The following is a 72089-nucleotide window of genomic DNA, read 5'->3' as shown; positions in this document are numbered from 1 at the left end:
CGCTCCTTATGGTGGACATGCAAGTACATCCAAGACCTGCTCTAAAATCCTACAAGCCGGTTTCTATTGGCCAAATATATAGAAGGATGTACATGCAGCTATTAAGAAATGTGACAGATGTCAACGCACAGGAAACATATCTAGACGTGACGAGATGCCACAAAAGGGCGTTTTGGAAGTAGAGATTTTCGACGTGTGGGGAATAGACTTCATGGGACCTTTTCCATCCTCTTTCGGTAACAAATACATACTCGTGGCAGTTGACTACGTATCAAAATGGATTGAAGCTATAGCTTCTCCAACAAACGACACACGAGTAGTAACTAGACTCTTTAAGAATATAATATTTCCAAGGTTTGGTGTCCCAAGAATAGTAGTCAGTGATGGTGGATCGCAGTTCATATCCAAGGTACTCGAAAAACTACTGCTTAAGTATGGCGTAAGACATAGAGTAGCGACACCTTACCACCCTCAAATCAGTGGGCAAGTGGAAGTGTCTAACAGAGAAATCAAACAGATATTAGAGAAAACAGTCGCCACTTCAAGGAAAGACTGGTCATTGAAATTACCAGAAGCTTTATGGGCTTACCGAACTGCTTACAAAACTCCCATAGGGACAACCCCATTTAAGCTCATTTATGGAAAATCCTGTCACCTCCCGGTAGAATTAGAACATAAAGCCTATTGGGCTATTAAAAATCTAATTTAAACTATAAAGCCGCCGGTGAAAAGAGAATCCTTGATATAAGCGAATTAGAGGAACTCAGAAGAGACGCTTACGAAAATTCCAGAATCTACAAAGAAAGAACAAAACAATGGCATGACAAGCGCATATCAAGGAAAATCTTCAAACAAGGCGATACAGTCCTTTTATTTAACTCTAGGCTAAAGTTATTCCCGGGAAAACTACGATCTAGATGGTCAGGTCCTTTTCAAATCACCAATGTTTTTCCCAGTGGAGCAGTAGAAATTAAAGGCAAATCTATGGAACCATTTACCGTAAACGGGCAACGTCTAAAACATTATCACTATGCAGAAAACAATGAAGATTCACAAGTCTTGCACTTAGACGAAATGCCTCCAGAACTTATAGATTATAATTGATAGTTTTTATGTCGAGCTTGCGACATTAAACAAAGCGCTTAGTGGGAGACAACCCACAAATATTTTATTTTTTCTATTATTAATTTTTTATTTTTTTCTTCCTTAATTATTCTTTTAATTTTTGTTTAGTATTCATTCTTAATTTATTTTTATTTATTAAAAACTTTTCTCTTCTTCTTTCGGCATTTGGCCAAATCCTGACTAAAACTCTTGTTTTTCTTTTCTCTAGCTAACACTAACCTGATGGGACAAATTGATCGTATGGGTATCAAATTCAGAGGAACAGCTCAGAAACAAAAGTTTGAGGAACTAGCCACGAGAGAGATGCTACCTAGTCTGTATGCTGATGACTGGGCAATGACTGCCCTTGGACTAAGACAAAGTGTCCTGTATTTGCTGAGTCAGATAGGGTGGGAAACCGCTCCTATCCGTAGACAATTTGTCACTTACCGGAGACTGACTCTAGAATTCCTTAGTTCTCTGATCTATCTACCCAGCCATGGGAAAGGAATAAGCAGAGGTTTCATCCAGTTCAGAATGTTTAACATGGAGTACCAATTTAATATTCAAGACTTTACCAACCTTTTAGGCTTCCCTACATCCTTTGACACATTCACAGTGGGCCAAGAAGAACTTTTCGAATATAGAGAACTTGAACACTTTTGGGGAAACTTGACTAGAAATGACGATCCCGAGGAACATGAGTTTCTCTCTGGAAACATACATAATCCGGCTTTTCGTTATTTCCATAAGATCCTGACCCACACCTTATTTGGGAAGAAGCCAAACAGTACCACAGTTTCACGTGATGAACTCTTCATCATACTTTGTGCTTCCCAGAACCGTCCAGTAAACGGTGCCACTTTTATGTTGGCAAATTTAGACCACCTTATCCAAGATGAACGAGCACCAATTCGAATAGGCGGCTTGATAACCATGATTGGTAATGCTATCGGATTACGTCAGCCTATGCTTGACTTAAGCCCTTTTTGTGGCATTACTACTATGAGTATACCCTTCCTCTTCAACACTATGTTTATAGCAAACCTAGGATCTGACGAGTTTGAGCTTATAATTAATAACCAAGTTCTTTGCCTATTCACCATGCCCGACCCTAGGACTAGTGTTCATAACCGCAATAACTGGCTCTACAATCTGAACGAAACCCCCTCTCCTGCTAGATCCACTGAATCCATCCAGGACTATGAGATTTGTGATGACCTGATTCCTTATGCTGAATCAGACCCTCATACACCATCTGGTTATTATGATATTGATCCTCCTCCTCAACCTGTTCAGACCGAAGAATCGGCAATACCCGACCTTAGACATCATATGCCCGGAACTAATTATAACACCGCCATTGAAGCTTTGATGTCAGAATAAGACGCCCTCAGAGAAGAGTTCGCTAACATGAGACACGAATTTCTGGGTTACATGAACAGTATGACAAATCAGTTTCACGAGTTGCTATACCGTGTTAACTCCTTTGCTCCACCGGCCAGAGATCGTGCAGATGGATAGAAGTTGTTTTTCTTAGTTATCTAGTTTTAGTTAGTTTTATTATTTAATGTTATTTCAAATTATGTTCGTATTTGTTTCTCTTCCGCATTTTTGTTTTTTCTCCATTGTTACATTATGATTATTTTATGAAGCTATTGAATTATCCTATTTTATTATGAATTATGCAATATCTATCAAAAAAATGCTCTCTACTGTTGCTGCCTACATAAATTATTAACAATATAATATATTTATGCACTATTATACAAAGTAGAATAGCATGCAGGGAAATTAAATAGCAGAATAAAATAATCTGAAGCAAAACAAAATAAATAATAAAAATAAATTATCAAAATCATTATGAAGAACGCAAGCAAAAACCATGCCAAAAAGACTGTGTGACGAGCGTCATACAACCTATCACGGACGTCACGCCAAGTGCTTGTGACGCTCGTCATGCCCCTGTAACGACCGTAACACCTTGCTGGCCAGGTGAACGTTACAAAGCCGTTGGAGACGACCGTTACACCTCTTCAACTTTTTACCTTCCCCATTTATTCACATTTACCCACATTTATTTACTTTTCAACCACTCCCTTTCCAACTTCAAATTTTTTCCTATAAATACCCACCATACCTTTCTTCCTACATCACAACTATTCTATACAATCAAATATATTTTCTTTTCTTTCCTAATTACTTCTTCCAACTCATTCATCAGTATGGCGGGAAATCAAAATTTTGGAAACATCATCTTCCGATCTGAAGATGATAACTATCAAAGAGAGCAATTCGAGCGTTTCCAACAACGAGGTGTCACCTCTACCAGGTATCCTGATTCAACTTGTTTACAACAATTAGGATTACTTCAAGGTATCGAGTGGATGCTCCGCCTTGCCGATCTAACCTTTCTATGCACGCATAATCAACCCACCTACCCCTCCTTAACCTTAGAATTCTTAAGTTCATATGCGTACAACACTCCCACCGGTGAGGACGAATTCTTAACCGGTACCGCAACCTTCCGTATGTTCAACACCGAGTACTCCCTATCCCAAAACCAATTGAGTACCATGCTACAATTCCCCATAGAAGGTCAAGTCTACCCCAGAATCCCTCCAAACCTAAACTGGAACACAGTTGCCGCTTTCGACCTCTTTAGGAAAATATCCGGTGTAGATGCCAACAACTGGGAAGAGCTCCTTGTTTCCCATATACATAACCCAACTATCCGGTACTTTATCCGCATCCTACAAAACACAGTTTTTGGAAGACCGAACAACAGCAAGGTCAACACAAAGGAACTATTCTTCCTCGAATGCGTCTTCGAACCGAATGCTAAGGTAAACGCCGCCTCCTTCCTATTTCATCATATTCACACCTTATGTGCTAGAGGCCGTCAACCTTTTGTAATTGGTGGATTAATCACCACCATAGCACTTGGCTTAAACCTAGGGGACCGACTCCAAACTTTAGAATCCTTACCTCCCATCTTTATGGATATAAGCTACTGTCGGTCTAGCCGCCTAATAAAGAACAGAGTAGGCGGTAAATATTACCTTATGGTGAATAACCAGGCAGTCCCAAGCGTTTTTCTACCCAACATCGCCTTAGCCGATGTCACCAATCCCAACCGCCACCTCTATGATCTGAATGCTCCCGAAGCTACCGAGCCTTCACATACAAACCCGTCTACCGACGAGTTCGAAGAAATGGAGCAAGGTGATAACGCTTCTGCACAACAATCAGTCCCGCTCAACCCTTCCGATACTGCAGCTGGCCCATCCTCCCGACGTCGTCGACGAAGAAGGCCCGCAACCAACGACGACATCATGGATGCTATTGATGGTATGCAAGCACAGAATCTCGAAATGATGCAAATGATGCGCCAAATGCAACAACAACAGGAAGAGAGGAATGCCATAACCGACCAGCGGTTCACTGATTTGCTTAGCAGGTTTGACAACTTAGAAGTACGTCAACGATCATCAGGTCCAAGAACAAGAGGCGGCAGGCAACCTTAACTTTAGTTTTTTTTCCTTTCTTTTTGTATTTCATTTCTTTTCCTTAAAACATTGGGGACAATGTTTCATTCAAGTATGGGGGGAAAACCGTATTCTTTCTATCCTCCTTTTTCTTTTTCAAGTATGTATCTTTCTTTTCATTGTTATTTCCCTTATTATATATATATATATATATATATATATATATATATATATATATATATATATATATATATATATATATATATATATATATATATATATATATATATATATATATATATATATAAAATAAAATAATATTTCTTATAATATAGATTTATTTTATGTTAAGTCCCAAATGTGAAAACTTTCTATTATTTATTCCCCTCAATTTTCATGAGCCATAACAAAAATTCAACACACTCAATAAGTATAAAAGTCGCTTATTTTATAAAACTTGAGTGAAATCAAGACAAAAATTATTACCATAACAACGCTCTAAGAACCTCAACATGTTAGATCAGGATAAGTACCTATTATACCAATCCCTTGAACTTTTAGTTTTATAGTAACCCCGAGTAGTTTATATGAGAAGTCAGCACCATCTTAATAGCGAACTACGTGGAGAGCCGATGAATATAAGTGAATGATTCCCAAAGTAACATAAAAAAAAAATATATATATATATATATATATCAGGAAATGCACTAATTAAGTTAGGTGATCTTTACCAGATCATTTAATCTAAAGGTTGCAGATCATACAAAAGCATAATATGAAAGATCCATTATGAGTTGGTTCAGCAGGTATCTGGTACTGAACTTGGTAGGGCGGACTACGGTCCGATCCCCCGCAATTTGCAATGGACTGAATAACGAAGTTATCCGACTTATGTACCAGAACTTCTAGCTAAAAGGGGATCAGAATCACTAACCGGTTACTCCACTATGTGCGCGAAAAGATAAAGGGCTTAATGTGATTTCGCTAGAATGAAAACAGGTGAAATAAGAGTAAAGGAACTAGGATAGCTATAATGGCATTACTCGAACTGGTTTGCATAAGGTGGGGTTGTCTGAGATTGTGACGGTGGTTGTTGATGTCAAGATTAAACTCAAGTTACTTCTAAACAAGGTTTACATGCAACCTAGTATGAATTGATGTGTGTTTTGAAATTTCATCTGGCTAAAATTTTTAAAACAAGTTCTATACTGTATTTTGCTTGAGGACAAGCAAAGATCTAAGTATGGGGGAGTTTGATAACATGAAATAGTATCACATACTAGGACTCAATTTAATTAAATTATATTATTATTTACTTCAATTTATTTCATTTTATTAGATATTACGCGGTATTTTCTTTCTATTTATCTTAGGTGGTTTATTTGAAGCACAAGTAAAAAAGGAAGAAAAGGAGGTGCAAAAAGGAATGAAAATAAGCAAATATCAAAAGCCAAAGCCCAACCCAAAAAGCACAGGCGTTGTGCCTGTGACGAGCGTCACAAAGGTTGTGACGAGCGTCACGCTTTACACACTTGTGTGACGAGCGTCACACATGGTGTGACGGACGTCACACCATTCCCCTATATTTTTGGCACCAGGAACGTAACAGACCACGTTGAAGCTACTTCCACGCTTGACCCTTGGAACGTGAAGACCATGTACACGGAAAACCCTTGGAGGCAGTTACAAAAAGTAGCAGTATAAATAGTAGCTTTTTGGAAAGCTCTAGGTTCCACGCTTCTTCGCCGCTTTCCCTTTTTCGCAATTTTTTCTCTTCCAGCAGTACAAGCACGTTTTTACAGCATTACTTTTACGTTTTTTATATTGTTTCCTTTGCAATTTCTATTTTCTTTTCCAGCAATTAATTAATTTTTCGCACAATAGTTTCTACACCAGAAACTATTGTGTACCTTTCACCGGATCTGACCTTACATTAGAATCTAGTTTTTTTTATTCCTTCGCTTTTATTTTTCTGTTTGATTGAAGAATTCAAGAACAAATCCAACCGGCCTGTGGTGGAGTGTTCAAGACTGCTATTTAATTTCTCAGGTTCTTTAATTATTGTTTGAATTTATATATGCCCTGCTTTACTGTTTATTTATATTATTTGCCTGAGATGAATCTGTTTATGCATGATAATTATTTAAGTCTGTTTAGCATGTCTGGCTGATTTATTTAGGTATCGGTATGTAGAGTAAGCGGAATGAAGGAATCAAAACCAAATTGGTTTAATTAAGTTTAAAATTAAAATCACTCTTTTTACGGTCCCAATTTACAGGTTTAATAATAAGGTTTTTGTACGAAAGTAAAAGACATAAAGAAGTTAAAAGCAATAGAACGAGAGTTTGAGTTTTTGACTGGACAGTGTTAATTGGACATTAATTCTAGATCAGGGCGAGAGCAATTTTTAGAGTTAATTAAATTCTAATCTTTTTCAAAAAGTATTTTTAAAGGTTGAATGTGAGGACGAGAGTTAAGCATTTGAATTTAATTATATAACCTAAGTCAACAGAGCGAGAGTTTGAGATAAGGGTGTTTAAACGATTAGTGTTTTCTTAAAAAGAGTTTCTACGGATTCTATTGTTTTCAAAAAGTGGTTTTTGACTTAACTATAAGTGACAGCTACGTTAATATAAAATCATAGTTTATTCAACAGAGCGAGAGTTTGAGATAAGACTTTTAATCAATAATGTCAACTGAAAAGATTTATTTTAAAACCAAGAAACCAACGAAGAATTGATTCCCTAATTACGACGAACTACATACCGATATCCGCTTATTAGATATTTATTTTAGATCTTATTTTAGTTTTAGCTTTTCCCCCAAACAATCAAAGTATTATCTGCCTTAGCTTTACGAAGTAACCTTAGATAACGGTATATCGATTCATAAGTCCCTGTGGGATCGATATCTTTTAAAACTACGCGATAGAACTGTGCACTTGCAGTTTGTACCCCAAATTCGACTCATAAAGTCGCGATCAGGTAGTAAATGTCATACTCTTTCTTTCCAAATTCATTTTGCTGACCAAGAACACAACCCATACTCTCATCAAGCACGGTTAAATACATGATCAAGGGTCTTCCTTTGACGGGCAGAGACAGAATCGAATGCTCAAGCAGATACTCTTTGATACTATCAAAAGCTTTCTGGCAATCTTCAGTCCAATCACAAGGTTGATCTTTCCAAAGAAGCTTGAAAATAGGTGCACATGTGGCCTTCATATGTAATATGAATCTTGAGATATAGTTTAAGCGGCCAAGAAAACCTCTGACTTGCTTCTCAGTTTTGGGGGCAGGTATCTCTTGTATTGCTTTGACCTTGGTAGGATCAACTTCAATACCCTTCTCGCTGACAATAATGCCCAATAACTTACCAGAACGAACACCAAAAGTACACTTATTGGGATTCAAGCAGAGTTTATACTTCCTCAAACGCTGGAATAGCTTTAACAAATGCTTAACATGTTCCTCTTCATCACTTGATTTGGCAATCATATCATCAACATAAACTTCAATCTCTTTATGCATCATATCATGAAAAAGAGTAGTCATAGCTCTCTGGTATGTTGCACCAGCATTCTTTAAACTGAAAGGCATCAGTCTATACCAGAATGTTCTCCATGGTGTAATGAATATGATTTTCTCCATATCTTCAGGTGCCATCTTGATTTGATTATAACCGGAAAATCTGTCCATAATGAAAAGACTTTGAATTTAGTTGTATTGTCTACCAACATATCAATGTGTGGCAGAGGAAAATCATATTTCAGACTAGATTTATTCAAATCTCTATAGTCAACATACATGTGGACTTTTCCATCCTTCTTAGGAACAGGCACAATATTGGCCACCCATTGCGGATACTCGGAGGTTACAAGAAAACCAACATCAATCTGCTTCTGCACTTCCTCTTTGATCTTTACTGCCATATCAGGATAAGTTCTTCTCGACTTCTGCTTGACTGGAGGGCATTCTGGCTTCAACGATAATCTATGCTCCACAATCTTAGAATCAAAACCAGGCATGTCTTGATAGTGAAGGAGAAGAGCGATCCAAAACGTAGCGGAATTTAAAATTTCTCCTTTAGTGATCCTTACGAATGGGCATGATCAGTGATAGAATTGTTACCTCTTGCGGCGATTATAACCTTTGATGCAGATCTACGGAGCGATCGCAAATGTTGAACGATGACAACACCTCTACTCAGTCCACACGAACGGATTCCTTCAATCTCAGTGCTAGCTACTACGAATGAAGGCTTTGAGTGAGAGAGAGAGAGAGAGAGAGAGAGAGAGAGAGAGAGAGAGAGAGAGAGAAATGAAATTGCAACTGCACAAATGCTTCTACACAAGGGTTCTATTTATAGAACCACTTGTGTGGGCTGCAAACTAAAAAGGCCACTCAAGTGTATGTGGCCCATATCTTATAATATGCCAAAATCACTTAAGCGCGTGGTACCTTACCATATTTCGTATTCTACTTAAGTACACCGTACCTTACGATGTTCTACAATTCACTTAAGTGCACCGTACATTACGGTATTCCTTAGTTACTCTATCTCTCATCAATTCGTCCTTTTGTGTGTGACCCTGTAGGTTTTCGCGGTATTGGCAATTATATTAAATCACATATTTAACATAATAAATAGTGAGCGGTATCTAGCAACACATCACTGCTATCCAAGACACGAAAATGTCATGTGATCTGACAAATCCTTTTGTGATAATACTTATGTGTACAATTACCCTTTTGCCCTTATGTCTATATTGAACACAAGGCATAGACCGTGTCATCCTTGTCCAGTTCAATATTGAGCCCATAAACATTTATCCTGTTACGCAAGATGGGCAAATTCCATCTAGGTCACTCATGTCCCTTAGCATGCTTTGTGGAGTACCCATCAATTGTCTTTATGGTCATCCAGTTACGAACAATGTTTGATCAACAATAAGGCACTCGACTTTACATCTAGGGTCCATAGTGGTTTCAGGTCGAAGGGTGGTATACACCATTATCACCATGAGAATAACTTATGACACTTTGCATAACATTCTATATAGTATTCTTATAGCGGGTCAATCCAGTATAAATATTACTCTTAATATTCATACCTATGTTTAAGACTTGATAACACCTTATCCATGATCCATGAGATGTGGTCATCAGTCTATATACATAATAGTCTTAATGCTTTAATGTTATCCCACTACACAATAAAGCTCGATTATGGATACTTTAAGAATAGTGTCCTTATGTTTAATGTGATCTCATGATTAAGTCACACTTGATACATTAAACGGATTATCTATTCTAGGGACTTTATTAGACAAACATAATAAAGAAAAAGCCTTTTATTATTAATAAATAATTCGATACAAGTACCAAAAGTATTGGCCTCTAGGGCTTACACCAACAGATAGGACCAAGCAAACACATTAGAATAATCTCAAAGAAGATCAATCAACCCCTTCTTAGCTTTTGGACATAGTTGAGACTCAATCTTGACTTCCTTCACATCATCCTCGGAACCCAAGTTGACCAGTTCAATATGCTCTTCAAACGACTGAATGAATTTTTCCTCGTGCTCAAGCAACGAGATAATTCATCAAATATTTCTTCATCATCAATCTCTTCCTCAGCTTCAAACACAGGGAAATCAAAGTTTGGAGAGGGAGTAGGATCATTGTATTCAATGGGTTTGGGAACCAACTTGCATAATGATTTGATATTTTGTTTTTAGAGGAGTGGGGTGCGAACAAATATTATGCATCTGGAAGATTATTATTTATTTATGTTTTTTGTGATTACCATTTTCAGAAAAAGAAAAAAGTAAAAATAAAACATCATAGATGTGGATGAATACAATTATATTTTATTGATGATAATAATAAAAAAGCAATCACAAATTCCATCATAGACGTTAATATGGAGATCTCATCCTTCAACTCTCGATTCTCTTGCTCTATATGCTTCATGGTCTTCGGTTGATTAGCGCGAGTATTGTAATGATGAGTCAGTTTGGCTGATGCGCAGAAGAAGAATTGATAAGACATCTGGCGAAAGAAAACCTGTTATGCAAATGATGCATGAAATGCAATGTTTTTTGATTGTTTTTAATTTCAAGGAACATATGAAGTCTTATTTGCAAATATACATGAATAATAATAACAATAATTTGATTGACCATAAAATCTCTTTTTATTCGTAAAATTTGGAAAGATTACACCGAGTACAATTTCAGAAACCAAAATACGAATACAAGAGAAAAAGAAACTATCATCCTAAGGATCCCTAGCAACTGCATCATATGGTCTGGCTATGGGCGCATACTTCCTTCGGATGCGTCGAATCTCAGACTCAAAGGATGCCTTCATCTGAGCCTTCTCAAGAACTAGTTAATCAACAATATTCTTCCAAGCACCGAAAGGTTGAGGCGTACTAGAGGAAGATAGACCCCCTGGCTCTCTCTGTCTCTTCACTACTCAGTCTTCAAGAATCTCAATAATCGCATCCTTGTATTTTGACTCAAGCTGCAACTCTTCATGCTTTCGGATCAAAGCATGGAACCGCTCTTCCCACATGTCTTTCTCTTATTTCATCTTGGTGAGTGCATCTTCTAACTCCTCTATATCTTGGTTAGGGAGAGTTGATGGCTCAGCCACGACCACAGACATAGGTCTTTCACAAGCGTACGACATCTTGAGCTCCAAAGCTCTCTTCTTCACCCAAATAGTGTAAGCTTCCACAGCTACACAGTTGCATGGACCAAGCTTAGCTCTTCCTTTCCTATTCACATTATGCCACACATGTATCATCCTCTATTTCAAATGCTGGGTATCTTTACCCTCTTGATAGAATAGACCTTCTAACTTAGTGTTATTAGGTTTATCTCACAAGGGGAACCCAAGTTGACGATGAGCCAAAGTAAGGTTGTAGTTAATTCCTCCTTGTGTACCAATGAGAGGCACGTTAGAGAACTCACAATAATTATCAATAGTATCCACACTACCTAATGAAAAATCATACCAAACAATATCATCATTATTGAGAGACATAAGTCTTTGAGACCACCATAGACATTGCTTGTTCTCCAAGAAAGCATGCGTCTGAGGCAAGTGCTAAATAAACCACTTGTACATGAGAGGAACACATCACACAATAGTCCCACCACCTTTAGAATTCCTCAAATGCAAAGAGAAATACATGTCACCCAGCAGAGTAGGAACATGATTTCCAATCAAGAAGATTCTAATGACGTTAACATCAACAAAACTCTCAATGTTAGGGAACAAAGCTAGACCATAGATGAACAATACAAATATGGCTTCAAAATGATCTATACTATCGGCTTGAGCAAAGACAATAGCTCTACCAATGAGGAACTCAGAAGTCAACCCAAGAATACCTCATTTCTTCACCAAATGAGCATTAAGTTCATATTTCTTTAGATGAAGAGCTTCGGCTATAACATAAGATCTGAGAATCTCCTTCAATCCACTAAGCGGTACTTTGTCAGATACGGGTATTACCAGGAGATGGGCATACTCCTCTAATAGAGGCGCAAGCTGATAATCAGGAAAAGTGAAGCACCAGTAGAGAGAATCATAGAACTGAACGAAAACACTTAGAAGTCCTTCAACCACATCAGCAGATAACACAGATTAAAGCTTTCCATGACAGTAGCGGGAAATTCATGATCATCAAGATATTGACAAGCTAGATATCAAATAACAAGATTCGCCACCCCGCTTTTATTGTTTCCAAGGGAAAGGGAAAAAGTACAAACAAAACCCAAAAGTAAGAAGTTTTCAAATCAAAACTAATAAAAAGCCAGATATCACAGGTAAGGGGGTTGGTTACACAGAGGGAAGGTGTTAGCACCCAAAGTGTCTTAGGTACTCATAGGGAGCCCTTTTTGTATGCATATGTACTCGGTATAAAGTGATGTTTACAAACAAATAGAGTGGGGGGATGAGAAAATAATTCATTAATTATATTTTTGTGTTTGACAAGACCTTCAGTCTTGGGCCTACATACGTACCAACATAAAAATGAGGGATCAAAACCTCGTAGTTTGTGATACAAATTTCAAAGTGGATGCATTACTTTTAACAAAAATTAAATTTGAAAGGCACAAAGGCCTAAAAATGGTTTGAATGTGTTAGTTCTTTTTGGCTTTTTGAAAGTTTAAGTCAAGTATAGTTAAGTCTATTTACAAGTTTGATTTAAGAAAAGAAGTTTGAAAATGCAATGGCATAAGGCCAAAGTTTCTATCTTTTTTGCAAAAGTGGTTAAAGTTTAGAACAAAAGTAGTTCACACAAAGAAGCTTTTGAAAAAATGGAGGGAGAGATTTTGAAATTAAAGAAATGGGGAGAAGATGAAGAGATTATCCTATGCACAAAATTAAAAGTTTAGAGTTGAAAAGATCTGACCAAATGGGTAGCAATCCAATAGACAAGAATGTCAATAGAAACCCAGAATTCCCTTGGACTTTTAGAATCAAGCAACACACAAATGCACAATTATATTATCTTGAAGAGCAAGGCATCAAATAAAGATGGCCACATCCAAGCTTATCCTTTCCATGATCTTCTCCAAAATAGCCCATGTAACAGATGAATTCCACAAGTCACAGGTTCAAAATAATAGCTTCACAATGATCATGTTGCAGATGAACTTAGAGAGGTCTTCAAAGATGTATCAGATGAAGTTCAAATTGCAAGCACTTGATTTTTCAGCAAGTTGGCATTGGCCAAGTCCTTTAGCTTAGGAAGGTTGCCTAGATTCTAAGTCCGTTTTTCCAAGATAAAGCCAACAGTCCACTCAAAAGTTTTTTAGGGTTTTTGTTATTATTATGTACATTAATGGTCAAAGACCACACAAACAAGCAAAGTATACACAAACAAAATATATCACACAATATGGTCCAAATGGACAAAATGAAAATTGCATTAAGATAAACAATTAGAACGATATGAACAATAGAAAATGAAATAGAGTGCTAAAAAGTAAATTGCATTAAAGTAAAAGCTTGAAATTAAAAGTTAGTAGTTAATTGGTTAGAAGTTAGTATTGTTTTGTTTTTGCTTTTTCATTTCAAGACATTCTTTGGAGAACACTCAACCCACTTATCACAAGCATGAATCCTTGAGCCAAAACATCTTCCAATGGAAGGAAAGAAGGCCAAGTTTCCACACAATACCATGAAAGAGGGGAGACTTACAATCTCACTAACTAGAATGCTTAAGCCTTTTATGTCATAAATTTAGCGCTGTGTTAAGCAATCGTAATTGGACTTATGTAGAAGTCACAACTATTTGAGGTCGGGCAATAGAACTTTGGTGTTAATGCGTGTTAGAGACATAGTATAATGGACTATGCTCATGAAACATACCACACACAAAAAGAATATGCAAAAGGTGTGGCCTAATCTCATCCATACTCATGTTAATTTTCAATCAACTAGCATTAGGACTTTGAGATGTCATAGGCCAAATGGAATGAATGAATAAAGAAAGGGAATAATATGAAGTGGGAGGGGAATGGATCAAAACACAAATTGGTCAAAAGAGGACTTTTACCAAATTAATATCATCCATTCATTTTGGGAGATGAAATGTATATTCCATCAATCCCCTAAATCCAATGATATTAATTTGACAAAGTCAAATCAACCTTGACCAAGGCCCAACAACAAGAGTCAAACATAAACAAGTCATCATAATTGGTCAACAAATTTATTTGGTATTTATTCAAATTAAAAATACTAAAATAGTGCATTTAAATTAAATATGGTTTGTCCAATTCCTAAAATCTTATCAAAACACCAAAGAAATGGCCATGAGATTTATCATAGTTCAAACAAGGTCAAAAGACCTTGGAGAAAAAATTTCATAATTTTTGGACATTTAAAAAAAAATTAAAAATTAAAAACAAATGAAAAATAAATTAATTCATGAAAAGTATTAATAATGATCCAAAAAATAATTTTAATTCAGAATATGAAAGAGAAAAATATTTGATTTTTTTTTGGTGAAAGTCCCATATTTTTTGGATCGATATTGAATTTAATATGAATTATTGAAAATAATGCAATTAAAATGAAAATTAAAATATCAGAAAAAACGTGGACCACTTGATATCCCTCATTAATTGAGGTGGCAGATCAAGTGGCTAGAAACGCGCTATCCACGATGGACATGAGTCAGCGCGCCATAAAATTGGTATTTAAAAGGGACGATCATGATTAAAACAAAGAAGATGGATCCTATGGCTGTGAGAGATGCCAACACATCGCCGGAGCTGTAGCTCCGATCTTCTTCTCCGGTGGACCTCACCGGACTAGTCTACCATCAACTATCACCAAAATTAAAAACAAGGACATGATTTCAAAGTAAAAATGGCAATGAGTTCGAATCTGGCCTCAATTCACTCTAACTCCAAGTATATTAAGAGATACATGGAGTTGAAATTTGAGGTACATGAACTGAGTTGCTTCAATTTGGCCTCAAAGCAACTCAATCTTCTTGCCTACATAGGTAGGACTTCAGACAACCAAAGAATCAATAGAATTGAGTAAGAATTTGAGAGAATCGAAGAGATCAAAATTTCTGGAAAATACCTTCAATAGAGGTCTGGATTCAACTGATCTTGATCTTGCTTGTGCTTGATCACAATCCACTTGCTTGCAGAAGAAGGATTAGATGCTTACAAGGCTGTGGATTCCGGAGATTTAAATTTCAAAACAGTGGAAATTCAACCTCAAATTCAAATGAATTTCTCAGGTTTATCCTTTGCAAAGTGAGGGTTAGAGATGGGGGATCAAAGCTGGCGCGAATGTGTGTTAATTGCTGAGCATATGAGGCTCTATTTATAGCTGAAACCATTGATATTTGCACACTTGAAATCACTTTCCAAATTTGGTCGTTGATGATGCATGGGTGCATGGGCGCGCATAGGCCCATAAAATCATTGCCATAAGTCCATCAATGAATGTTGGATAGTTCCTCCACTTGTTGAGATGAAAATTTGTTTTGTGCCAAGATTGCATCATTTGTTCCCAATTCCATGATTCCACCTTTCTTTTGTAAAGGCCCTATATTATGTTAAACTTGGTGGTCATTGAGTGTCATTTAATCAATAATAACTACTACATCTTCTGCATTCTTTGATACAAAAGAACCACCTGCAATTGCATCCAAAAGAAGTTTTGGTTGCGATTGAAGTCCATTGTGGAAAATATGAATTAAAGTTAGATCATTAAAGCCATGGTTATGACATCTTCTCAACACTGACTTATATCGCTCCCATGCTTCATAGACTAATTAACTTGAACCTTGAGAAAATACATAAATGATGGGTTTGGCCTCCATAAATTTGTTGTGTGGAAAGAACCAATCAATAAATTTTTCCTAAAGTACATTCTAATTTGTCATAGCCTGAATTGGTTGATCAAGATACCACTCTTTTGCTTTCCCAATCAATGAATGAGGAAACAATCTCATGAACAATTGTTTTTCTTCTGCTTCTAGAGCTCCAAGTGTACCAACAATCTCAAAAAACTTGGTAAGGTGAGTATATGTATCGCGGCTTGAAAATTACAGAGTTACCATCATCCTTTATTTATTCCTAATGAACAGGTAAATAATGATAAAACCTAATGTTAATGGAAGTGACTAAGGTTCAAGAGTCAGTTAAGCAAGGGGAAGGTGTTAGACACCCCTCACCTCCATTGTACTCAATGAATCCTCCTATAATTCTAGGGCTAGTGTGTGTTTCTAAGGGAATGGTTTCTCATATTATTTATTATTTGCTTAAGGTATTTATTTATAAATAAAATTCTATGGTTTAAAGAAAATGATTGATTAATGAAGTTAGACACATAAAAGGTTTTTTGGTTATTGTACTTGCTAGAGTGCTACGACTCTATGCCTACGTACCTTCATGTCAGATGAAGGGTCAGAGCACTGTAGTTCTTCTGAAAAATGTTTGGTTGGTTGGTTGTTTTCAGATTATTGAAAGTTCTTAATGTATCGGGGATGGAGAAATGTCTGATTTTGAGAATGCCTCAATGCACCAGGGTAGAGGACTTAAAATTTGAATGTGTGGCATTGGTTTTGATTAATTCATTAATTTATAAAAATATTATAATTAACTTAATTATAAATTAAATTAAATGATGTCTACATACATAATTAATTTTATTTAAGAATACTAATCATGATTAATTGATGAAGAAAAAATTAATATGATCTTGCTTAAACCTTAATTAATCCTAATAATGTCTAAATACTAACCCTAAAATTAATCGCGGAATTATTCTAATAAACCCTAATCGTAAAGCATATATTTGTATTTTTTATTTTAATTATTAAATAGAAATAAAATAAAAACCCTTGATTATATAAAATTAATTATTAACTAATTTAATTAATTATTATATTTAATGCTAATTATAAAAATTAATTAATAAAACTAATTATTAAGAAAATAAGTTAAATTAATTAAATTAAATAAATAGGGCAGGAAGTGCATTTTATGTTCAGATAGTAATGGGCTTGTGCAAGGAGGGTGTGAAAAGCAATGGGGAAGTGCCCATTTGCTTCTGGAGGCCCACTCACTGAGGGGCGGTCCACTAAGAGAATCAACGGTTGACTCTCTCTGAGCTGTCTAATGATGATCAGAAGAGATCGAGGTAATTCAGATCATAGCCATTAGTTTGGTATACTGGTTAAAGTAAACGCAATGGAAGGATGAGATGTAAAATCAATGTGAGGGTTGTAGCGGTAAATTCATGACCATCAAGCTATGGATAAGCTTAACATCAATAAAACCAGAGTCGCCATCGCGCTTCTATTGTTTCTAAAGGAAAAGGGAAAAGTATGAATAAAACTCAAAGATAAGAAGTTTTCAAATCAAAACTAATAAAATGCCAGAGATTACAGGTAAGGGGGTTGGTTACATAGAGGGAATGTGTTAGCACCCAAAGTATCCTAGGTACTCCTAGGGAGCCCTTTTTTATGTGTGTATGTGTGTTTTGGTATAAAATATGTTGAGAAGAAATAAAGTGTGAGGGTGAGAAAAGAATTTATTGATTATATTTTTCTGTTTGACAAAAACCTTTGATCTTGTGCCTACGTGCCAACATAAAAATGAGGGATCAAAACCTCGTAGTTCGTGGTAAAAATTTCAAAGTGGGTGAATTGCTTTTAACAAAAGTTTAAATGAAAAGGCATAAAAGGCCAAGAATTTGAACGAAGTTGTTAGTTCTTTTTGTCTTTTTGAAATTTTAAGTCAATATGATTAAGTTTATTTACAAATTTGATTTAAGAAAGAGTTTGAAAATTCAATGGCATAAGGCCAAAGTTTCTAATCATTAAAATAAAGTCTAAGTCTAAAAGCACAAGCAAATAAAGTTTTTGAAAAAGGGGGAGAGATTTCAAAATTTAAGAAGTGGAAGGAGATGAAGAGGCTATCCTAAGCACAAATTTAAACGTTAAAGGTTGAAAAGAATTGACCAATGGGATGCAATCCAAGAGACAAGAATGTCATATAGAAACCCATTTTCCTTTAGACTTTAATCAAGCAATAATCAATAAGCAATGAGCAATATCCAGACATCATGAAGATCAAGGCATCAAATAAATATAGCCACATCCAAGCAAGCAATTCCAAAAGCTAGCAGTCTTCATTGTCTTCCCATGTATCAGATGAAATGTTCCTTGATCAACTCAGAGCAAAGCATCAGACACAAGATCAAAATAATTATTAAGCACAAAGACAAAGTAGCATATGAACCCAAGAAATCCCCAAGTCTTGCATCAGATGAAGGCTCGGTTCACAATATTTTAGTCTTAGAATGTTATCGTTGGCCAAGTCCTTTTTGCACAGGGAATGTTGCCTAATTCTAAGTCCAAAAGCTCGGATCAAGTCCAACAGTCCACCAAATGTTTTTTAGGATTTTTCTTGTTATTAAGTATTTTAAGGTTCTAAGAGCACAAACAAAACCAAAACACACAAACAATATATTTAAACACAAGATATGGCTCAAACGAGCAAAGTGGAAATGACATAAACATAAACAAGTTAAATGAAATGTAAATGACAATGAATGATAAATGACTGAAATTTAAATTGCATAAAGTAAATGACTCGAAAATAAAGAAACATTAATAAAAGTTAATCAAATTTTAGTCAAAAGTTAGTCAATTGTTAGTGGTGATTTTTAATTGATTAAGTCATTCTTTGGAAAACACTCAACCATTCATTCACAAGTATGAATCCTTAAACTAAGACATCTTCCATGAGAAGGGCTCCAACTTGGATAATTCAACAAGTATGCCACTAGCTCCCATGAAAGGAAAAAAGGTCAAGTCTCCACACAATACCATGAAGAATGAGAGACTTACAATCTCACTTACTAGAATAATATGTCTTGAGGGTCAAGTTTAGCTCTATGTTAAGCAATCGTAATTAGACTTATATAGAAGTCACAACTATTTGAGGTCGGGCAATAAAAAATTAGGTGTTAATGCATGTTAGAGATTTGGTATGAAGAACCAAACTCCTAAAACATACCACACACTAAAAGAAAAGATCAAGAGGGAGAGACCTATCTCAATCATACTTGTATTGATTCATCTGACACAAGGTCATTGGTGAATCAATTAGCCTTTAGATATTAGAGATTTCATTGGTCAAATGAGGGAATTGGGAAGAATAGGGATGAAGATGAAGAGGGAGGGGAAGATAGAAACACAAATTGATCATGGGAGGACTTTCATCAAATCAAAACCATCCATTAATTTTGGGAGATGAAATGTACATTTCATAAATCCCCTAAATCCAATGGTTTTGATTCAACAAAAGTCAAATCAACCTTGACCAAGACCTAAACATAAAGCCAAACATCATAAGACCATTGAAATTCTGGTATCAGATATGAGATGTAAAGGTAATGTCACGACACTAATATCTGAGTTATGAAAATAAGATAAAGATAAAGAGTAGTAATGCAAGAGACACAAGCAATTGTTAACCCAGTTCGGTCCAACTCACCTACATCTGGGGGCTACCAAGTCAGGAAGGAAATTCACTAAAATAGAATCAGTTCAAAGACTCTCCGTACACTTCAACAAGTTACAGTCTTTCTCACCTAATCTCTACCCGTGCAATTTCTACCTAAGCACTCTTAGATATGAGAACCCACTCACTTCCCTACAATCACACCTGTGATTTTAAACAACAATTCCTTGAGAAAAGAAAACACTTTTCAATAACACACACTTGATTTTACTTCACAATTTCAATCAAGTAGACACACACTTGATCTTGCTTAACAACTTTGATCAAGTAGACACACACCCTTGCTTACAAGCTTTGAGTGACAGATTACAACCACAAATCAGACCAATTTAATCATCTAAGGATGACTTGAATGGCTTACAAGTCTCACGACTAAACAAGACACAAACTTTAGCTCTCTCTCTCTCTCTCAGTATTTCGCTCAGTATTGGTTGTGTATCAAATCAGGTTTTCCATGTCCTATTTATAGAAGCATTCAGCTGGGCTTGGACATCTTGAAAACCCTAAACTATTTTCCAATTAAATCTTCTCATGACAGCTGGTTAGATCTCCTTGGAAAATAAAAAAATCAGGTTGTAATCAATGATTGAATGCGCCTGCAAATCAGATCTTCAATCATACACAGATTTCCATTAAATGCGCAATCACAAAACACCAGACATTCATACTGAATGTTCTGTGTACAGGATGTCATGACATCGGGTTTGACATCCTGGAACAATCCTGCATAACTCCATAATTCTTTTTATAATTTCCAGCAGCTACATAATATCAAATGTCATGACATCTTGTATGACATTTTGAAACAATCCTGCATAATTATGTTTTCCATTTAAACTCCAGCAGGTACATAGGATATCTTATGTTAAGACATCACACATAACATCTTGTGAACACTCTTTGTTTTACCAAAATTGCTGCCAACACTTAGAACCAACAAACTCCCCCTTTGGCAAATTTTGGCTAAAACATATATCTGTCCAATTTGTTCACAAGAGAAAAACTATCAGCAGTTAAACAACAGTTTAAACAGCAGCAGAAGCAAACACAATTACTAGTTATAGCTACTAGTAATACACACATGCACAAGGGTACTTCTTCTCCCCCTAAATCTGTGTAACATAAACAAAATTTCTAGTTATAGATGCAACTAGTAAGACACGCAAATGCACAAGGGTACTTCTTCTCCCCTTAAATTTGTGCACCACATACATCTCCTTTGATAATAACAACACCTGTAACCACAACACCTATGCACCATATAAAACATCCCCTTTGACATCTATAAACAGAACAACATTCTATCTTACAACAAACACATCTCCTCCAATAATAGTTGTTCATCAGTTCAACTACACTCGCACATACATCTCCACACAGCTCCACATCTTTAACTACTCCCATATAAACACGTCTCCCCCTTTTTAGTCAAAATTGACCAAAGGTGACTAATTAGACAAAATAAATGTCAATTAGCCTAGTAGAGAATGTCACAGCAGATGTTATAACATTAAAAATGTTAAAACATAATTGTTAGGAGATACAAACCATCATCATACACAACTGTGATAGCTGAGATAATGAAAAATCCATGGAACTCATTAAGAGCCCAAAATATTACATAAAGGCATCAATAAGGACTGCCACAAATTACACATATTTCAAAAAATAAAAATAAACACTTCAGCATCCAAACAACAGGGGGACCAACTTCCATAACAGCACACACAACAGCCACACCAGAACAGTCTTCAGAAACATGGAAAACCATTACCACTTACTCTGAGGAAGAAGTATCATCTTCACCTTCAGAATCAGAGTTGCCACTAGATTGAGCATTAGACCTCTCACTTGAGGTATTGGCATCTGAATCTTTGGTCTCATCAGCCTTCTCCATATTTTCCTTCTCTAGGCTACTAATAAGAACCTCCAAAGCCTCTTTTCTTGCCTTGGCAACCCTTATACCATTATCCAGTTCCTTGCAGGTTTCCTTTAATTTGATCAATCAAGCTACCTTGAGATACAGGCTCCTTTCTGGCAGATGTCATGACAACATCATTGACATGACTTCCCTCAAACAGCTTGTAGTGAATGGATAGTGTGAGCTTTCTTCTGCTTGGAATGTCACTTGTATTAAGAATGCCTAGTTGCTGGCTCAAGATAATACCACAAATGATGGATAAGAAGGCAATGGGCATCTTCACTGCATTTGTGGAGGCATGTCTGACAATTTGATCAAACATAAACCTTCCAAAGTTAAAGTTTATCCTGGTTCCAATATCATGAATGATTCTTCCAAGACCAATGGAGATGGTTGAGATATGATTAGTAGGAACCCAGTTGGTTGAACCAATCTTGTGCAAGATGACATATTTGACAGTTAGCTTGCCAGTTGATAGGTGATTCCTACTAGGCCATTCCTTAACTTGGCCAACTGTAATAGTCCTACAGACCTCATTGTCTGTAGTCTCTAAATCCACTCATCCATCAGTTCCTTTCCCTAGGAACTTGTTAATTATGGTTGGGGAGAATCTCACGCATTTACCTCTTATAAACACCTTGCAGAATTCCCTGCTGCTCTTTTCAGAAATATCCTCAGGGATATTCACAACAAATTCTTTTACTAACCCCTCATAACATTGGGGTAAACCAACAACTGTCTTCATCAGTCCAGCAGCCTTAATCAATTCCATGACTTCCTTCACCTCAACAACCTCTTTTCCCAGCTCTCTTTCAACAGCTACCCTCCTTTGAATGACAAACTTCCATTTGGAAGCACCATATTCTAAATGAAAAAATATGTTATCTAAGTGCACAGCTGCAACTTTTCCTAGGGACTTTTTAACAGTCTGCCTTTTAGCAAGGGAGATGTCTGGGACATCGTCTTCGACATCCTCTTCAGAGTCATAACTCTCTCTAACTTTCCTCTTCCTAACCTCCACTTTGCTCCATGATTTGGAGGGTCCTACACCAGCAGTCTTCTTACTAGTCCTGGCTGTCATCATTTTAGCCACAATCTTCCCTTTTCTGGTCTTCAATTTCCTAGCAGCACTTGGTTTTACATGATGAAGCAAGGTGTCATCCTCTTCCTCTGAACTCTCTTCCTCCAGATTAATAACATTCTCAGCAGGCTCATGAGAACCATCTACTGGTTTCTTACTAGGCAGGGTTTTACCTAGAGAGCATAATCCTTCAGCAGCCCCTTCTTTCTCTGATCTAGATGAGTCATCATCTTTCTCAGCTTGGGGTTCCACCTCAGGTGAGGGGTCCCTTCTAGACAGAGGGGTAGAAACACCCTTGAATGCATGCCCTTCTTTTAGAATCCTAGTTACTAGGTTCTTAATGGCACGATCAGCATATTACATGTCATCTTGATGAGGAGATTTATCAGGAATGTTACCTTGCTTACTTCCAGCCATGGAAGAAGGACCTGGGGCGTCACCTGGTATCACACAGAGAGGAGTAACATCCAGCACGTCTTCATCTAGAAACTCCATGAAGGGAGTCCTTGCATGATGGGTGGGTTTTAATCCTGAAGATGAGGGATGTTGAGACATGTTGTTGAACTTTTGAAAGAAATTTCTTTGCCCTAGCAGAGGTTCTCTTCACTTGGTTTATGTGACTGACTTTTGGTTCAGCTTGATATCTAGCACAAACACCAACAGCAAATGCAATGTTAGGTCTGCTTGCTGTGAGATATAGTAGACTACCTGTCATACTTCTGTATAGACTTTGATCTACACTGACACCATTTTCATCTTTGGAGATTTTCACATGTGTAGGAGCAGGAGTCCTTTTATGGCTTGCATTCTCCATGCCAAACTTCTTAACAATGTTCTTGGCATACTTGCTTTAGGATAGAAAGATAAAGTCTTCCATCTGCTTGACTTGTAGCCCAAGAAAGTATGTCAGTTCTCCAACAAGGCTCATCTCAAACTCAGACTGCATTTGTCTAACAAAATGTTCAACCATCTGATCCGACATCCCACCAAATACAATGTCATCTACATATATTTGTGCCACCATGAGCTTCCCTCCTTCATTCTTCATAAATAGAGTTTTGTCAATACCTCTTTTCCTGTAACCATTGTCAGTGAGGAATACTGTGAGTCTCTCATACCAAGCCCTGAGAGCTTGCTTCAGCCCATATATGGCTTTCTTCAATCTGTACACATGTTGGGGAAGATTTGGATCTGTGAATCCTTTAGGCTGTTCAACATATACTTCTTCATTTAAGTAGCCATTCAAGAAGGCACTTTTTACATCCACTTGGAACAGTTTGAATTTCAGAATACACGCCACTCCAAGCAATAATCTAATGGACTCAAGGCGAGCTACAGGAGCAAATGTTTCATCAAAGTCCACCCCTTTAACTTGAGTATATCCTTGAGCTACTAATCTTGCTTTGTTTTTAGTAACAACCCCTTGTTCATCAGATTTATTCTTATATACCCACTTTGTACCTATGACATTTACTCCTTCAGGTCTAGGAACCAGTTCCTATACTTCATTCCTCTTGAATTGACCTAACTCCTCCTGCATGGCATTGATCCAGAACTCATCAGTCAAGGCTTCTTTGACATTCCTAGGTTCAATCTTTGACACAAAGCAACCATGTGAGATCACTTCCCTTGATCTAGTAATAACCCCTTTATTTGGATCTCCTATAATAAGATCTTTGGGACGATCCTTCTGAATTCTGATAGAGGGTCCCTTGTTGAATTTGTCATCTTCAGGTTCAGCTTGAGGAGGTTCATTTTCCTTATTTTTGTCTGAGAAGTCAGCTGGGGAATCATTCAGAGATGTCTCGACATCGTCTGTGACATCAGTCTGTTGGTCATCTACCATAACATTAATGGATTCCATCAATAAATTAGTTCTGGAATTAAAGACCCTGTAAGCTCTGCTGTTTGTAGAATAGCCCAGAAATATTCCCTCATCACTTTTGGGATCCATCTTCCTTCTTTGCTTACGATCAGCCAAGATATAACATTTACTACCAAATACATGGAAGTATTTGACTGTAGGTCTTCTTCCTTTCCAGACTTCATATATGGTTGTGGGAGTCCCTTTCTTCAATGTCACTCTGTTGTGAACATAGCAGGTTGTGTTCATGGCTTCAGCCCAAAAATGGTAGGGCAATTCTTATCATGAATCATATCTATGGCTGATTCTTGAAGAGTTCTATTTTTTCTTTCCACCACACCATTTTGCTGGGGAGTAATGGGAGATAAGAACTCATGATGAATTCCTTCTGAAGAGCAGAATTCAGCAAATTTGCTGTTCTCAAATTCCTTCCCATGATCACTTCTAATTTTGATGACAGGGCTTTCCTTTTCTCTTTGTAGTTTTAGACAAAGCTCCTTGAAGACTTTAAACACGTCAGATTTTTCTCTTATGAAATTGATCCAGGTGTATCTGGAGAAATCATCCACCACCACATATGCATACTTCTTCCCACCAAGGATTTCTACTTGCATGGGTCCCATCAAGTCCATATGAAGGAGTTCCAAAACTTTGGTAGTGGTGTCATGTCTGAGCTTCTGGTGTGACATCCTTGTCTGTTTTCCAATCTGACATTCTCCACAGATTTTTCCTTCATCAATCTTTAAGTTGGGAATTCCTCTAACAGCTTCAACGGATATGATCCTCTTCATACCTTTCAAATGCAGGTGGCCCAATCTTTGATGCCATATCTTCACTTCTTCCTCTTTGGCTAAGGTACACATTGAAGAGTAACCAGTTTCTTGAGAACTCCACATGTAGCAGTTGTCTTTGGACCTAACTCCTTTCATGATCACTTCATTTTCCTTGTTAGTAATCAGACATTCAGTCTTTGTGAAGTTTACATTCAGACCTTGATCACACAGTTGACTGATGCTTATTAGATTATCAGTTAATCCCTTAACAAGTAGGACATTGTCAAGGTCAGGAACTCCAAGGCAATCCAGCTTACCCATTCCCTTGATTTCACCCTTTGCTCCATCACCAAAGGTAGCATAACTCATGGCATGAGGATGAAGGTCAGTTAGCAGGTTTTTATTTCCAGTCATGTGTCTAGAACAACCACTGTCAAAATACCAATCTTCTTTGGCTGAAACTCTGAAGGATGTGTGAGTTATTAGACTTGTAACATTTGTCTTATGAACCCATTGCTTTTTGTTGACAGGCCTGTGAGGTTTGGGTCTTGATTGACATTGAGTCTTATCATGGCTAGGATAACCATATAGCTTATAGCAGAAGGGCTTCAGGTGGCCAAATTTTCCATAGTAATGGCATCTCCATCTTTGATGCTTCCCTTTCTGCTGTATTCCCTTCTGATGTTGTGACATATGATGTGACATCTCAGGTTTGTTTTTAACATGGCTACACTTAGGTTTGGATTTTGGTTTGCAACCAGTGTAACTGCACTCAGCCTTAGATTCATTGAATCCAATGCCAGATTTGTCCCCTGTTATTTGACAAGTCTGGAGAATCTTGTCTAAAATGTCAGATCCGTTGTTAAGCATTCTTTCATACTTGGTCATCTCATCTAGTTTGGAATTTAAGAGTACTGCTTCAGTCTTCAACTTGGAGATGGTTTCCACATATTCTTCCTTTTCATTTTCTAACTGAGCTATCACTTTCTTCTGGCTTTCAACTTGTCTGCACACTCCTGCACTTTTGTGGCACAACTCTTTATAGGTAGAGGCCAACTCTTCAAAGGTTACTTCATCATCACTTGACTCTTCATCAGAACCCCACCTTCCTGTCAATGCAGTCACATGATTTGCACCTTCTTCTGTTTCACTTCCATCAGACCAAGAGGCAGCAAGACTCCTCTTTTGTTTCTTGAGGTAGGTCCCACATTCCGTTTTAATATGACCATACCCATTACACTCATAACACTGAACTTCTTTGGGCTTTTCTTCAGACCTTGTTCTTCTACCAAAACTGTTGGATTTACTGATGTCAGATGCGACGTTCTTGACATTAGATCTCACATCAATCTTTTTCATAAGTCTGTTGAACTGTCTTCCCAGCATTGTTACCTCTTTTGCCAGATCTTCATCAATATCTTGACCACCTTCATCATCTTCCTCTTTAGTGTTTGACATGAAGGCTATGCTCTTGGCTTTCTTTTCCGATCCATCACATATTCCCATCTCAAATGTTTGGAGGGATCCAATTAGCTCATCAACTCTCATATTTGAAATGTCTTGAGATTCTTCTATGGCTGTTACTTTCATAGCAAATCTCTTAGGGAGTGATCTAAGTATTTTCCTTACTAACTTTTCATCTGACATCTTCTCTCCCAAAGCTCCAGAGGCATTGGCAATTTCAAGGATACTCATGTGAAATTCATGAATATTTTCATCTTCTTTCATCCTTAAGTTTTCAAACTTGGTGGTGAGCAGCTGTAGTCTAGACATTTTCACTCTAGAGGTGCCTTCATGAGTGGTTTTGAGAATGTCCCAAGCATCTTTAGCCACTTCATAGTTGTTTACTAATCTGAAGATGTTCTTGTCTACTCCATTGAAGATGGCATTCAATGCTTTAGAATTTCCAAGGGCTAGGTCATCCTCCTCCTTGGACCATTGTTCTTCAGGCTTCTTATCAGCAGTGGCTTCTCCTTCCTTAGTAATTACTGGATATTCCCAGTCTGTTAACACAGTCTTCCAAGCCTTATTATCAAGAGTTTTTAGGAAAGCTACCATTCTAGGTTTCCAGTAGTCATAGTTAAATCCATCCAAAATTGGTGGCCTATGAATAGATCCTTCATCTCTCTCCATTGTACCAGAAAGTGTTGTCCCTATATCTCACCCAGAACCAGAGCAGGATGCCTGCTGCGATACCGATTGAAATTCTGGTATTAGATATGAGATGTCGAAGGTAATGTCATAACACTAATATCTGAGTTATGCAAACAGGATAAAGATAAAGAATAGTAATGCAAGAGACACAAGCAATTGTTAACCCAGTTCGGTCCAACTCACCTACATCTGGGGGCTACCAAGCCAGGAAGGAAATTCACTAAAATAGAATCAGTTCAAAGACTCTCCGTACACTTCAACAAGTTACAGTCTTTCTCACCTAATCTCTACCCGTGCAATTTCTACCTAAGCACTCTTAGATATGAGAACCCACTCACTTCCCTACAATCACACCTGTGATTTTAAACAACAATTCCTTGAGAAAAGAAAACACTTTTCAATAACACACACTTGATTTTACTTCACAGTTTCAATCAAGTAGGCACACACTTGATCTTTCTTAACAACTTTGATCAAGTAGACACACACTCTTGCTTACAAGCTTTGAGTGACAGATTACAACCACAAATCAGACCAATTCAATCATCTAAAGATGACTTGAATGGCTTACAAGTCTCACGACTAAACAAGACACAAACCCTAGCTCTCTCTCAGTATTTCGCTCAGTATTGGTTGTGTATCAAATCAGGTTTTCCATGTCCTATTCATAGAAGCATTCAGCTGGGCTTGGACATCTTGAAAACCCTAAACTATTTTCCAATTAAATCTTCTCATGACAGCTGGTTAGATCTCCTTGGAAAATAAGTAAATCGGGTTGTAATCAATGATTGAATGGGTCTTCAAATCAGATCTTCAATCATACACAGATTGCCATTAAATGCGCAATCACAAAACACCAGACATTCATACTGAATGTTCTGTGTATAGGATGTCATGACATCGGGTCTGACATCCTGAAACAATCCTGCATAATTCCATAATTCTTTTTATAATTTCCAGCAAGTACATAATATCAGATGTCATGACATCGTGTATGACATTCTGAAACAATCCTGCATAATTATGTTTTCCATTTAAACTCCAGCAGGTACATAGAATATCTTATGTTAAGACATCACACACAACATCTTGTGAACACTCTTTGTTTTACCAAAATTGCTGCCAACACTTAGAACCAACAACCATAAAAATGGCTCAACAATATTTTTAAACATTTAATCAATTAAAAATCAACTTAAAAATGAATTAAAATACATTTTAATTTGGTCAAAACCTAAAATCCCTTCAAAACACCAAATAAACGGCTAAGGGATTTATCCTAGATAAAACAAGGTCAAAGGACCTTATACAAAATATTTCACTATTTTTGAAAAGTCTGAAGTATTTTTAAACAATTAAAAGTATGCACAAAAACATTTAATTCATGAAAAATATTAAAATTAATCCAAAAAATAATTTTAATTCAGAATATGGAAGAGAAAAATATTTAAAGATTTTTGGTGAAAGTCTCATATTTTTTGGATTAAAAATGAAATTTTTATAAAGTAAACAAAATAAAGCAATTAAATGAAAAATCAGAAAATACAAAAAAAAAACAAGGGACATCTGATCTCCCTCATTAATTGAGGTGGCAAATCTGATGGCCAAACGCGCACGTTCCACAAACACCTTAGTCAACTGCGCCACACACTTGGTAATTAAAAGGAAAGGCTGAGATAAAAATATGAGATGATGATTAAATGGTTCTGGACACGCCAACACACCATCAGAGCTAGGGCCCTAGTCATCTTCTCCGGTGGCCTCACCGGACTGGTCCACCTTACTCAATGAAAAATGAAAAACAAGGACACTTTTTCAAAGGAAAAATTCTTAGGAGCTCGAATCTGGTCTCAATTTTCTCCAATTCCAAGTATATTGAAAGATACAGGGATTTGAATTTCGAGGATCATGAACTGAGTTGCTTCGATTTGACCTCAAAGCAACTCAATCTTGTTGCCTACATTGGTAGGACTTCAGCCAAACAAAAATCAAAGAGAATGGTGAAGAATTGAGAGAGAATAGAAGAGAGAAAGTTTCTGAAAAATCACCTTCGAGGGAGCTTGAATCTTGCTTCCAATTGGCCTTGGCTTCACTTCAGAAGCTTGCAGGAAGTGAATTGGATCAAAGAATGGCTTGGATTCCTGGAGTTTCAACTTCAAAATAGAAGTGAAATTGAAACTCGATTTTCAATTGAAAACCTTCAAGTTTATCCTCTAATGGTTAAGGGGTGTGGTTGCAGAATCAAAGCTTGGGAAAGGTGTCCCCAATTCTGAGTAGAAGGGGTTGTATTTATGGGCTATGCAATTGATTTCCACACACTTCAATCAAAATGCCAAAAATATCAATTCTCACTTGCATGGATGCATGAGTGTCTGATATGCCCATTAAATGATGTCAAAAGTTCCAAAGCTGATCATGAGTGATACTGAAAGTGTGTCATGAAGCCATGCATTTGGAATTGGGAAATGGTAATGAGATTCATCCAAATGGAACCTTGAAGAAAAGCCATGCATAAGTAATTCAATCCTTGGCCAAATAAGGTGATTCTAGACTTTTTGGAAAGGTGAGATCAAGGGGAACAACTTACATGTTGAACACTTTTCCATTTGAAGCTTGGATCATGATGAATTTTAAGGTGGAGGTTTAGAAAATCAAACATAATTGAAATTTTTCTAAGTACCAAGTCAAATGTTCACTTCTTCCATCTTGAATAACTTTTGATATGGGCTTCAAATGGAAAAAGTTCCTTCATCAAAGTTATATCTCTTTCAAACCTATTCAATTTGGCAACCAACTAGTCCTCATTTGGATTTGGCATGAAGGAGTTATGCATTTTAGAAGTTGAGGAAAATTGCTTGTTTAATGGTAATGGCCCAAAATGACCTATAATGTTTCCTCTTGGCATATGCCCTTGCAAGTTGAATCTGAATTTTCTCAAAGAATAAAAGTCGGAGGGTACATATTTAGTTTGATCATGAAACTTATATGGCCTTCATATCATAAAAATTGAGTAAGTTATGGTCTTTGGAAGTTGACCTCTTAACTAGGGCACAAACAAAATGACCTATAATCTTTCACCATAAAAATGACTTTCCAAGCAAAACTAGATCTTGACTTCAATATTAAAGTTATTTGGAATGTCATAAGGAGTAACCTTTATCTTGGAATCATTTTCATATGACAAAAGTTGTAGGAGATAGGGTCTAGGGAACCCCAGTTTTGACCAATTGACTTTCTCTGATCAACCACCTTGAACCATCTTGCAAACTTGAAGTTTTATTGATCTCTTGGACTTATGGAGGATCATATAGGCATAAGATGATGTATAATGAAGTATACCTTGATATATTTGATCAAATGTTGAAGAAACTTACTGAGGAAGTCACACAAGATACCTAGATGAATTAGGGCTTCCAAGGCAAACACGCTTTAAACTCTTGATGAATTCTTGATCAAAGTGATAAATGAAGATCATGGGGATACATATATGATGTCTAGAGACAATATGAACCATATCTTGATTGATCTCCTTGTATTGAGGGTCTCAAACCCTATATATGAGATTGATGAGGCATTGGTGGATGCACACACTACCTACAAAAGAAGTACAACTATACATATACATATTTTTGGTATTTTGGTTAGTAAATAATGAAAAAAAGTATAATACAATCAAACGTGCTTGGTGATATCTCCCAATGCAAACCCAATGAATGAGGGGTAAGGAGGATGCTAAGGTGTGATCCCAAAGACAATGCAAATAATGAGATAACATGAGGGATCGTAGGGTCAAAATTGGGGTCTTACAGGGGTGTATGTTACACGTGAGCCATGGGATAATCAATTGATTGGGATAATTAGCTGATCAGGGGCATCATTGAGTGCCACTTGGCACACATCAAATGGGCTGCAGATGTGCTATATAAAGAAATCTCCTTTAGAAGGTTTCATTTCTTCTATTTCTTTTTCTATCTTCTCTCTCTCTCACTCTCTCTCATATCTTATCTATGAGCCCCGCTTTCGACCACCCTCAAACCCAACAACCACCATCCCCACCACCCTATTCCCTAGGTTTCCAGTTGATATTCAACTGGAAACTTTAAACCTTTATCAATCATCCCTAGAAACCCTCGATATCCAAGAACCCTAACTTAAACCTACAGACCATAAGCATACCAAGATGAACCCTAACTCTAACCCAACAAACCCTAACCTAAACCCGAAGAACCTTAACCTGAAGAAGATGAATCTTTATCTTCTTCCTCCAACCTAACCTAACCCTAACCCTAACCCACACTAATCCTAAAACTATCCAAAATCACCTCAAACAACCTCCAGACCATAGATCGTGACCCTCTTATCCTTAATCAATCATCAAAATAATAAACCAGACAACAAATTTTAAAACCCAAAATCTTCCGCCCTTATTATGTAAACCCTAAATCCCTTATAGATTATCGAAACACCAACATATTCAAACAAACATAGCGCTCAAGCAAACATTCAAAATAGGTCGCACATCAAGAACAAATAAAGGGGATGACCAACCTTTGGAAGGGAGGTCTTCTCCAGTAAAAGGTAAAAGTTTCGTTACTTTTCTAAATCCTTCTCTTCGATCCTCATCTCCCTCTCCTTCTAACCTTTTATGTCTCTTTTCTGTTTGTGCGAGATATGATGGATGCGGAGGCTAAGCTCAGATGCTTAGGGTTTCAACATAAAACCCTAAGTATCAGAATTCAAGAGCTTTGGCGGACTTCGTTCGGTTTACAACAATAATCACCTAGGTTTTTTTGATTTCTTCCTCTCCTTCTCTGAATCATGCTTAGGCCTTTTATAGATTAACAATTAGGTTTAGAATTCAACTAGATAGTTTATTTTAGGAAATTTGTAATTTTATTGTTGTTCTGATTGATTTGTATTTTAGGGTTTCCAATTGTAATCGATTATTGCAATGTATTGGGTCTGATTTTAGGTGTAATTCTATTCTATTGGTGTATCTGTAAAATGAATTTGGAAATATTTGATTGTAATTTGAAATTGAAGTTTTTAATTCCTTTGCTTCCAATCATGCGCGCCATTTAGGGTTTATGAGTTTAAAAGGGGGGTTTGGGGGATGAACCTGGGTCATGGGCATGGTCCGGTGGAGTGGTGGATTCGGGTATGCTTGACCCAACTGATTTGGACGTGGGTGTATCGGTAAATTCATGACCATCAAGCTATGAATAAGCTAGACGTCAATAAAACCAGAGTCACCACCGCGCTTTTATTGTTTCCAAGGGAAAAGGGAAAACTACGAACAAAACCCAAAGATAAGAAGTTTTCAAATCAAAACTAATAAAATGCCAGAGATTACAGGTAAGGGGGTTGGTTACACAGAGGGAAGGTGTTAGCACCCAAAGCGTCCTATGTACTCCTAAAGAGCCTTTTTTTGTGTGCATATGTGTTTTTTGTACAAAATGATGTTTGCAATAAATAGAGTGGAGGGATGAGGAAATAATTCATTAATTATATTTTTGTGTTTGACAAGACCTTCAGACTTGTGCCTACATACTAACATAAAAGGAGGGATTAAAACCTCGTAGTTCGTGGTAACAATTTCAAAGTGAATGCATTGCTTTTAATAAAAAATTTAAGTTTAACAAAGGCACAAAAGGCCTAAAAGGTTTGAATGAGTGTTAGTTCTTTTTGTCTTTTGAAATTTTAAGTCAAGTATAGTTAAGTTCATTTACAAGTTTGATTAAGAAAAGAGTTTTTAAAATGCAATGGCATAAGGCCAAAGTTTTTAATTTGCAATATGGTTTAAGTTTAGAAAACATAAGCAAAAAAGATTTTTAAAAGGAGGGAGAGATTTGAAATTAAAGAAGTGGGGAGGAGATGAAAAGACTAATCCTAAGCAAAAATTTAAAAGTTAAGAGTTGAAAAGATCTGACCAATGGGATGCAATCCAATAGACAAGAATGTCATATAGAAACCCAAATTTTCCTTGGACTTTAGAATCAAGCAATATCAATACATAAATAGCAAGATGAAGAGCAAATCATCAAATAAAGATAGCCACATCCAAGCTTAGCAACTTCATGATCTTCTTCATAATCTCCCATGTATCAGATGAAATTAGAGATAGGCTTTAGACATAGGTTCAAAGTAACAACTTCAATAGGACCATGTAGCAGATGAACTCAAATGGGATCACAATACTTACATAAAATGAAGTTCACTTCACAAGCACTTGGTTTCATGAAAGTTGGCATTGGCCAAGTCTTTTTTGCATAGGGAGTGTTTCCTAATTCTAAGTCCAATGTCTCAGATCTAATCCAACAATCCACACAAATGTCTTTTAGGGTTTTTGTTGTTATTATGTACATTAAGGTCAAAAGACCACAAACACAAGCAAGTATATACAATCACAATATAATCACAAGATAAGGCTCGAATGAGCAAAGTCAAAATGGCACTAAGGTAAACAAGCTAAATGGTATGAATAATGGCAAATGAATAAAGACTTAAAAATTAAAGTGCATAAAAGTAAATGACTTGAAATTAAATGTTAGTTATTAGTTGATTAGAAGTTAGTATTGCTTTTGCTTTTGTTTTGTTTAAGTCATTCTTTAGAGAACACTCAACCCACTATTCACAAGCATGGATTCTTGAACCAAGACATCTTCCAAAGGAAGGAAAAAAGGTCAAGTTTCCACACAATACCATGAAAGAGGGGAGACTTACAATCTCACTTACTAGAATGCTATGCCTTTTGTGTCACAAATTTAGCGCTATGTTAAGTAATCGTAATTGGACTTATGTAAAAGTCACAACTATTTGAGGTCGGGCAATAGAAATTTTAGTGTTAATGCATGTTAAAGATATGATATTATGAACCATACTCCCAAAACATACCACACTTAAAAAAATGCAAAAGGGGTGGACCTAATCTCATCCATACTTATGTTGATTTTACAATCAACTAGCCTTATGATATAGAGATATCATAGGTCCATAAAATGAATGAGAAGATAATGAGATTGAGATGAAGAGGGAGGGGAAATGGAATCAACACAAATTGGTCAAAGGAGGACTTTTATCAAATTAAAATCATTCATTCATTTTGGGAGATAAAATGTATATTTCATCAATCCCCTAAATCCAATGATTTTAACTCAACAAAGTCAAATCAACCTTGACCAGAACCCAACAACACAAGTCAAACTCAAATAAGTCAATATCAAAATCTCAACACAATATATTTTGCAATTAAACAATTAAAATCAATTAAAAAATGCATTAAATTAAATTATGGTTGGTCAAAACCCTAAAACTTCATCAAAACACCAAATAAATGGCCATGAGATTTATCATAGGTCAAACAAGGTCAAAGGACCTTGGAGAAAGAATTTCATTATTTTTGGAAACTTAGAACTATTTTTAAACAATTAAAAATATTCACAAAAAACAATTAAATCATGAAAAATATTAATAATGATCCAAAAAATAATTTTTATTTAGAAAATGAAAGAGGAATTTATTTAATTTTTTTTGGTGAAACGCTCATATTTTTTGGATTAATATTAAAATTAATATGAATTAATGAAAATAAACCAAATAAAATGAAAATCAGAAAATAACAAAAAACGTGGACCACTTGATCTCCCTCATTAATTGAGGTGGCAGATCAAGTGGCTCCAAGTTCGCGTTCCACAATAAACTTTAGTCAATGCGCAGTAGGAAAGGTAATCAGAACCAACGTGTGAGATTAGAACATTTAAAAAGGATCCTATGGCTCAGATGAACGCCAGCACACCACCGGAGCCAAAGCTCCGGTCTCCTTCTTCGGTGATCCTCATCGGACTGGTTCACTCTCAACCATCACCAAAATAAAAAAGGGGGACATGAATTTAAAGAGAAAATGCTCAGGAGCTCGAATCTGGCCTCATATTCTCCTAACTCCAAGTATATTGAAAGATACAGGGAGTTGAAATTTGAGGATCATGACCTGAGTTGCTTCGATTTGACCTCAAAGCAACTCAATCTTGTTGCCTACATTGGTAGGACTCCAGACAACCAAAGATCAAGAAGAATTATGGAGAATTGAGTGAGAATCAAAGAGATGAAAAATTCTGAAAATTACCTTCAATGCAGATCTGTATGAACATGATCTTGCTTCCAATTGCTCTTGATCTTGCTCTGGACACTTAATGGAATGGAATTGAATCAACAAAAGGCACATGACTCTTCGAGATTTGAATCTCAAAATAGTGGAGATTCAAACTCAATTTCCAATGGAAACTCTCAAGGTTATCCTTTGAATGAGAGGGTTTGAAGCTAGGGATTCAAAGCTGATGCGTAGGGTCCTCAATTATGAGCATGAATGGCTCTATTTATAGGCCAAATGATTGTTATTTGCACACTTGAAATTAAGTTCCAAAAATAGCAATGTACATTGCATGAATGCATGGGCGTGTGATAGGCCCATGTAATCATCTCTTCAGGTCCAAAAATGAGTACAAACATTGTTGAAGTCACATTGGTAAGCCATGCAATTTTGTATGAGGAATGCAAGTTCAATTATGCCAAATGGTGATCCAAGTTCAAGCCATGCGCAAGTCACTCATACTTTGTCCAAATGGGATGAAATTGTACTTTTTGGAAAGGCTATATTAAGAGGAACAACTTTCATGTTGAAAACTTTTTCATTTGAAGCTTGGATCATGATGAATTTTGAGGTGGAAGTTGGGAAAATCAAATATATCAAAAGTTTTTCTAAGTGTCAAGCCATATGTTCACTTATTCCACCTTGGCTAACTTTTTATATGAGCTTCAAATGAGAAACGTTCTTTCATAAAAGTTATAACTCTCTCAAAGTAATTAAAAATGGTCATAAATTTAACCTCATTTGGATTTAGTATGAAAGAGTTATGCATTTTTGGAGTTGAGGAAAATCACTTGTTCAATGGCATTGGTCCAAAATGACCTATAATGTCTCCTCATATCACATGCATATAAAAGTTGAATTTGCTCTTCCTCCAAACATCAAAGTTGAAGTATACATCTTAAATTTGATTGTCCAACTTGAATATCTTTCATATCATAAAAATTGATCAAGTTATGGTCTTGGGAAGTTGACCTCCAAATTAGGGTTTAAACAAAATAACCTATAATTTTTCACCATAAAAAATGATTTTCCAAGAAAAACTAGATTTTGACCTCAACATGAAAGTTGTTTAGAATGTCATTTAGAGTAACTTTATCTTTTAATAATTTTCATATGACAACAATTGTAGGAGATGGGGTCTAGGGAACCCCAGTTTTGACTAGTTGACTTCCTCTGGTCAACCACCATGAACCAACTTGCTAGCTTGATATTCTCTTGACTTTTGGGACTCATGGAGGATCATATATGTATAATATGATGAAATTTGAAGTATCACTTGAAATATTTGATCAATTATTGAAGAAACTTGTTGAAGAAGTTACATAAGATACATATGAATTAGGGCTTCCCAGGCAAACCAACTCCAAACTCTTGATGCTTTCTTAATCAAAACATAATGTGAAGATATTGGGGATTCATATATGATACTTAGAGCCATATTAAATCAATTCTTGATTGAACTTCTTGCACTGAGGGTCTTAAACCCTATATATGAGCTTGATAGATCAAAGGTGAACATGTGCCCTACCTACAAAAGAGTTAGATTATACAAAGACATATTTTTGGTATTTTGGTTAGTAAATAATAAAATACAAAGTATGATACAATCAAATGGTGCTTGGTGATCTCTCCCAATGCAAACCTAATGAATGAAGGATAAGGATGATGCCAAGATATGATCCCAATGCCAATGCATATGATGAGATAGCATGAGGGATCTTAGGGTCAAAATTTGGGGTCTTATAGTGGGTCATCCTTTGGACCCACTGAACTTGGGCTTTGGTTAGCCCTTTGGCCAACCCATTAGACAAAACATCAATAATAATCCTATTAAATAATAAAGACCATCCTAATTATTCCATTAAAAACTAATTAATTAATTTAGTTATAATATATTAATAATATAAATCAATATTCTAATAAACACTAATTAGTTTAATTAATAATAGAATTAATAAATATTAACCTAATTGATAAGATCATTCTAAATTCCTAATCTAAATAAATTAATCTTGTTTATTGACTTAATTGCAAACTTCAGTTGATTTATTAGTAATGATCTATATCTAATTAAAATTACCCTAGTTAACAAAAGTTATCAATTAGTCTAGACAGGAAAAAGTCAAAATGGTCAACCTTTGAATTTTTAGGTCATTGGGACTGACCAGATGACTTATACCAGTTCTGGACGTGTTAGTGATCTAAACCTTAAGTTATGAGAAAGATGATCAAAATTTGTAGTACGACAACTGCCCATATTTAATCAACTTTAAACTAAGATGATGATGATAGTGAGTATTCATCCTCTTGGGAAGAGGTGACTAAATATATAGATGCTCCCTAATTTTGATCACATGGTTAGTAGACCTTGGGGATTAGCAAGGATTGAATAATCCTGGATGCTCTGTTGGTATCCAAACCAACCCGTGATGGAACCCCAGTTAGATCTTGTTAATTAATTTCAGCCCATCCGGGTGAAACTAGCATACAAATTCCATGATCATCCAATCGTTTTACCGAGACTGGACAAGACTATGATGATCCTCCGATCTTTGCTTGATATAACCCATTATGGTTAGTTTCATCCCATCCGGGTGAAACTTGCATACGATTCTTATGATCGTCCGATCATGTTACAAAAATTGAATAGGACTTTGACGATCCTCCGGTTGTTGTTTGATAAAACCCCAGTAGAACCCTTGATTAGTTTCAGCCCATCTAGATGAAACTCGCCTACGATTACTTTGATTATCCGATCATGCTACGTGAGTCAGGCAAGACTCTAACGATCCTTCATTCATTGCAATTCCTATGATCAATCAATCATTTGGAATATTGGTAGGACTCTGATGATCCTTCAGTTGTTGTAATTCCTATGATCAACTGATCATTTGGAATCTTGGTAGGACTCTGACAATCCTTCGATCATTGTAATTCCTATGATAAACCAATCATTTGGAATCTTGGTAGGACTCTGACGATCCTCTGGTTGTTGGAATTCCTATGATCAACCGATTATTTGGAATCTTGGTAGGACTCTGATGATCATCCGATTGTTATATGTTGGAACTTTGTGTATTTGACGAAACATATCCCATGTGTGAGATAAGTTGCTAAGCCGGAGATGTGAGAGATGAACACCTGCTCACTGGTTGATAACAATCATTCATGATGGCCACTTTACTAAATACGTTCTTGTGAAGACTCACAATGAGTAAGATTACTGGGGATATCCTTTGCTTAAAAGACTCCGTTTAGAGGGTCACTTGCCGGGGAATGCCAATAAGTATTCTTATCTTGAGGAATTGTACTAATATTGCTAGGGATTGGACTTCTAAGAGCGGTCCCAAATCCTATGTTATGTTATTCATGTTCATACAAATGCATGTTTCAAATTGATATACGTGCTTATGCATGATGCAGTTTGGACTATCGCCTCTTTTATGATGTGTATGATGAACATGTGAAATTGTGGAAATCGAGGTTTCCATACAATTCCGACTCTCCAACCCCTTGAGATTTTGATATATCCGCGGCCCGGACCATGATGCTCTTGTTGTCTGAGAATGTGTTAAAAAAGGAAGAAACTTTCGTGTTGATTAGATCGTGACTGTTGATTTAGGGATCCCGTGTTTGAGTTGTAATGTTAGAAAGCTTACGATCTTTTTGACGTTTCGAAATCGAAGTAAAATATTTTAAAAAAGCTTTTTATTATGGTCCTATATTTTAATGTATTATTCACAAATTATTGATATTTTGTAATCAAGCGGAAAAATTGAAAAACAAAGGAATAAAGCTCGAAAAACACAATGTTGTTTATTGAGAATTTTGACCTGTAAAGGGGAGATAATACATGAAGAAGTAATTCCCATAAGGGGAGATTATCGAAAAGCTAGAAGATGTAAAAATGACAATGAAAACATATTACTTTATGTTCTTATTGAATTCAACACACACTGTTATCCCTATGTCTTAAAGGTCATAATACTTTGCTTCTGAAGACGATGATTGAATTACTTGTTCCTATCGCGGCTGGAAAAATCAAAGAGTCTCCATTATCCTTTATTTGTTCCAAATGAACATGAAAATGATGATAAAACCTAAGGAAAGGATAAGACGATCATCGCAACCGAAAATGGGTTAAGGAGTCAGTTAAGCAAGGGGAATGTGTTAGACATCCCTCACCTTCATTGTACTCAATGAGATCCTCATCTAATTCTAAGGTTAGTGTGTTTTTCTAAGGGAATGTTTGTTTATGTCATTTATTACTTGCTTGAGGTATTTATTTACAAAGAAAATGCTATTATTTAAAGAAAATGATTGATCAATGAAGTTAGACACATAAAAGGTTTCTGATTATTATACTCGTTAGAGTGTTATGATTTTATGCCTACATACACTCATGATAGATGAATGATCAGAGCATTGTAGTTCTTCTATAAAATATTTGTTTGTTTTGATTGTTTTTAGATTATTGAAAGTTCCCAACATATTTGGGGAGTAGAAAATTTTGATTTTGAAAATGCCTTAATGCACAAGGGCATATGACTTAAGATTTGACTGTATGGCCTTGATTTTGGTTAGTTGATTATTTTGCAAAAATATACTATTATTAATTTAATTAAAAGTTAAATTAGATGATATAATTATATACATAATTAATTTTATTTAAAATATTAAACATAATTAGATAATGAAGGAAAAATTAGTACAATCTCTATTAAACCCTTATTATCATTAATAATGTCCCAAAAATTATCTCTAAAATTAATCGTAAAATTGTATTAATAAACCCTAATTCTTAAAGCATATTTTTGTATTTTTATAATTTAAAATAAAATAAAAATTAAACTAAGTCCTAATTATAGATTATTAATTTATAAAATTATTTAATAAAAAAATGAGTTAAATTAATTAAATTAAATAAATTAGACAGGAGGTGAATAGTAATGGACCGGTGAAAGGAGGGTGTGAAAAGCAAAGCAGATCAATTTTTTGTAACTACATTCTTGAGGAAGTGGGTCAAATTGTGCATGCCGTTTTCATTAATGCAACTCTAAGTTTACTTTTCCAATAAAACCGAAAAGACAAAATTACCCTTAATATTATCCACTATATCAAAATTTTACTTTCCAAATAAAAATGCAAAGACAAAACCACCCTCAAAATTCTCTACTATATTTCTATTTTGAAAAAATCTTTTCGTCTTCAATTTTTCCCGGGTAAATGGCAAGAAAACGAAAACAACAAGTTCCCGGCGTACTATGGCGTCTCTTCCGAAACCGAGCACGAACCCTCTCACAAACCATCCTTTCACTCCTTCCTCCTCCGCCTCCGTCCCCCGATCTCTGTCACTGCAAAGGCCACCGTTGTCTCGGCTGTTGCTCCGACGCTAGGTCGTTTCTTCTAAGACCGAACGATCCTCCTGATTACCGCAAACTTCTTGCCAACTGTTACGTCGTCGTTTCGGAAAACGCTCCTCTTATTCGCTTTTTCATTCCGCATTCTCATTGCTCACAGATTCAGGTTTTCTTAAAAATGGAGTACTTTTTTCCTTCTTCTTCTGTTTCGTTTTTCCATCATGCTTAGAATCAGCTTTTACATTGATTTGCGTTTAGTGTTTTAGATTAGTTAGGTTTGTTTAAGAAATTAGAACGCGTTTGCGTAGTTTATTTATAAGTTATTATTATTATTATTTATATAGCTTACATTCAGATTTATCATAATGCTATTTTGTTAAATCTTTGCTGAAAGGCTTTCATGATTTCTATAGCTACAGATGTTACGATACTGATACTGAATGCGGTAGTTGCGGTATAAATTAATCATAATTTATTCTTTATCATAAAAACCGTGAATAATATCGTATCCTAATACCATTTTATCACATCAGTTTTTGCATCAACGGAAGTTTTTTAAAACCTTAGTAATCATTAAACTCATGTTTGAAAGAGTTAACATAATAGTATTTCTAGAAGTTATTTTAAACATATATTTTGATGAAGTAGTCAATAGAAACGATTTACAAAGAATTTGCATCAAGTTTATTTTCGTTCTATTTTTAGTTCTAAAACATTTTTTTTTTTGTAAATCTTTAATTAAAGTTATTAACCCAAATGATCATTAAATAGTGCTTTTAGAAAACCTTTGATGTAATAATCTTTTTTATGGAGGGGAATGTGATGGAATGGAGTGATATTCCATTGTTTGGATTCCATTCTATCATTTACCACCATATCCCTTCCCCTTTGATTCAGGTGGAATTAACAATTTGCTTTATTCCATCCTAAATTTTTCAAACAATGGAATGTAACCTTTGTTCCACTCCGCTCCATTCCATTCTGCTCGGCTCTGCTCCATTATGCTCCGTTCATTTTATGATACCCAAACATAACCAGTATTGTGGAAGATAAAAGGCTTTTATTACCTATGAAGCACCGACTCCAACACGGACAGAAGGATATGATACGACAGAGACACTTCGACACCGATAATGTCAAAATATAGGACACCAACACCGTTATGTATAAGAGAGTATTTCAACTTTATTTATCCATTTATGATAAAAAAAGTTAAAAATATTAAAATAAAAAAAAATATCTTTAATTCTTTATTAATAACGTTGCTTAAAAACACGTTTAACAATTTTAAATTTGTGTGAGATTTGTCCAAAATATGTATAAAAGTGTGTTGAAGCAAAGAAAATAAAATAAAATATTGTTTGAAACACTTGTCTGAATTTTCTGACGTATGTGTTATGAGTGTCATTTGGGTGTCAACCATTGAATCGAAGAGTGTTGAAACAAAGAAAAAAAATCATTTTTTAGCGGACACTTGTCTGACTTTTCCGACACTTCTTTGACTTTTCCGACACATGTCGTACGGGTGTCATAGAAGTGTCAGACACCTACGCGTGTCGGACACTGCGACACGCCTATTCCTAGAGGCGTCCGTGCTTCATAGTTTCTTACCTTTAAGCAGCAATTGGATGATATGCATTTTTCACTTCTATTTTTGCTTGTGTTTTTGTTTTAGTTTATTTGAAAGCTGGAAATGTTTATTTTCTAAGGCATTAGGTGCTTTATTTCCTTACTTATTTGTTTTAAGCTTTTGATTGCTTTTGACTTAAGTTCCTTTTAACTTAAGAAGTGTTTTTTTAATAAGCAAATGTTAGTTGATACTGTTATGTTAATAGCTAAAATTTGAGCCCTGGAATTCATTCTAGATTAAGAAATGTTTTAAGTTCATTGATTGTGAAAATATATTTGTTTTCCTCCCATTCTATTATGGATTAATTTTTAAAGTTGAAGTCTCGAGACTGGAGTGGTTGCTTTAGGAATTTCAGTTTTTTGCTTTCAGATTGTGAGGAGCATTATTGAACTGATAATGCATCCAGAGGACCCAGCCTCTGCCAATGTGTTATGCTCTGGTTATAATAGGGTAAGCAGTCTCTTCTCTCTTTTTTACTGGTCTATGATTTTGTTGCTTATCCATGCCGCTTTTTAATTTAAGGCCTTTATTTGGTTTTGTTGTTTCAGTTGCTGTTTATATATTGAAATCTTTTGATTATTTGTTCCTATATAAATGATCCATTTTTGCCATTATTAGTGTATTCTTAAAGTTGGATTAGCTATTTCTAGAGATTGTAATGCAATGCCTTTCATTTGGTTATACCGAGATTGATTTGTTTTATTAGTTGCCCAGTTATTAGTCCTGAAATTGTCAACTTTGGTTCTGGTTATTAACCGTGAGACGAGTGGCTCTATGCATGCCATAAGCCTGCATACTTTTTGATGTTCTTTGTTAAGCTGTCTTTTAACAACTGATGTGCAAGCATGTAACAGTGTATGTAATCTCAAGCTTCTCCTTAATTTATGATATAATCAGCAGGTATTCCAGAGTTCATTATCATCCCATTATAAGGGGAAGCTCTAAGATACTGTAATATGTTCTCAAGATATTAGATGTTTTTTGTAACCCTGAAAATGGAAGGTTACTTGAAGTGCATTGGTGAATTATAATGTGAAATATCGTTAGAGTTATAATGAAGATAATGTGATATATTCTTTTGGTTAATGGTTTTACATTCATTTATTCTCAAATAACAATTTTTGTATCTGTGATAGAGTTGGTTCACCAGACTGAAGGAGGAATATCTATAAAGAAGAATAGAGGAAAACTCTGTTGTCAATCATGAAAAACAGCAATTTGCCCAAGTTCTGCCTCGCTGTAATCCTATAGAGTCAACATCGCCGCTATTTGACAACACTTCTTTTACTAAATAATGTATCATGGAATAATTGCAATTTGTTCAAATTTGGCTATGCTATAGTACTGCAACACTACTATAGCAGCTATTTGACAACACTTAGTAAAATGATTGTTCCATGCTACAAATTCCTTGGTGATGATTTTTTTTTCAGTGGCTTTTGAGGAATTCAATAGTCCTGGTCCTGGCCTCTCCTCACCACACTTTCTGATTTCAAAAATCTTTCTTTCTGTCAATTAACCTGTCCTTATATGGCTGCAGCCTAACTAACTATTAATAGCTACTCAGTATCTCATTCAATTGCATTGAGTTAGATGCTCCCCCTTTCCTTCCGAACAGAGCAGAGTCTATCTTAACTACTGGTTTGCTATCAATATGCAGAGCACATGTTCAAGCCCTAATGTGGACCTGCTATCCTGTGCATCTTGGTGTCTTCTGTTGAGTAGGGTATGCAATTATACCGAGATTTTCTTAAAAAAAATATCTATTTGTATAATATTATTTTTTTCATTCGCTTATTAAACTTAGGTAAATTTTTTTTCCATGCAGGTTGGGGATGATTTTATGGTTTACCTACTAAAGAATACATCAATATTCTTGCCAGCTTCCCATGGAAAACACTACCAGGTGGGAGGTCCTCCAATCAGCCGTCTATGCTTTGATATGTTGAACAAGTGTTCATCAAAATTTGACAATCAGCATTCTTCACTTCATAAATGCGGTAATAAGAACCCTTCATCTATGATATTCTGTGATCTCAGTAAACATTATGCACTTTCTCTCAGAAAAGATATGCATCCAGTATATTTAATTTCCTCTGGTTTCTTTAAGCTATAATGTTTTTGTTTTTAATCTCATGCACTTCTATTCCTGTATTCATTTTGCCATATTGCCAAACTATCAATTACTATACTATAATGACCAATTAAAATTACATGTTGATGCATTAACTTTTGCAATATCTAAAATATATCAGTAACTTGATAAATTCACGAATTGGTGACACTTCCATTCATTAGTTATTCTGATAAATGTTATGTGTGTTTTAGCAACATAACATTAAAATTCTTTTGCCTCTTGGTTATTGGTATGAATAATGTTGCAATAATAATGAGATGGTTTGAAACAGAAGCACAAAAGAGAAAAAGATCTGCTGATGTTGATGACACAACAGTACGAAATCAAAAGCGCCGTATTTCTTGCAATGCCAATGGCCCTGTTGGCTTTGCAAGTAATCTAGGTTTGACGGATGAGTCTTCAATGCAATTGAGTATGTATCATGGGAGCCGGAGTTATGATGTCAGTGCCTCTGAAGCTCCTAAGACTACTAGAGCTGCTAATGTTGTAAAGAAGTCAGAGTCAGAAGGGAAATCAGACTTGAATTGTGTTACAACTAGGACTGGGAAGCGATCTAGGCCATGCAGTTGGAAGAGGCGTAAATGCAAAAGGCAGAAGCAATCAACCTCCGAAGAAGATAATCTAAATATTCAATGCAATTTGACTCCTACTAATACAGATGGCATGCTTGCTAATCTACAGCATGACAACACCAGGCTAAGCTGCCATGAAAAGGTTACAAATTGTTCCTGTGAAATATTGTGAAAGCCACTTACCAACTTTGTTTTGAAATTTGGGTAGGAATTAGATATTTTATGCTACATTTTCATTTATTTTTATAGAAAGAAAATTATGGCTCTGTAGAAAAGGAAATAAACCTAGTGTATGATCTTCATAAAGTTACAAACATCAGAAACGGGAAAAAGGAAAATGTTTGTCCCCAAAAGATCTACTCAACCCTTATGCAAGCTTTTCCTTTTAATATCCCATGAACAAAGCTCACAAAGAAGCAAGGAAAACTAACCTGTCTGGATAAAGCCACTGATAGATGTTATTATCATCATATGGTTTCTTATTACTTAGCAATAGTAAAAAAAGATTTTTTAATATATATATTTTATTTATGGAACGTTTTTATGATAAAGGAGGCGGAAATAGTGAGATCTTGATGATTGATTGATATCACATTAGCCCAAGTTATTAGTAGTGAAATATAAGATAACGATGTGGTGGGGTTCTTTTTCAATCTTTGTCAATTGTAATTTTCATTTTGATTCAATAGTATACACTCTCTTGCAGATATAATTTTATGCCGTGTTATCACATCATATTTATATGCTGTGTAGCTGCAGATGTTGCAGAAATGTTCTTGCTGTGTAATCTTACATTCTCTTCCAACTGTTCCCAAGTGTACTGATATCAATAGGAAGTACATCTTTTATAATCTGGAGTCTTCACTCTCAGTTCTTCCGAAGAAACGTATCCACCAATGAGTTTTGAATCTAACATGGTGTACATACCCACCCTGAAATGATATTTTATTTATTATTCCCATTTCAATTAGTTTTACAAGCACAAGTGTAAATTGTTTTCAGAGTTCTTTTAGAACCACTTTCCCTTGTTCATGTTCCAAAGGACAATATTTTGTAAGATTTATAATTTCATAAAGCTATATTGCTCTTTCTTCTAAGTATTTCCTTCACAAATTATCTTCAGATATTTTACATTCCTTAAAGCCAAATTTGGCTTCTTCCAAATATCTCATTGGCAATATTTTTGGCTTCTCAGATGTAAATGATGGTGCTCAGCCAATGCCATGTTCCCACAGCAGTGGTTCATGTCTCATTGACTCTGCATGCCTGTAAGTTCAGGCTGGTCCTTTTGATTAAATAGTATTAGAGTATGTAATTAGAGTAGGCTCAAGACTGACACATGTCAGCTTGAGCACTGTTCAAACCTGTTATTGCAGGTCAACTAATCTGCAGTATAAAAGTAGATAGTTGTAGTGCATTGTAACTAATCAAAACAGAAATCAAAAGTTAGTTAGATTTGCAATGAAAACTTTCTTTCCCTCTATCCTTTTCTAATAAATAGCATTCGACAAAATGTTATGATGCTTTTAAGTTCACTATGTACAGGATCCCTAGTTCATTACCATGCATTTTATACTCATAATGAATGTGAAGTAAATTTTGCTCTGCATTCCAATCTCTACCTTCTTTGGAGCTTTTACTTCATGAAGCTGCTAGATGATTTATAATCTTTCTATGATTGATAGAAGATGCCTTGATCTTACTGCTTTTGCTTTGTTGTGTTAAAGGGGTCTTAGAATGAATTCACGGATAAGAAGTTCTTAGACCTGAAAGTTGAATGTTCTTTGGTACACATGTTGCTATGAAATGGGGTTTAAAGTGGTTTTTGATTGATGATTACTGTTATTTCTGAATGGCACACTATTTCTTTGAACACATAAGTTTCTATGAATGATTTCTAGATATGCTTCCTTGTGCATCAAATGAAATGTATGTTGACGCTCTTGTTTCCTTGAATGATTTCTAGATATGCTTCCTTGTACATAAGTTTCTATGAATTTATGTTGATTTCTAGATAACCTTACATTCTCTTCCAACTCTTTGAATTCAATGATTAGGCTCTTATTCCTCCAAAATTGTAATAATTGCAATGCTTTTGTAGGTATCACTCTCTTGTGAAATGGTTTAAGAATGTCATCCGTAGGGCACGGTGTTGCCAGCCTGCCAAGTTCTTGGATAAGCATTGTGTTGTTCAATCATTGGATCAACATACAGATGAAATATCTTCCTCCAGACTTGAGGTATTATATTTTTCCTAAATTTTATTATTTTGGTTGGGTCTAGAAGTTTTACAATGTCATCAAGGTTACAAGAAACTTTTTTACCTTTCTTTATATTGCAATTATTATTTCATCTTAATGAATGTGGTACTTATCGGATTATCATTTACTACAGGGCTATGTATCTGAGATAAATGCAAATAAGAAATCTCAGGAGTTTGGTACTCAACATTGCGCAGATAATGTGGAAGTAATAGATTCGCAGCGAGAGGCAGTTAAGTCAAGCTGCTCAAAAAGTCAAGTAGTATCTTTCATATGGGCTGTTTCTCGGAGTTTACTTCCTTCTGAATTACTAGGTACTCCTTCCAATTGGAGAATAATGAGAAGAAACATATCGAAGTTCATACAGTTACGGAAATTTGAAAAATTCCCTTTAAAGCTATGTTTGCATGAACTAAAAATATCAAGGTTTCCGTTCCTGTCAAATAAGTATTTCTTGAGTAGTCAAAATGCCGGGATTTTTAAATATTTAGAAGAACATGATAAAGTTCTGCATAAAGAATTCAGAAAATTGAACAGTGATGTGCAAGGTGTCAAACGTAAGCTTCTGGAGAAATGGATCTTCTGGTATTATTCTTTTCTGGTTGTGCCTTTGGTGCAAGCAAACTTCTATGTTACTGAAAGTGAGCATAGGAAACAAGACATTTACTATTATAAAAAACCAATTTGGGAGAAGTTGATTAAAACCACTATTGCTTATCTCAAAGACTCTAGCTATAGTCACTTGGATGATGTGGCCTTGCATAATATTCTTAGGAGGAGACCTTTTGGATTTTCAAAGCTCAGACTTCAACCTAAAGAAAATGGAGTAAGGATGGTGGCAAATCTTAAAGGTTCTTCAAGATTTCCATTGGTTGAGTCCACTATGGGAGTTCCATATTGCAAAACTGAAAGGAAAGAAAAACATCAGAAGATTAAGTTTGAATATTACCGATCTGTGAATTATGTTCTTCGTGATGCCCATACTATTCTTAAAGGAATTCAGTTCAAGGAGCCTCAGAGGCTAGGTTCTTCAGTATTTGATTACAATGATGTTTATAGAAGACTTTGCCCATTTTTGGTTAGCCAGAAGAAGGGATTGACACCTATGTCTTCTTTATTCATTGTTACCTCTGATGTTTTGAAAGCATTTGATTCTGTTGATCAGGAGAAGCTGCTTGACATAATGAAAGATGTTCTTTGGAAAAATAAATATTTTCTCAAACAGTATGATCAAGTTATTTGCACAAAGAAATCTTTGTGGGTTCAAAAGCAATTTACTATGCTAGACGAAACAAGCAACTCTGGCCATACACAGTTCAGATCGTTTACTTCATCCCGGCATGGTGTTTTTGTTAATCAGGTTCATTTGCACATTTTGTCACGTGTTCTGTTTTTTTGTATCACATAATGAGTTTAATTATTCAAATTTAAATGTCTTGTACTTTTCGTCGCACATTATATATATTTTGAAACTTTTCCTTACCATTGAGCGGGTATCTGTTATGTCTCTCTGTTGAGTTTTTGATGATCACCCATATTGAAGCTGACAAGTGTGAGTCAGCCATATCACTAGTTTTGATCCACCACATTAGGATCTCACTTTCGCTCCTCGGCCGAACCTAACCTAACCAAAAGACAATGGGGTATGGGTCCTTTCTCTTATATATCCAACATTTTCTCCATTTCTAGTCGATGTGAGACTTAACCACTCGCATTTGAATCCCAACAACGGTAAATAAGATATTTTAACATAATGTCAGATATTCTGAGATGTTACTTTTATCTTAACAGTCCACCTCACTAAAGCTTACTAAGCTTCAAGCTTGTTATAAGATTACAGTGCATTACCCACAAACTAAAAAAATAGAGAACCAACCAAAAATTGAGCTCCACCAGAAACAATGGCTGTGAAGACAACTCTTGGATACTGGTTAAGTCAGATATAATTACTAGTAAAATAGCCTATCTAGATAGCTGGAATGATCATCATCTTGAGAGAAATTGTGTCAAACCATCAAAGCATATCAAGGTTTGTCATTCTCAAAACCATATTTGAAGTCTCAAATTGATTATATCAATATTAGAGACACAATAACAAGGACCTCCGAAAGTAGATGGAAGTAAGTATTGCCTCTTTGTTAGTACTTACCATAGTTAGGAAGAGTTGACACTTAAATATGGTGTTAGAAGTATTTTTGATTATATGGTTGATAATTAACTAAGTGGGCAAGGCCGCTTATAATCCAAATTGCTCAAGCTTTAACATATCAGTGTTTCATTACTTTTGAAAAAAATATATTATAGTAAATTCTCTAGGACAGTTTAAAGTTTTAAGGAAAAAACTCCTATTCTCATTTTTACCTTTTTAATATATCGTAGGAGCGGCAGAGGAATGTGACAAAGAAATTGTTATTATCATATCTAACAGAGCATGTGAAGCACAATGTGTTGCAGTTTGATGGAAAATTTTACTTGCAAGGTGTTGGTATATCCCAGGGAGGAATTTTGTCATCTTTGCTTTGCTCCTTGTATTACGGGCATTTGGAGAAGAATGTAATATTTCCATTTTTTGAAAAGACAATTGAATCTGGCAATTGCAAGGAGAATAATTCTGTCCAAACCATTAGTGGTGACTCATCACCGTGTTATCTGCTAATGCGATTTATTGATGACTTCTTTTTCATATCAAACTCAAAGAAGCAGGCTGCCAGCTTTTTCTCCAGGATGAAAAGAGGGTTTCGTGGTTACAACTGCTACATGAATGAAAAAAAGTTTGGTGCAAACTTTGATGTAGAACAGACGCCAGATTCCTCATTGAACAGGGTTTATGTGGGGAAAGACAGTGCTACTTCATTTGTTCCATGGAGCGGTCTTCTTATCAATTGCTCCACTATGGAAATTCAGGCTGATTACACAAAGTTAATCTTTATTTAAAGCACTTTGATTGATCTTATGGGCATATAATGTGTATACTTGTTACTTAGTTGGAGAAGTCTTTTGTTGTTATTGTTGAAAGCTTTCTATTGTAAAGTGTTATTCATAATGTGATTTTATTTGGGCTCTTTTTCTTGGACCAACTAATTCTGTATTCAAAACAGGTACTTAAATAACCATTTAAGCTCGACGCTCACTGTTTGCTGGCAAGACAAACCAGGCACTCGTCTAAAGGAGAAGTTGCGTCTCTTTCTAAGACCTAAATGCCATCCTTTGTTCTTCGATTCAAATATCAATTCAGCAGAAGTTGTCAGATTAAATATTTATCAAATGTTTCTGATATGTGCAATGAAGTTTCATTGTTACATCCGTGACCTATCATTTATTTGCAAATTTCACAAAAGATATTGTTCGGACATTATTCAGAAATCTTTAAGGTATGGTTGTATATCATTCTGTTGGACTGTTATTACCAATTCAGTTTCTGTTGATTCTATTAACTTATTTCACGACACCAATGAGAAACAAACACAAAAAATGACCAAAGAGTATGCCATATGTATTTCTCTCTTTATACTTCAATTTTAGAATTTGTAATCATCAAGCAGTTTTTTTTTTCATTGTCAACTATCAGATACATGCACATGCTGATTAAGAGAAGAATGCATTCCATGCGTCTGAATTCTAGTATCCAACCAATTCTCAAATTGAAGAAGGGAGAAGTTGAATGGCTTGGATTTCATGCTTTTATACAAGTGTTAAAGAGAAAGGAATCACATCATAAGAAGTTGCTTGCAGTTTTGAAGTCAAAGTTGCTGTCACATAGAATTTCTGGGACTGTGTCACCTGAACTGAAGTTTGCCGTTGATGCCGAAAATTCTTCTTTGCTGTGGAAAATCAAGTATTAGTTCCTATAAAGTAAGTTGTGATGATCAAACTAGTTATTTCATATGAATCTTTTTTGAGCTCTTGGCTTTGTATGATGTAAGTGTAAATGCGGTATCAAGTTGAACTGTGGAAGAAAAAACATTGAAGACTGAAAAATAGATTTGAATGAGGTATAGTCAGTCTAGTGAATGCTGAAAGCTTGCGCGTTTTACCTTTTGTTTTGAATTGCATATCAAATGCAGATATTTCTACCATCTTGTTGTGTATGTAATATTCTAAACCACGTGTGAATGGAAAGTTGGTACAAAAATTTAAATGGTTAGGCATGCATACAGTGGTGAAAGCAAGAAAACTCATAAGCAAAGATAGGTGTCCCTATGATAAGCAAATATAGGTGTCCCTAGTATGCAACCAAAAGAGTGGGATAATAGTGAATCTCTTGATTTTTACATGTTATAAGAGTGGAGTATTCTAACTTGCCATCATTGTGCATCTCTACGAGTGTTCTAAGAATGGAGTATTCTAAGAGCGGAATTGCCATCTCTACGGTTGTATTAGATACTCCATGTAACAGCCCAATTCTAGTAATTAGTTCGTATATTATTATTATTATATTATATTTAATTATTTGGAGTGTTAAGTAATTAATCGGTTGTTAGGTAGTATAATGATCAAGTATATTAATTAATTTGGTGTGTTAATTAATTATTTAGTTGATATAATTAAATAATCAAATTAACTAACTTGGTGGGCATGGTGAGTGGTTTAATTTATTTAAATTTAAATAAGAGATATTTAAATATTAGGTATTAGTGGGCCTAGTAATTAAATTAGATGGATGTCATGATTTAAGCCCAACTAGAATACTAATATAAATAGTAAGAGGTGAGGAGAGTGAGAATTAGAATTCATTTGAACATTGAAGGCAATAGAGAAAGAGGAGAGGAAAAGTAAAGAGAAGAGTTAGAGTTTCTATCAAATTGAAGAGGTAAGGGGGGAATCCTTATTATTATGGGTTAGTATGATCGGGTCAATGGGTAGATGTATGTTTAGGTTAAAATCCATAGTTTGCATGATTTTAGGATTGTTAGGTTTTGATGATTATGCTTGATTGTGGTGATTGATTGTGTTAAAATTGCAAATTAACGTTATATATTTGGAGTATTGTGTGAGTTATAATTTTCTGAACGTTTGACTTTTTACGGAATTGAAATCGGAGGTCCGGAAGTCCTCCAACGATGAAAACCACGGAAAATTCTGCATGCTGTCCGTCACACTCGCGGCCTGTTTTTAGGTTTTATTGTCGAAATCGTTTTGGTCATAACTTTTGATCCGTAAGTCCAAATCGAGTGCCGTTCGAAGCTTTGGATAGCTGAAACAGAGGGCAATAACTTTGTTTCAGGAATAAAATAATTTTGAAGATTATTTCATGGACGTTCTGGGGGTTGAAGAAGATGAACATTATGTTGGAAAATTTAATAAACAACAATTTTTAGTAATGCCTTCGTGCACGGTTTTGATCATAACTTTTAACTCGTAAGTCCGATTTTGGTGGCGTTTGAAGCGTTAGAAAGCTAATGCTCATACCTAAAACATGGTATTGGTTGTTAATATGTTTTAATAATATTCACATGCCTACTGTATTGATAAATATATTGGGTTATACGTTTGGTTGATGAATCGTTGCATTGTTGTAATATGATTGCGTGATAATTCTGTTGTTATGTCGATGATGTTAAGATGTTAATGAGTTATTGTTATTTGTTGATATTATTCATGTGGTAACATGAATTGGTTATTGCATGATGAATGGTGTGATGCATAATTATGAATGACATATTGTTATGAATGTGTATATGTGCCATTGGTGGATTTGTGGATAATATGTTGTTATGAATGTGTATATGTACCATTGGTGGATTGTGAATGATATATTGTTATGAATGTGTATATGTACCATTGGTGGATTGTGAATGATATATTGTTATGAATGTGTATATGTAATTGTGGATGATATGTTGTTATGAATGTGTATATGTACCATTGGTGGATAATTCATAGAGTTGAGTTATGGTGATATGTGGAATGTTAAGATGGTAGAGATGATCTTAATTGCATATGTGATGGTATGTGTGCATTCATTCATAGCATGGTCGAATTCATTGTGGAAGTGGTGAAACTGTGGGTTCACATGAGCACTCATTGATCCTTAATTGGAAATAGGTGAGGTAGATGTAGCACTCATTGATCCTAATTGGAAACATGTGAGGTAGATGTAGCACTCGTTGATCCTGAATTGGAAATAGGCGAGGTAGATGAGCACTCGTTGATCCTTAATGGAAATAGGCGAGGTAGTAGATGGTACCACATGCATAGAGTCACATGTCTTGCATTGAGTCACATTAGAGTCATGTGATAGTTGAATGTTTGCATGGTTGTGATTGTGATGTGTGTATGAGATATGGTAATTGAATTTGGTGATGTTTGGATACTTAACTTGGTGAAATATGTGATTATGTGATAATTGTGATTATGTGTATATTTGAGAATATTGCATTGAATTTTAGTATTAACTTCTTGGGTGTTAATGTATGTTTGAAACATGTGAAATAAATGTTGGTTAATATTATTGACATGATTATCCAAGGTGTGATGAATTCCTTTAATTGTTGATTTAATCATTGTGCCTTATTATGCTATTTCATAATGATTTGAATTCTCACCCTTTCTGTTTGAATGTTACCTTTACATGAGTATCGTGAAGATACTCCAGAGTAGTATCACTGAAGTAAGAGGACGGTAGCTCGCTCGAGATTAGCTGGAGAGTTTCCGTATTTTAGTTTGACGATTAGGTAATGAGTCAATGCTCTGGTCATGTAACAGTGGGTAGATTGGGAGTATCGAACTCATATCTCATTGGAGATGCAATATGTTATTACTTGAGTTATGTTATCTTGAGATGATTGTTGAGAGATGACCATGGTATGGGACATGGATCATTTTATGAAATACATGATTATTCTTTATTTTCCGTTGCGAACGCATATGCTTGAATATTCATGATAATTGAGATGTGCTATTTAAATGACCAGGTGTATTGTTGGTTTTTGAAAGCTTTTAGTTTTTGAAAACGTCGATGTGACACCCTTTTGTTTATATGCGTGCTTATTTACTCTGATTATATGTTAAATATTTTGGGGTAGAAAATGGGGTGTTACATTAGTGGTATCAGAGCATGGTCGACCAGTTGGTCAATAGTCGTTAGGGTTTTCAATCCCGTTGTATTTGATTCGTGTATCTGACACGATCGATACTGTTTGTCTGATACATTAGTAGTATCAGAGCAGGTCGGTCCGTCCGGCCAGGTTGCTTAATTAGGTTTGTTCCCTAGTATGCGACATGTGTGTGAGAACACTGTCGGTGCTTGTTTTATTTTCCATTGGCAGGTTGGGAACTCGAGGATAATATGAGGGAATCGTATCCGGAGTTGTTCGTTTGAGGAATTTTCGAGGACGAAAATCTTTTAAGTGGGGGAGAGTTGTAACAGCCCAATTTTAGTAATTAGTTCGTATATTATTATTATTAAATTATATTTAATTATTTGGAGTGTTAAGTAATTAATTGGTTGTTAGGTAGTATAATGATCAAGTATATTAATTAATTTGATGTGTTAATTAATTATTTAGTTGATATAATTAAATAATCGAATTAACTAACTTGGTGTGCATAGTGAGTGGCTTAATTTACTTAAATTTAAATAAGAGATATTTAAATATTAGGTATTAGTGGGCCTAGTAATTAAATTAGATGGATGTCATGATTTAAGCCCAACTAGAATACTAATATAAATAGTAAGAGGTGAGGAGAGTGAGAATTAGAATTCATTTGAAAATTGAAGGCAATAGAGAAAGAGGAGAGGAAATGTAAAGAGAAGAGTTAGGGTTTCCATCAAATTGAAGAGGTAAGGGGGGAATCCTTATTATTATGGGTTAGTATGATCGGGTCAATGGGTAGATGTATGTTTAGGTTAAAATCCCTAGTTTGCATGATTTTAGGATTGTTAGGTTTTGATGATTATGCTTGATTCTGGTGATTGATTATGTTAAAACTGCAAATTAACGTTATATATTTGGAGTATTGTGTGAGTTATAATTTTCTGAACGTTTGGCTTTTTACGGAATTGAAATCGGAGGTCCGGAAGTCCACCAACGATGAAAACCGCAGAAAATTCTGCATGCTGTCCGTCACACTCGCGGGCTGTTTTTAGGTTTTATTGTCGAAATCGTTTTGGTCATAACCTTTGATCCGTAAGTCCAAATCGAGTGCCGTTCAAAGCGTTAGATAGCTGAAACAGAGGGCTATAACTTTGTTTCAGGAATAAAATAATTTTGAAGATTATTTAATGGATGTTCTGGGGGTTGAAGAAGATGAACATTATGTTGGAAAATTTAATAAACAATAATTTTTAGTAATGCCTTCGTGCACGGTTTTGATCATAACTTTTAACTCGTAAGTCCGATTTTGGTGGCGTTTGAAGCGTTAGAAAGCTAATGCTCATACCTAAAACATGGTATTGGTTATTAATATGTTTTAATAATATTCACATGCCTACTGTATTGATAAATATATTGGGTTATACGTTTGGTTGATGAATTGTTGCATTGTTGTAATATGATTGCGTGATAATTCTGTTGTTATGTCGATGATATTAAGATGTTGATGAGTTGTTTTATTTGTTGATATTATTCATGTGGTAACATGAATTGGTTATTGCATGATGAATGGTGTGATGCATAATTATGAATGACATATTGTTATGAATGTGTATATGTGCCATTGGTGGATTTGTGGATAATATATTGTTATGAATGTGTATATGTACCATTGGTGGATTGTGAATGATATATTGTTATGAATGTGTATATGTACCATTGGTGGATTGTGAATGATATATTGTTATGAATGTGTATATGTAATTGTGGATGATATGTTGTTATGAATGTGTATATGTACCATTGGTGGATAATTCATAGAGTTGAGTTATGGTGATGTTAAGATCATAGAGATGATCTTAATTGCATATGTGTTGGTATGTGTGCATTCATTCATAGCATGGTCGACTTCATTGTGGAAGTGGTGAAACTGTGGGTTCACATGAGCACTCATTGATCCTTAATTGGAAATAGGCGAGATAGATGTAGCACTCATTGATCCTAATTGGAAACAGGTGAGATAGATGTAGCACTCGTTGATCCTGAATTGGAAATAGGCGAGGTAGATGAGCACTCGTTGATCCTTAATGGAAATAGGCGAGGTAGTAGATGGTACCACATGCATAGAGTCACATGTCTTGCATTGAGTCACATTAGAGTCATGTGATAGTTGAATGTTTGCCTGGTTGTGATTGTGATGTGTGTATGAGATATGGTAATTGAATTTGGTGATGTTTGGATACTTAACTTGGTGAAATATGTGATTATGTGATAATTGTGATTATGTGTATATTTGAGAATATTGCATTGAATTTTAGTATTAACTTCTTGGGTGTTAATGTATGTTTGAAACGTGTGAAATAAATGTTGGTTAATATTATTGACATGATTATCCAAGGTGTGATGAATTCCTTTAATTGTTGATTTAGTCATTGTGCCTTATTATGCTATTTCATAATGATTTGTATTCTCACCCTTTCTGTTTGAATGTTACCTATACATGGGTATCGTGCAGATACTCCAGAGTAGTATCACTGAAGTAAGATGACGGTAGCTCACTCGAGATTAGCTGTAGAGTTTCCGTATTTTAGTTTGACGATTAGGTAATGAGTCAATGCTCTAGTCATGTAACAGTGGGTAGATTGAGAGTATCGAACTCATATCTCATTGGAGATGCAGTATGTTATTACTTGAGTTATGTTCTCTTGAGATGATTGTTGAGAGATGACCATGGTATGAGACATGGATCATTTTATGAAATACATGAGTATTCTTTATTTTCCGCTGCGAACGCATATGCTTGAATATTTATGATAATTGAGATGTGTTATTTAAATGACCAGGTGTATTGTTGGTTTTTGAAAGCTTTTAGTTTTTGAAAACGTCGATGTGACGCCCTTTTGTTTATATGCGTGCTTATTTACTCTGATTATATGTTAAATATTTTGGGGTAGAAAATGGGGTGTTACATTAGTGGTATCAGAGCATGGTCGACCAGTTGGTCAATAGTCGTTAGGGTTTTCAATCCCGTTGTATTTGATTCGTGTATCTGACACGATCGATACTGTTTGTCTGATACATTAGTAGTATCAGAGCAGGTCGGTCCGTCCGGCCAGGTTGCTTAATTAGGTTTGTTCCCTAGTATGCGACATGTGTGTGAGAACACTGTCGGTGCTTGTTTTATTTTCCATTGGCAGGTTGGGAACTCGAGGATAAGATGAGGGAATCGTATCCGGAGTTGTTCGTTTGAGAAATTTTCGAGGACGAAAATCTTTTAAGTGGGGGAGAGTTGTAACAACCCAATTTTAGTAATTAGTTCGTATATTATTATTATTATTATTATATTATATTTAATTATTTGGAGTATTAAGTAATTAATCGGTTGTTAGGTAGTATAATGATCAAGTATATTAATTAATTTAGTGTGTTAATTAATTATTTAGTTGATATAATTAAATAATCGAATTAACTAACTTGGTGTGCATAGTGAGTGGTTTAATTTATTTAAATTTAAATAAGAGATATTTAAATATTTGGTATTAGTGGGCCTAGTAATTAAATTAGATGGATGTCATGATTTAAGCCCAACTAGAATACTAATATAAATAGTAAGAGGTGAGGAGAGTGAGAATTAGAATTCATTTGAACATTGAAGGCAATAGAGAAAGAGGAGAGGAAAAGTAAAGAGAAGAGTTAGGGTTTCCATCAAATTGAAGAGGTAAGAGGGGAATCCTTATTATTATTATGGGTTAGTATGATCGGGTCAATGGGTAGATGTATGTTTAGGTTAAAATCCCTAGTTTGCATGATTTTAGGATTGTTAGGTTTTGATGATTATGCTTGATTGTGGTGATTGATTGTGTTAAAAATGCAAATTAACGTTATATATTTGGAGTATTGTGTGAGTTATAATTTTCTGAACGTTTGACTTTTTACGGAATTGAAATCGGAGGTCCGAAAGTCCTCCAACGATGAAAACCGAGGAAAATTCTGCATGCTGTCCGTCACACTCGTGGCCTGTTTTTAGGTTTTATTGTCGAAATCGTTTTGGTCATAACCTTTGATCCGTAAGTCCATATCGAGTGCCGTTCGAAGAGTTGGATAGCTGAAACAGAGAGCTATAACTTTGTTTCAGGAATAAAATAATTTTGAAGATTATTTCATGGACGTTCTCGGGGTTGAAGAAGATGAACATTATGTTGGAAAATTTAATAAACAACAATTTTTAGTAATGCCTTCGTGCACGGTTTTGATCATAACTTTTAACTCGTAAGTCCGATTTTGGTGGCGTTTGAAGCGTTAGAAAGCTAATGCTCATACCTAAAACATGGTATTGGTTGTTAATATGTTTTAATAATATTCATATGCCTACTGTATTGATAAATATATTGGGTTATACGTTTGGTTGATGAATCGTTGCATTGTTGTAATATGAATGCGTGATAATTCTGTTGTTATGTCGATGATGTTAAGATGTTGATGAGTTGTTGTTATTTGTTGATATTATTCATGTGGTAACATGAATTGGTTATTGCATGATGAATGATGTGATGCATAATTATGAATGACATATTGTTATGAATGTGTATATGTGCCATTGGTGGATTTGTGGATAATATGTTGTTATGAATGTGTATATGTACCATTGGTGGATTGTGAATGATATATTGTTATGAATGTGTATATGTACCATTGGTGGATTGTGAATGATATATTGTTATGAATGTGTATATGTAATTGTGGATGATATGTTGTTATGAATGTGTATATGTACCATTGGTGGATAATTCATAGAGTTGAGTTATGGTGATGTTAAGATGGTAGAGATGATCTTAATTGCATATGTGTTAGTATGTGTGCATTCATTCATAGCATGGTCGACTTCATTGTGGAAGTGGTGAAACTGTGGGTTCACATGAGCACTCATTGATCCTTAATTGGAAATAGGTGAGGTAGATGTAGCACTCATTGATCCTAATTGGAAACAGGTGAGGTAGATGTAGCACTCGTTGATCCTGAATTGGAAATAGGCGAGGTAGATGAGCACTCGTTGATCCTTAATGGAAATAGGCGAGGTAGTAGATGGTACCACATGCATAGAGTCACATGTCTTGCATTGAGTCACATTAGAGTCATGTGATAGTTGAATGTTTGCATGGTTGTGATTATGATATGTGTATGAGATATGGTAATTGAATTTGGTGATATTTGGATACTTAACTTGGTGAAATATGTGATTATGTGATAATTGTGATTATGTGTATATTTGAGAATATTGCATTGAATTTTAGTATTAACTTCTTGGGTGTTAATGTATGTTTGAAACGTGTGAAATAAATGTTGGTTAATATTATTGACATGATTATCCAAGGTGTGATGAATTCCTTTAATTGTTGATTTAATCATTGTGCCTTATTATGCTATTTCATAATGATTTGAATTCTCACCCTTTCTGTTCGAATGTTACCTTTACATAGGTATCGTGCAGATACTCCAGAGTAGTATCACTGAAGTAAGAGGAAGGTAGCTCGCTCGAGATTAGCTGGAGAGTTTCCGTATTTTAGTTTGACGATTAGGTAATGAGTCAATGTTCTGGTCACGTAACAGTGGGTAGATTGGGAGTATCGAACTCATATCTCATTGGAGATGCAGTATGTTATTACTTGAGTTATGTTATCTTGAGATGATTGTTGAGAGATGACCATGGTATGGGACATGGATCATTTTATGAAATACATGAATATTCTTTATTTTCCGCTGCGAACGCATATGCTTGAATATTCATGATAATTGAGATGTGTTATTTAAATGACCAGGTGTATTGTTGGTTTTTGAAAGCTTTTAGTTTTTGAAAACGTCGATGTGATGCCCTTTTGTTTATATGCGTGTTTATTTACTCTGATTATATGTTAAATATTTTGGGGTAGAAAATGGGGTGTTACATTTGTGGTATCAGAGCATGGTCGACCAGTTGGTCAATAGTCGTTAGGGTTTTCAATCCCTTTATATTTGATTCGTGTATCTGACACGATCGATACTGTTTGTCTGATACATTAGTAGTATCAGAGCAGGTCGGTCCGTCCGACCATGTTGCTTAATTAGGTTTGTTCCCTAGTATGCGACATGTGTGTGAGAACACTGTCGGTGCTTGTTTTATTTTCCATTGGCAGGTTGGGAACTCGAGGATAAGATGAGGGAATCGTATCCGGAGTTATTCGTTTGAGAATTTTCGAGGACGAAAATCTTTTAAGTGGGGGAGAGTTGTAATAGCCCAATTTTAGTAATTAGTTCGTATATTATTATTATTATTATATTATATTTAATTATTTGGAGTGTTAAGTAATTAATCGGTTGTTAGGTAGTATAATGATCAAGTATATTAATTAATTTGGTGTGTTAATTAATTATTTAGTTGATATAATTAAATAATCGAATTAACTAACTTGGTGTGCATAGTGAGTGGTTTAATTTATTTAAATTTAAATAAGAGATATTTAAATATTAGGTATTAGTGGGCCTAGTAATTAAATTAGATGGATGTCATGATTTAAGCCCAACTAGAATACTAATATAAATAGTAAGAGGTGAGGAGAGTGAGAATTAGAATTCATTTGAACATTGAAGGCAATAGAGAAAGAGGAGAGGAAAAGTAAAGAGAAGAGTTAGGGTTTCCATCAAATTGAAGAGGTAAGGGGGGAATCCTTATTATTATGGGTTAGTATGATCGGGTCAATGGGTAGATGTATGTTTAGGTTAAAATCCCTAGTTTGCATGATTTTAGGATTGTTAGATTTTGATGATTATACTTGATTGTGGTGATTGATTGTGTTAAAACTGCAAATTAACGTTATATATTTGGAGTATTGTGTGAGTTATAATTTTCTGAACGTTTGGCTTTTTATGGAATTGAAATCGGAGGTCCGGAAGTCCACCAACGATGAAAACCGCAGAAAATTCTGCATGCTGTCCGTCACACTCGCGGGCTGTTTTTAGGTTTTATTATCGAAATCGTTTTGGTCATAACCTTTGATCCGTAAGTCCAAATCGAGTGCCACTCGAAGCGTTGGATAGTTGAAACAGAGGGTTATAACTTTGTTTCAGGGATAAAATAATTTTGAAGATTATTTAATGGACGTTCTGGGGGTTGAAGAAGATGAACATTATGTTGGAAAATTTAATAAACAACAATTTTTAGTAATGCCTTCGTGCACGGGTTTGATCATAACTTTTAACTCGTAAGTCCGATTTTGGTGGCGTTTGAAGCGTTAGAAAGCTAATGCTCATACCTAAAACATAGTATTGGTTGTTAATATGTTTTAATAATATTCATATGCCTACTGTATTGATAAATTTATTGGGTTATACGTTTGGTTGATGAATCGTTGCATTGTTGTAATATGATCGCGTGATAATTCTGTTGTTATGTCGATGATTTTAAGATGTTGATGAGTTGTTGTTATTTGTTGATATTATTCATGTGGTAACATGAATTGGTTATTGCATGATGAATGGTGTGATGCATAATTATGAATGACATATTGTTATGAATGTGTATAGGTGCCATTGGTGGATTTGTGGATAATATGTTGTTATGAATGTGTATATGTACCATTGGTGGATTGTGAATGATATATTGTTATGAATGTGTATATGTACCATTGGTGGATTGTGAATGATATATTGTTATGAATGTGTATATGTAATTGTGGATGATATGTTGTTATGAATGTGTATATGTACCATTGGTGGATAATTCATAGAGTTGAGTTATGGTGATATGTGGAATGTTAAGATGGTAGAGATGATCTTAATTGCATATGTGTTGGTATGTGTGCATTCATTCATAGCATGGTCGACTTCATTGTGGAAGTGGTGAAATTGTGGGTTCACATGAGAACTCATTGATCCTTAATTGGAAATAGGTGAGGTAGATGTAGCACTCATTGATCCTAATCGGAAACAGGTGAGGTAGATGTAGCACTCGTTGATCCTGAATTGGAAATAGGCGAGGTAGAAGAGCACTCGTTGATCCTTAATGGAAATAGGCGAGGTAGTAGATGGTACCATATGCATAGAGTCACATGTCTTGCATTGAGTCACATTAGAGTCATGTGATAGTTGAATGTTTGCATGGTTGTGATTATGATGTGTGTATGAGATATGGTAATTGAATTTGGTGATGTTTGGATACTTAACTTGGTGAAATATGTGATTATGTGATAATTGTGATTATGTGTATATTTGAGAATATTGCATTGAATTTTAGTATTAACTTCTTGGGTGTTAATGTATGTTTGAAACGTGAGAAATAAATGTTGGTTAATATTATTGACATGATTATCCAAGGTGTGATGAATTCCTTTAATTGTTGATTTAACCATTGTGCCTTATTATCCTATTTCATAATGATTTGAATTCTCACCCTTTCTGTTTGAATGTTACCTTTACATTGGTATCGTGCAGATACTCCAGAGTAGTATTGTCATACGGTGAACTGACTTGGGGTATTTTGCTTTTTATCGCAATGTCGCGGATAGCAAGAGTCGCCACCGACTTTTCTTTTATCCAATAAGGAAAGGTGGAAAAGAACAGGAAAGACCTCAATAGATTTTGGGTTCGGGAGGTACATTATACAAAGGGAAGGTATTAGCACCCTTTGTATCCATGGTTATCCATGGGCTCTTAATTGCTCGATCACTTATGTTTGTCTGGAAAAAGTGGTTGTGAATTGTTTAGAAAATGTTTTGAAAAGGAAAACTTAACTTTGTAATGATTCTTGTATGAATGTATACAAAGTGGTTATCTCATTTAGTTTTGGAAATAGTTTAGAAAAATAGTTTGGAAATGTGTGAGGTGTGAAAAGTATTTTAGGTTATGAATGAGCAATTAAGGGTTATACCTGTCCGAGGTCTTTCCGGGCATTTCCTATCCTTATGAGGGTAAAACTGTCCTTGCTATTGAGAAGTAAGTAGTTTTATCCTTTGGATGTTTAAGGGTCATCGTAGGGTCATCGATAGGTCATTGAAGGCAACAGTTGTAAGGATACCTTAGCATTCGAAGGGACGATCATCATTTAACCGTAGGCTACGCCGAAGGGTCATCGAGGGACAAAATCGTATTTTCGAAGGCAACATCCGAGGGACCATGATTTATTTTATGATGATTTAACCGAAGGGCCTTGGCTAAGTGTATCCCTACATTCGCGGGGCATGACCGTAATACCGTAATCGTAAGGCAAAAGAGAGGTCCAAGATCACATATTGAAAGTCCATATTTTAAAGTTAATTAAGTAATTAGGGTGAATCTCCACATTAAAATTAATACATTAAAATTAATACATTAAAATTAATACATTAAAATTAACACATTAAAATTAATCAAGTAATTTAGGGTGAGTCTCCACAAGGGTATCCCACAAATAAAGTGGAAGACCTAGACAACAATCCTTTCCTGGGACAGGTGAACCTTTACAAAATTCAGCAAACGGATTAGAGTACCAAATCAGGATGCAGTCAAGAGTTGCACCAAAACAGTAATAGTATCAGGTAAACAGAGCATGGTTATGACAAAACAGGTCAGACGGGCAAAGATCAAAACAGAGCGAAAAAACAGCGGCATCCATTACAACAATTTAAGGTACCCAGGCATACTTAAGTCCACATGCAAAATCTCAAATATATTTATGCATTCAATCATGGTATCACATGTGAATTCGGAACATAAAGCGGCGATAGTAACGCAAACCTGTTGGCAATTGAATTGCAACCTCGAATTGGCCGATCGGATCGAATTGAGCGGAAGTGACCTTGCTGCCGTAGGCTTTTCCTTCCGGGTTTCCTTTAGGGTTACTCGGAATAAGTTAAACAGTAGTCCTGAACACTCCGCCACAAGCCGACAGGATTTGTCCTTGGATTCGTCAAATAAACAACAACTTAAAGCGAAGAAAATAAACTAGATCCTAACGTGAGGTTGGATCCGGTAAAAAGGTACACAATAGTTTCCTTTGTAGAAACTATTGTGTGAATAGAACTAACTAAATGCTGAAAAAGAAAATAGGAAATTGCAAGGAAAATAGTGTAGAACTCCTAGGAAAAACAATGCCTAAGCTGCTGGAAAAGAAAATATGCAAAAAATGAAAACGGCAAAGGAAAAATGTGGAAAAAGCCCCCCGTTCTAGGTTTTCTTCGTGGCTATTTATATTGGTACCATTAAGTAACTACTTGCTGCCAAGAGCTCTTCAACGTGGCTAATTTCATGGCGTGGATATAGGGCCCAATACTCCTCAACGTCTCTTCAAGTCTCTGAGGCGTTACGTGCGCCCAAAAAGTAGGGTAGTGGTGTGACGCTCGTCACACCATGTGTGACGTCCGTCACAAGGCTGCTTTGCGTGACGCTCGTCACGCCCTCCGTGACGTCCGTCACAAGCACAGCATTTGTGGCTTGCGCTTTGGGCTGGGCTTTGCTATTTGGTTCGTTTTCTCTCCTTTTTGCACCTCTTTTCCTCCATTTTACTTGTGCTTCCAAATAAACCACTTTCATGTTATCACTAGGCGAGCGTGTAGCGAATAGGTCAGTTTGGGTCGTTCGCGAGCTGGGCCTTCGTTCCCGTAAGATCAGTGTCATGAAAATGAGTCGGAATGCCTTGAAAAATGTCTTGAAATATAAATGGGCAAATTTTGGGGTATGACAGCTGCCCCTGTTCAATATTCTTGAACCGAGAGAGTTAGAATGGTGTGTACCGTTCGTGGTCTGGAGGTGGAAGATTATTGAACACTAAAATGCCCCAAAAATTTGCGCTTGTCAACCAGGAGCTAGTCTTGATGGAGATGGGCTTAAAGATGCCATCCAGGGAATTTGATGATGAGAATTTCAGAGTACGTCGTGCATTAGACGATATCCGAAGACATGGATGTCGTACCGAGTCATACGATAGACCGCATAGTGAGTCATCCATCATGCTGTTGACTTCGCTGGGGAGTCAGAGTATGCTATATGCTGCTGGGGATAAGGGATCAGAATGGATCATACACTGGACCATATCTGGGTATCAGAGTGAGCTGTTCGTTAGGCGGATGACTTTGATGGGGATGAAAGATCAGAACGGATCGTACGCTAGATCGGTTCTGAATTGCAGAATGAGCCGTCCGTTAGGCTGAATCTGCTTGAAGAGGGAGTAGTCGTATACCAGACTACCATTCAGAAATGGACCTGTCCGAAGGTAGCATCTGAGTAAAGGGGGTAGCCGTATACCAGACTACCATTCAGGAATGTACCTGTCCGAAGGTAGCACCTGAGCAAGGGGAGTAGCCGTATACCAGACTACCATTCAGGAATGTACCTGTCCGAAGGTAGCACCTGAGCAAGGGGAGTAGCCGTATACCAGACTACCATTCAGGAATGTACCTGTCCGAAGGTAGCACCTGAGCAAGGGGAGTAGCCGTATACCAGACTACCATTCAGGAATGTACCTGTCCGAAGGTAGCACCTGAGCAAGGGGAGTAGCCGTATACCGGACTACCATTCAGGAATGTACCTGTCCGAAGGTAGCACCTGAGCAAGGGGAGTAGCCGTATACCGGACTACCATTCAGGAATGTACCTGTCCGAAGGTAGCACCTGAGCAAGGGGAGTAGCCGTATACCAGACTACCATTCAGGAATGTACCTGTCCGAAGGTAGCACCTGAGCAAGGGATGAGGGTCTAACTTGGTCGTACATTAGACTGTATTTGAGCAGCATCTGGTCTAACTTGGTCGTACATTAGACTGTATTCGAGTTGAAGAAGGTCAGAATGGATCGTACGCTAGATCGTATCTGAGTTGTTGAAGGTCCAACTGGGTCATACATTAGACCGTGTTGGGAGTAGTTGAAGATCAGAATGGATCGTCCGTTAGATCGTATCTGAGTGGAAGGAGTTATATGATGAGCTGAATCAGAATGAACCGTATGCTAGGCTATATCTGATAGTATTTGTATATGTTGTATTTGCAATGAATATTTGGGATGGGCTTATAGATGCCATCGTTAGGAGGATGTCAGAATGAATGTTGACATGGAGTATATCTGAAAGATGTATCTGAAGAAGAAAGTAGTCGTACGCTAGACTACACCTCGGAATGTACCATATGCTAGGCAGTATCTGAGGGATATAGTTGAATCTTGAATGTAATTGATAAAGATGTCTGTCTGAATGGGCCTTTGTTTTGACCGTATCAAGAGGATGATTAACCTGAAAAATAAAGTTAGCTTCATGCCGTGTCATGATGCATGAGATGCAAATGTTGTATGCATGCGTTTGCTGTGAAATGATGTAATGAGTGAATTATGCGTCTGGAATAAATGAGAGCATTGTATACATGTGCATGTTATGAAATGATGTAATGTATATGATGCGGAACGAAAATTGTATGTAGGTATGTGATGTGAAATGATGTAATGAATGCACTATGTGTCTGAAACGTTCTTCCAGGGGACTCTACTGGGAAAATAAATCTCATTCTTCTGGTTGGAGACATTTGTATTGATGACCCTTCCTTAGCTAGGGATACTTGATCCTTGTCTGATGGTAGAAATATTCGACAGAGCCTGGCTGGGAGTGGAAGAGATGACTAGTCTGTCTGGTGACGCCAACCTCTTCTGGGGAATAATTGGCGTTGCCGGGGAATCGAATTAGCAACGGATTCATTGGAAAGCCTGGTTAGACCTTCTCTTCGATCCTGAAGTCGTGTAGTAATTGTCATTGTTATTTTATGCATGTATTTTTGATAAACATTGATCATATTCAAACGCATATATCAATTCAAATTAAATCAATGGACGTTCGTGCAAACAAAACGGGAAAGTAAAAATAAAATTGCATTGATTTTGAAAGAGGGCCTATGAACAGGCAATCTGTGTACAAGGAGACAGAAATCCTAGTAAGAGGAAATTGTCAAGAAACAAAGAGAAAGCTATGCCGGAAACGTCCTATTGACTTTAATTCCACTACTGCCATTATGTCTTCAAGCATCTCATCCCTTGCTGTCGGATAGAGGTGGTTGGCTTGTTCAGTCCCTTGGAACGTGGTCGAAGCTGACAGAAAACGGGACATAGTCATACGCTTTAATCCCTAATTTTTGCCTGGACCGCCTTTTCGGGTTTTCAGTCCACCGGGATACCTCTTCTTGCCCAAGCCGCCCTTTCAGGTTTTCGACTTGCCGGGTATACGTCTTTATATATTTATCCCTAATTTTTGCCCGAACCCTTTTGGTTCGCCGGGATGCCCTTACTTTTGCCTAGGTACGTCGACCTAGCGGGTCTCTGTTAGGCGTAGTATTTTTTAACTATGTCCGCGTTCACAGGATGTGGGAAGTCTTCGCCATCCATTGTAGCAAGTATCATGGCTCCACCGGAGAATACCTTTTTAACCACAAATGGCCCTTCGTATGTGGGAGTCCATTTGCCCCTGGGATCACCTTGTGGTAGAATGATACGCTTGATAACTAAGTCGCCGATTTGGTACACTCGTCTCTTGACTCTTTTGTTAAATGCTTGGGTCATGCGCTTCTGATATATCTGCCCGTGACAAACAGCCGCAAGTCTCTTCTCGTCAATCAAGTTTATCTGATCGAGTCGAGTCTGGATCCATTCATCTTCATCTAAGCCCGCCTCTTTCATGATTCTTAGAGAGGGAATCTGGACTTCCACTGGTAAAACGGCTTCCGTTCCATAGACTAAAGAGAAAGGAGTTGCCCCTGTCGAAGTGCGTACTGAAGTGCGATAACCATGGAGAGCAAACGGTAACATCTCATGCCAGTCTTTGTACGTTACTGTCATCTTTTGTATGATCTTCTTGATGTTCTTATTAGCAACCTCTACGGCGCCATTCATCTTTGGCCGGTACGGAGAGGAGTTATGGTGTTTAATTTTGAACTGCGTGCAGAGTTCAGTAATCATCTTGTTGTTCAAATTAGTACCATTGTCAGTGATAATTCTTTCAGGGATGCCATATCGACAAATAAGGCTATTCTTGATGAACCGTGCCACCACATTCTTGGTGACAGAAGCGAATGAGGCGGCCTCTACCCACTTTGTAAAGTAATCAATAGCGACAAGGATGAAGCGATGTCCATTAGAAGCAGTGGGTTTAATCTCTCCAATCATATCGATGCCCCACATTGCAAAGGGCCAAGGTGCTGTCAACACGTTCAATGGAGCAGGAGGTGCATGTACTTTATCCGCATAGATCTGACACTTATGACAGATCCTGGAATGATGGTGGCAATCAGCTTCCATGGTAGACCAATAATACCCGGATCTCAGAATCTTCTTGGCCATTGTATGTCCATTAGAATGAGTCCCAAAAATACCGTCATGCATGTCTTCCATAATCTTTTCTGCTTCCTTTTTATCCATACAGCGAAGCAGAGTCGAGTCGTGATTACGTTTGTATAACACTCCATTACTCAGAAAGAATTTAGCGGAGAACTTCCTCAGGAATTTCCTGTCATTGATGGATGCCCCTTCAGGGTATTCCTGAGCTTCTAAATATCTTTTTACGTCGTGGAACCAAGGTTTTTCCCGTACTTCCTCAGTGTTAAGTTCATAACAGTATGCCGGTTCATCTAGTCGCTCAATGGTAATCCTGGGAGTTTCACCGTCCCATCTGACTCTGAACATAGATGACATGGTAGCTAATGCGTCTGCCAACTGATTCTCTTCTCGTGGAATATGTTCAAATGTAATCTCTTCAAAGTATGGGATTAATGTCATTACCTGCTCTCGATAAGGGATGAGATTTGGATGTTTAGTATCCCATTCTCCTTTGATCTGACTGATTACCAAAGCCGAATCTCCGTATACACTCAAAAACTTGATTCGCCAATCTATAACAGCTTTGAGTCCAAAAATGCATGCTTCATACTCAGCCATATTATTGGTACAATGAAAACATAGTCTAGCCGTGAAAGGCGTATGGTAACCCTCGGGAGAAATGAGTACAACCCCAACACCATGGCCCAATGCATTAGAAGATCCATCAAAGACCATAGTCCATCGGGATCCCCATTCGGGTCCTTCATCTGGTTTAGGTTTTCCATTATCAGTAACAAGCATGACATCCTCATCTGGGAACTCAAAATTCATAGATTGGTAATCGTCCACCGCTTGATGAGCCAAATGATCAGCTAGCACGCTTCCTTTGATTGCTTTCTAGGTAGTATACTGGATATCGTACTCTGTTAAGATCATCTGCCATCTCGCTATTCTTCCGGAGAGGGCAGGCTTCTCGAACATGTATTTAATGGGATCCATCCTAGAAATCAACAAGGTGGTCTGATTCAACATATACTGTCTTAGTCGGCGAGCAGCCCAGGCCAAAGCACAGCAAGTTCTCTCGAGCAGTGAGTATCTTGTTTCACAGTCGGTAAACTTTTTGCTCAGGTAGTATATGGCATGCTCTTTTCGACCAGACTCGTCATGTTGCCCCAACACGCACCCCATTGAATTTTCTAATACGGTCAAATACATGATTAGAGGTCTTCCTTCAACTGGTGGTATCAGAATCGGAGGTTCCTGGAGGTACTTCTTGATTTTGTCAAAAGCTTCTTGACATTCCTCATTCCATATCATCTCTTGATTTTTCCTCAGTAGCTTGAAGAGGGGTTGCAGGTGGCGGTCAAATGGGAGATAAATCGGGCAATGTAATTCAAGCGTCCCAAGAAACCTCTGACTTCTTTATCTGTACTGGGAACTGGCATTTCTTGAATAGCTCTCACCTTGGCCGGGTCGACCTCAATTCCTTTACCACTGACAATAAAGCCCAAGAGTTTACCGGATCTTACTCCAAAGGTGCATTTGTTCGGGTTCAATCTCAACTTGTATTTCTTCAACCTCTCGAACAGTTTGTATAAATGATCGAGATGTTCCTCCTCAGTATGAGATCTGGCTATCATGTCATCCACATATACTTCTATTTCATGATGGATCATATCATGGAACAAAACCACCATAGCACGCTGGTACGTTGCCCCTGCATTCTTTAAACCAAATGGCATTACTTTATAACAGAACGTGCCCCATTGCGTCACAAACATAGTTTTCTCCATGTCCTCAGGCGCCATCTTAATCTGGTTGTAACCTGAGAATCCATCCATGAATGAGAACACCTTGTGTTGAGCGGTGTTATCTACCAGAACATCAATGTGCGGGAGTGGAAAGTCATCCTTGGGACTCGCTTTATTCAGGTCTCGGTAATCTACACACATTCGCACCTTACCATCCTTCTTTGGCACTGGTACCACATTAGCAACCCATTGAGGATAAGAAGTAACAGCCAGAAAACCTGCCTCAAATTGTTTCATCACCTCGGCTTTGATTTTCTCAGACATTTCAGGACGCATGCGACGAACCTTTTGCTTAACAGGACGACAATCTTCCCTCGTTGGCAGCCGATGTACTACTATATCAGTATCCAGTCCTGGCATGTCTTCATAAGACCAAGCAAAAATCTCTACATAGTCATGCAACATCTGAATCAACCTTTCTTTGATACTGTTTTCCAAGCCTGCTCCTATTTTGACTTCTTTCTTGTCCACTTCAGTACCCAGGTTTACAATTTCGATTGACTCTTCATGCGGCTGTATAGTCCTTTCCTCTTGCAGTAGCAGTCTGGCAAGTTCTCCAGGGACTTCACAATCTTCCTCACTTCCATCTTCGGCTTGGTAGATTGGATTTTCAAAGTCATAATGAACAGTAGCGGAATTATTATCAATAGGATCCAGAGTGGATACGGATCTGCAATTTGTTACGTGAGTGTGTGTAAGAAAGCATAGCTTGTTTGGAAGATGATAGAAAAGATAAAGAGCGCAATATTTGAATGCAAAAAGTCCATTGATTTATTGAATATGAATATGCTTATGAAGATGACAAAACCCTTAACAAATTAGCTATTGTGCCCCGGGCGTAGACACAATGCTTTAAGAAGTTCGATTGAAAAATTAAAGATTTGCAATACTAAATGGACAATAACAATTACTCCTGACTAAAGGAGATCGGGATAGTGTCTTCAGCCTTCCAGTTATTGAGTCCGTCGCCAATTGTTGGGTAGATCCAGCTATCCAGGTCGCAATCACTGTCAGCATCTTCTACAGCATTAATTTGACTCTTGTCAGAGCTGAACCCCAGGCCAAATTTGTCAGACTTGTATGGTACGTCGATCAATTGACCCCAGCCAGTACGACCGCCATCTTCAACCACGGCTTGAGCGTCCTTCAGAGAAATCATAGCAGGAGGAACACGAATAACTTTGGGCACACAGGAAGTTGGCTTAAGGACAGGATCGGTCGGAGGAACTACTTCAAATGACTGACAAGGAGTCTCAATGAATTCACCATCCATCTCGACGTATCTGAAGGTCTGCACACTACTGACAATGTACTCTTCTTCTCCACACACAGTGACAATTTTACCCTCTGTGGGATATCTCAACTTTTGATGGAGA

General features: G+C 36.3%; 1 protein-coding gene across 3 annotated transcripts; it reads left to right on the top strand.

Annotated features, from left to right (window-relative positions):
- Window positions 1–40795: 40795 nt before the first annotated feature.
- LOC127085572 (telomerase reverse transcriptase) lies at window positions 40796–51681 on the top strand. Of its 3 annotated transcripts, none has more exons than XM_051026079.1 (12): window positions 40796–41144; window positions 42978–43058; window positions 44269–44334; window positions 44437–44608; window positions 45017–45459; window positions 46077–46203; window positions 46441–46585; window positions 47419–47557; window positions 47712–48938; window positions 49958–50496; window positions 50677–50949; window positions 51147–51681. In XM_051026079.1, exons 1-12 carry the CDS (start codon window positions 40845–40847, stop codon window positions 51418–51420), a joined length of 3786 nt encoding a protein of 1261 aa, XP_050882036.1. In that variant the 5' UTR covers window positions 40796–40844; the 3' UTR covers window positions 51421–51681. The 3 variants fall into 3 exon arrangements, with proteins under 3 accessions (XP_050882036.1, XP_050882035.1, XP_050882037.1); XM_051026078.1 differs by having other exon boundaries at window positions 46071–46203; XM_051026080.1 differs by having other exon boundaries at window positions 41087–41144; window positions 43745–44334; window positions 46071–46203.
- The last annotated feature ends 20408 nt before the right edge of the window (window positions 51682–72089 follow it).

Source organism: Lathyrus oleraceus, chromosome 5 (assembly GCF_024323335.1).
Source record: "Lathyrus oleraceus cultivar Zhongwan6 chromosome 5, CAAS_Psat_ZW6_1.0, whole genome shotgun sequence".
In the NCBI taxonomy this organism is placed as follows: domain Eukaryota; kingdom Viridiplantae; phylum Streptophyta; class Magnoliopsida; order Fabales; family Fabaceae; genus Lathyrus; species Lathyrus oleraceus.
Note: the sequence above shows the minus strand (reverse complement) of the source record. Positions and strands in the feature narration are given on the sequence as shown.

Bases quoted from the DNA above. Each gene is read 5' to 3' on its own strand.
- LOC127085572 (XM_051026078.1), top strand. From the start codon at position 40,845: ATGGCAAGAAAACGAAAACAACAAGTTCCCGGCGTACTATGGCGTCTC. The intron at 41,145-42,977 runs GTTTTCTTAAAA...TTTTGCTTTCAG, and splicing joins CTCATTGCTCACAGATTCAG to ATTGTGAGGAGCATTATTGA. The intron at 46,586-47,418 runs GTAAGTTCAGGC...ATGCTTTTGTAG, and splicing joins CTCATTGACTCTGCATGCCT to GTATCACTCTCTTGTGAAAT.